We start from the raw sequence: 72089 nt of genomic DNA, 5'->3' as shown, positions 1-72089 counted from the left end.
TAGTTTAGCCTGACCTGGTATTGATGAAAACTATGTTTCAGAAAGTGGAGCTTCGCAGCATTCAGGATTTCAAGATCAGGAATTTATGAATATTTCCATGGTGGTGGTGGGGGGTTTCAATTAATAGGTCAGTTCCAACAATTTACAGTTTTTTATGTCTCTTCTTTCCTTTGTGAAATTTCCAAGAGAAAGAGTGAAATGGTCTATCTTGGATCAAATGTCCACTTTTAACCAAAATAGGTGTAGCCAGGATCATTGAGCAGAGACATAGAAACTATGGGGCCAGTCTTCGAGAAGTCATGGTAAGCTGATAGCTACCTCATGGTATCTGTTAAAATAAGCCCGAAACAGACACAGGTAATCTGTGTTTCTGTAAATGTGTGGTGTGTGTGGTGTGTGCACACATGTGTTGAATTTTTATCAGACAATATAGACAAGTATCTGTAGCTGACATAAGATCATAAATACAACTGCTGGTCAGACCAAAACCTTATAGTCTTTCCAAAGAGCAAGTTCTTCATTCCTGGTAATAATCTAATAATGCTAATTTTGACCCAATAATTTCACTTTTATAAATTTATCCATAAGAAAATAATAAAAGATTGTTGTAAAGATACAGAAGATATCCATCAGAACATATTTATAATGTAACCATGGAAAGAACAAGTATTCAACTACAAGGAAGTGGTGGACGAGATGTTGGTACATCTATGGAATGTTTTTCCTCAGTGGTCATTGAAAATGTTGTAGAAGAACATTTAATAATTTGTAAATTTTGTTCATAATATATTAAGTGAAAAGGGCAAGTTACAAAGTGGTATGTGAGATGATTCCATTTTCTTAAAAGGAATAAAGGACATTTGCCTAGAAGTAAACTTTAAGAAATGTAACAAAATGTTAACAGGGGCCATCTTAGATTTGTGACAGAGAGTACAAGTAGTTTTCGTATTCTTTTTGTAAATTAGAATTTTCAGTTTTTCTTCAAGAATTGTGTTTTCCTTTTGTAATGAGAAAAAGTGCATAGAGTAATTTAATGTGAATCTGTGACCTATCAATTTGGCTGTAAGCTTTCTAGCAGCCAACACAGGCAAGAACATTACCAGAACCCTGATTCAGTATGCCAATAAAAGGAAGACGAATTTAATTGCCTGAGGGAAACACAGGTCTTTCTGGCACTAGGACCTATGAGAAATATATCCTGTGGGTCCTCTTAATGAGGTCACTGGGTAATGTAAGAAACAATGCATTTGATGGCATCGTTATAGTAAATGTGGCCCTGAGTTTTTTTTTTCTTTAAAAAATTTTTCTTTTACATTTATTTATTTTTGAGAAACAGAGTGAGACAAAGCATGAGCGGGGGAAGGGCAGAGAGAGAAGGAGACACAGATTCCGAAGCAGGCTCCAGGCTCTGAGTAAGTAGTCAGAACAGAGCCTGATGTGGGGCTCAAACCCACGAACTGTGAGATCATGACCTGAGCCAAAGTTGGCGCTCAACCAACTGAGCCACCCAGGCTGAGTTTTATAGGGCTCTCTTTCATATTGTCCCTCTTGCTCCTCAGCATATGCTGATGAGAGATTGCTCAAGCACATTCAGAAAAAACAATCTAGCATGGAAACCAGTATGACACCATCCAATGACATAATTTGTTTTTTAGGCTTAACCCAGTAAAAATGTTTGAATAGCTAAAGGATTAGATGGATTGCATATCATTCAATCTTCTCCTGAAGAACAAAGAATTCAGGGTTATTTTCCCTGACAAGTAGCAGAGGTTTGCAATTTCATCTTGTCTCTAACTATGTATAGCTTTTTCCTCTGTCAACTGAGCAAAATCTGTGATAAGAAGGACAACTATTACCTCTTTAGGAAAGTTAGGAGCCTGACAAGTAGACATGTGTAACTGGAGGCACTGGTCAACAATGCAAAAGTTATCTGGTCAAGATAACTCATGTAGTCAATATAATCCACAGAATGTCAATTTTTTTTTTTGATACATGGAATTTATTTGAATGGAATATATTTGAATATATTTATTTATTTCCCTTTTTACTAAAATTTTTAATGTTTATTTACTTTTTTTTAATTTTCTTTTTTATTTTTTAAAATTTACATCCAAATTAGTTAGCATATAGTGCAACAATGATTTCAGGAGTAGATTCCTTAGTGCCCCTTACCCATTTTGCCTTCCCCATCCCACAACCCCTCCAGTAACCCTCAGTTTGTTCTCCATATTTGAGTCCCTTCTGTTTTGTCCCCCTCCTTGTTTTTATATTATTTTTGCTTCCCTTCCTGTATGTTCATCTGTTTTGTCTCTTAAAGTCCTCATATGAGTGAAGTCATATGATTTTTGTCTTTCTCTGACTGACTAATTTCACTAAGCATAATGCCCTGCAGTTCCATCCACGTAGTTGCAAATGGCAAGATTTCATTCTTTTCAATTGCCGAGAAATACACCATTGTATATGTGTGTGTGTGTGTGTGTGTGTGTGTGTGTGTGTGTGTGTGTATACCACATTTTCTTTATCCATTCACACATCAATGGACATTTGGGCTCTTTCCATACTTTGGCTATTGTTGATAGTGCTGCTATAAACATTGGGGTGCATGTGTCCCTTCTAAAGAGTACACCTGTATCCTGTGGATAAATCCCTAGTAGTGCAATTGCTGGGTCGTAGGGTAGTTCTATTTTTAGTTTTTTGAGGAACTTCCATACTGTTTTCCAGGGTGGCTGCACCAGTTTACATTCCCACCAACAATGCAAAAGAGATCCTCTTTCTCCACATCCTCACCAACATCTGTTGCTGCCTGAGTTGTTAATGTTAGCCATTCTGACAGGTGTGAGGTGGTATCTCATTGTGGTTTTGATTTGTATTTCCCTGATGATGAGTGATGATGAGCATTTTTTCATGTGTCGGTGGGCCATCTGGATGTCTTCTTTGGAGAAGTGTCTATTCATATCTTTTGCCCATTTCTTCACTGGATTATTTGTTTTCTGGGATTTTGAGTTTGGTAAGTTCTCTATAGATTTTGGACTCTAATCCTTTATCTGATATGTCTTTTGCAGATATCTTCTCCCATTCTTTCGGTTCCCTTTTAGTTTTGCTGATTGTTTCCTTTGCTGTGCAGAAGCTTTTTATTTTGATGAGGTCCCAGTAATTCATTTTTGCTTTTGTTTCCCTTGCCTCCAGAGACGCGTTGAGTAAGAAGTTGCTGTGGCCAAGATCAAAAAGGTTTTTCCTTCTTTCTCCTCGAGGATTTTGATGGCTTCCTGTCTTACATCTAGGTCTTTCATCCATTTTGAGCTTATTTTTGTGTATGGTGTAAGAAAGTTGTCCAGGTTCATTCTTCTTCATGTCACTGTGCAGTTTTTCCCAGCACCATTTGCTGAAGAGACTGTCTTTATTCCATTGGATATTCTTTGCTGCTTTGTCAAAGATTAGTTGGCCATATGTTTGTGTGTCCACTTCTGGGTTTTCTATTCTGTTCCATTGATCTGAGTGTCTGTTTTTGTGCCAGTACTCTACTGGCTTGGTGATTACAGCTTTGTAATACATCTTGAAGTCCGAGATTGTGATGCCTCCAGCTTTGGTTTTCTTTTTCAAGATTGCTTTGGCTATTTGGGGTCTTTACTGGTTCCATACAAATTTTAGGATTGTTTTTTCTAGCTCTGTGAAGAATGCTGGTGTTATTTTGATAGGGATTGCATTGAATATGTAGATTGCTTTGGGTAGTATTGACATTTTAACCATATTTGTTCTTCCTATCTAAGAGCATGGAATCTTTTTCCATTATTTTGTGTGTCTTCTTCAGTTTATTTCATAAGCTTTCTATAGTTTTGAGTGTATAGATTTTTCACCTCTTTGGTTAGATTTATTCCTAGGTATTATGGTTTTTGGTGCAACTGTAATAAAATCGATTCCTTAATTTCTCTTTCTTTAGCTTCATTGTTGGTGTATAGGAATACAACCAATTTCTGTGCATTGATTTTATATCCTGCAACTTTGCTGAATTCATGGATCAGTTCTAGCAGTTTTTTGGTGGAATCCTTTGGGTTTTCCATACAGAGTAGCATGTCATCTGCGAAGAGTGAAAGTTTGACCTCCTCCTGGCCAATTAGATGCCTTTTATCTCTTTGTGTTGTCTGACTGCAGAGGCTAAGACTTCCAATACTATGTTGAATAACAGTGGCAAGACTGGACATCCCTGTTTCGTTCCTGATCTTCGGGGGAAAGCTCTCAGTTTTTCCCCATTGAGGATGATATTAGCGTTGGGTCGTTCATATATGGCTTTTATGATCTCGAGGTATGCTCCTTCTATCCCTACTTTCTTGAGGGTTTTTATCAAGAAAGGATGCTGTATTTTGTCAAATGATTTCTCTGCATTTATTGAGAGGATCATATGGTTCTTGTCCTTTCTTTTATTGATTTGATGAATCACGTTGTTTTGCGGATATTGAACCAGCCCTGCATCCCAGGTATAAATCCCGCTTGGTCGTGGTGAACAATTTTTTAATGTATTGTTGGATCCGGTTGGCTAATATCTTATTGAGGATTTTTGCATCCATGTTCATCAGGGAAATTGGTCTATAGTTCTCCTCTTTAGTGGGGTCTCTGTCTGGTTTTGGAATCAAGGTAATGCTGGCTTCATAAAAAGAGTTTGGAAGTTTTCCTTCCATTTCTATTTTTTGGAACACCTTCAAGAGAGTAGGTGTTAACTCTTCCTTAAATGTTTGGTAGAATTCCCCTGGAAAGCCATCTGGCCCTGGACTCTTGTTTTTTGGCAGACTTTTGATTACTATAATTCGATTTCCTTACTGGTTATGGGTCTGTCAAATTTTCTATTTCTTCCTGTTTCAGTTTTGGTAGTGTATATGTTTCTAGGAATTGGTCCATTTCTTCCAGATTGCCCATTATATAGGCATATAATTGCTCATCATATTCTCTTATTATTGTTTGTATTTCTACTGTGTTGATTATGATCTCTCCTCTTTCATTCTTGATTTTATTTATTTGGGTCCTTTCCTTTTTTGTTTTGATTAGACTGGTTAGTGGTTTATCAATTTTGTTAATTCTTTCAAAGAACCAGTTTCTGGTTTCATTGATCTGTTCTGTTTTTTTTTTTTTTTTTTTGTTTGTTTCAATAGCATTAATTTCTGCTCTAATCTTTATTATTTCCTGTCTTCTGATGGTTTGGGGTTTTATTTGCTGTTCTTTTTCCAGCTCCTTAAGGTGTAAGGTTAGGTTGTGTATCTGAGATCTTTCTTCCTTCTTTAGGAAGGCTGGGTTGCTATGTACTTTCCTCTTATGACCGCCTTTGCTGCCTCCCAGAGGTTTTGGGTTGTGGTGTTATCATTTTCATTGACTTCCATATACTTGTTAATTTCCTCTTTAACTTCTTGGTTAGCCCATTCATTCTTTAGTAGGATGTTCTTCAGTCTACAAGTATTTGTTACCTTCCCAAATTTTTTCTTGTGGTTGATTTCGAGTTTCATAGCATTGTGGTCTGAAAGTATGTATGGTATGATCTCGATCTTTTTGTACTTAGGGCTGATTGTGTCCCAGTATATGGTCTATTGTGGAGAATGTTCCATGTACACTGGAGAAGAAAGTATATTCTGCTGCTTTAGGATGAAATGTTCTGAATATATCTTTTAAGTCCATCTGGTCCAGTGTGTCATTCAAAGCCATTGTTTCCTTGTTGATTATTTGATTAGATGATCTGTCCATTGCTGTGACTGGGGTATTGAAGTCTCCTACTATTATGGTATTACTATCGATGAGTTTCTTTATGTTTGTGATTAAGTGATTTATGTATTTGGGTGCGTACACATTTGGCGAATAAATGTTGACAATTGTTAGGTCTTCTTGGTGGATAGACCCCTTGATTATGATATAATGCCTTTCTGCATCTCTTGATACAGTCTTTATTTTAAAGTCTAGATTGTCTGATATAAGTATGGCTACTCTGGCTTTCTTTTGTTGACCGTTAACATGATAGACGGTTCTCCATCCCCTTATTTTCAATCTGAAGGTGTCTTTAGGTCTAGAGTGGGTATCTTGTAAACAGCATATAGATGGATCTTGTTTTCTTATCCATTCTGTTACCCTATGTCTTTTGATTGGAGCATTGAGTCCATTGACGTTTAGAGTGAGTACTGAAAGATATGAATTAATTGCCATTATGATGCTTATAGAGTTGGAGTTTCTGGTGGCATTCTCTGGTCCTTTCCAATCTTTTTTGCTTTTGGTATTTATATATATTTTTTTTCTTTCATTTTTTCTCCCCTCAGAGAGTCCCCCTTAAAATTTCTTGCAGGGCTGGTTTACTGGTCACAAACTCCTTTAATTTTTGTTTGTCTGGGAAACTTTTTATCTCTCTTTCTATTTTGACTGACAGCCTTGCTGGATAAAGCATTCTTGGCTGCATATTTTTCTGATTCAGCACACTGAATATATCCTGTCACTCCTTTCTGGCCTGCCAAGTTTCTGTGGATAGGTCTGCTGCAAACCTGGTCTGTCTTCCCTTGTAGGTTATGGACATTTTTTCCCTTGCTGCTTTCATGATTCTCTCCTTGCCTGAGTATTTTGTGAATTTGACTATGATATGCCTTGTTGATGATCGGTTTTTGTTGACTCTAATGAGGGTCCTCTATGCTTCCTGGATTTTGATGTGTGTGTCTTTCCCCAGGTTAGAAAAGTTTTCCACTATGATTTCCTCACATAACCCTCTACCCCTATTTCTCTTCCTCTTCTGGGACCCCTATGATATTGATGTTGTTCCTTTTTAAGGAGTCACTAATTTTTCTAATTCTTAAATAGTTATCTTTTGCCTTCATCCCCCTCTTTTTTTCTGCTTCATTTTTCTCTATAAGTTTGTCCTCTATATGGCTGATTCTCTGTTCTGCCTCATCCATCCTTGCCACCGCTGCATCCATCCATGATTGCAGCTCAGTTATAGCATTTTTAATTTCATTCTGGCTATATTTTACTTCTATTATCTCTGCAGAAAGGGATTCTAATCTATTTCGACTCCAGGTAGTAGTCTTTTTTTTTTTTTTTTTTTTAATTTTTTTTTCAACGTTTATTTATTTTGGGACAGAGAGAGACAGAGCATGAATGGGGGAGGGGCAGAGAGAGAGGGAGACACAGAATCGGAAACAGGCTCCAGGCTCTGAGCCATCAGCCCAGAGCCTGACGCGGGGCTCGAACTCATGGACTGCGAGATCGTGACCTGGCTGAAGTCGGACGCTTAACCGGCTGCGCCACCCAGGCGCCCCTCGACTCCAGGTAGTATTCTTATTATCGTGATTCTAAATTCTGGTTCAGACACCTTGCTTGTATCTGTGTTGGTTATATCCCTGACTGACTTTTCTTCGTGCTCTTTATTTTGGGTGAATTCCTTCATTTTGTCATTTTGTTTTTTATTTTTAAAAATTTTTTTTTTCAACGTTTATTTATTTTTGGGACAGAGAGAGACAGAGCATGAACAGGGGAGGGGCAGAGAGAGAGGGAGACACAGAATTGGAAACAGGCTCCAGGCTCCGAGCCATCAGCCCAGAGCCCGACGCGGGGCTCAAACTCACGGACCGCGAGATCGTGACCTGGCTGAAGTCGGACGCTTAACCGACTGCGCCACCCAGGCGCCCCTCATTTTGTCATTTTGAAGGGAGAAAAGGAATTAATGAGGTAGAAAAATTGAAATTAAAAAAATTAAAATAAAAAACTAATAAAGTTAAAAATTAAAAACACACCCACACACAAAAATTGAATAGATGATGGTAGATCTTAGGTGTGTTTTGGTCTGGGTGTTGAAATTGGTTTGACAGATTAGAGAAAAAAAAGGGGGGGGAAACAAGGAAATCATTTGAGAATTTGAAAAAATGAATACACTGAAGTAGACTAAAATGAGATGATCGGGGTAAAATATAATTTGAAAAAATATACACAAAAGTAAAGAATATAGTAGAAAAAAATTAAAGAAAAATATTTTTAATAAAATTTAAAAATATATATGAATTTTTTTCTTTTTCTGTATTGAAGAGAAAAGAAATGAAAAAGAAAAAAATATTTAAAAAAAGAAAAATAAAGAAATCGTTTGAAAATTTGAAAATGTGAATACACTGTAGTAGACTAAAATAAAATGATGGAAGTAAAATAGAATTTGAAAAAATTTACATACAAGCAAAAAATATAGTAATAAAAATTAAATAAAAAATGTTTTTAATAGAAATTGAAAGTAAAAATGAAGTTTTTCTCTTTCTGCATTCAAGAAAAAAAAAGAAATGAAAAAGAGAAAAAAAGGAAATTGTTTGAAAATTTGAAAAGGTGAATACACTGAAGTAGACTAAAATAAAATGATGGAAGTAAAATGAAATTTGAAAAATTTTACACAAAAGAAAAAATATACTAATAAAAATTAAGGAAAAAATTTTTTTAATAAAAATTGAAAATAAAAATGAATTTTTTCTTTCTGTATTCAAGAAAAAGAAAAGTGTAAAATAGAAAAAAAAGCCAAAAAAAAAATGAAAGAAAATTGAATAGATGAACCCTGTAACAGATTGAAGTAGGACTGAAATTGCTTCGTTTTCCCCTAGAAGTCAGTCTATGTAGCGCTTTATAGTCCATAAACTAAGCTGGCGGTGAGACTTGTGTTCTTGAAGAGCGAGGTTGGCCCTGTTGGGCAGGGCTCGGTGTAACAGCTACACTCTCCACTAGATGGCGCTGCTAGCCTACTGGGGTGGATTGTTGCAGTGCTCATAGGTGTGTGTGCGCATGCGTGGGAGCAGTGAAAATGGCGCCACCCAGTCTGTTCTCCCAGACCAGCAATGGCACACCTATCCTCCGTCTTCAGCTCTTGTCCACTCCCCGCTTTTTCACTCTCCGTGACCAGGCCCCAGGCAGTACCTCTCTCCCGTGTTTTGTCTCAGATGTGGCTGTTTTCCCCGGCCCCTTACTTCCGAAGGACTTCGGCTTTGACCCATTCTGCCCCTCTGTGGGAGGGTCTCACCGAGCAAAGGCCAAATGCCGGCTGCACCCAGGAATGCCTGCTCGACCCTGCTGCTTCTGGTGCCCTGAGACTGTGGCCAGGTGCCAGCACGCCCCAGAAAAAGTTCGGGAGACAGTGTAGCAACAGTGTTTCAGGGATTATGGAAAATCACCACACACATCTGGCACCAGACTTCACCCTTAATGACCTTGTTCCAGCACCAGTGAATGTGGCCGTTTTCTGGGGTCTGCTGGGACCAGGAGGTTTCAACAGTCTCTACCAAATGTCCTTCCAGCAGTGGAACCGCTTTTTCCTATGTGGCCTGAGAACCTCCTGGACCCCACTCTGTTCCTGGGGATTCGTCCTTCCCACCAGAGCACTGCCAGGTATTATCGAGCTATAGAGTTGCAACCTTTGCACTCCCCTTGTTTACAGTTTTAATGGAATTTAAATCCTTTCCTTTCTCCTTTCTCCCTTTTTAGTTTAGTCCCTGTGGCTGTTCCCAATTTTCCACTTTCTCTCCAGCTGCTTTTGGGGAGGGGTGCTTTTCCCGTGTTCTCCCTCCCTCCCCAGTCCCCATCCTCTCCACCTGCAAAAGTGGTTCCCTACCCTCTGTGGCTTCTCACTCCCCAAATTCACCTCTCTGCACCGCGTACCTGCTGAATTCTGTGGTTCAGGTTGTGCATATTGTTGTGTTAATCCTCCAACCAGTTTTCTAGGTGTGTAGGATGGTTTAGTGTTGGTCTGGCTGTATTTCGTGGACGCGAGACACACAAAAAACTTCCATGCTGTTCTGCCATCTTGGCTCCAAGAATGTCAATTTTGAACCACTTTAGCTTGTAGACAAATAGGAAGGCAAATCAGGCTTAAGTGTTTTTCTTGTAGAACAGTGCCCCAATCCATGTGGCCTAGATGTTTTTCTTTTTTTTTTTCTACTTCCTATAATTTATTTATTTTTTTATAATTTGCATCCATGTTAGTTAGCACATGGTACAACAATTATTTCAGGAGTAGATTCCTTAAGCCCCTTACCCATTTAGCCCATCCCCCATTCCTGTAACCCCTCCAGCAACCCTCTGTTTGTTCTCCATATTTAAGAGTCTCTTATGTTTTGTCCCCCTCCCTGTTTTTTATATTAATTTTCCTTCACTTCCCTTATGTTCATCTGTTTTGTATCTTAAAGTCCTCATATGAGTGAGTCATATGATATCTCTCTTTCTCTGAGTGACTAATTTCGCTTAGCATAATACCCTCCAGTTCCATCCACATAGTGGCAAATGGCAAGGTTTCATTCTTTTTGTTTGCCGAGTAATACTCCATTGTGTGTGTGTATATACACACACACATATATATATATATATATATATATATATATATATATATATACATAATACATACTGTATATATATACACATATATACTATATCTTCTTTATCCATTCATCCATTGATGGACATTTGGGCTCTTTCCATACTTTGGGCTCTTGTTGATAGCGCTGCTATAAACATTGGGGTGCATGTGTCCCATTGAAACAGCATACCTATATCCCTTGGATAAATACCTAGTAGTGCAATTGCTGGGTCGTAGGGTAGTTCTATTTTTAATTTTTGAGGAACTTCCATACTGTTTTCCAGAGTGACTGCACCCAGTTTACATTCCCACCAACAATGCAAAAGAGATCCTCTTTCTCCACTTCCTTGCCAACATCTGTTGTTGCCTAAATTGTTAATGTTAGCCATTCTGACAGGTGTGGTTTTGATTTGTATTTCCCTGATGATGAGTGATGTTGAGCATTTTTTCATGTGTTGGTTGGCCATCTGGATGTCTTCTTTGGGGAAGTGTCTATTCATGTCTTTTGCCCATTTCTTCACTGGGTTATTTGTTTTCTGGGATTTTGAGTTTGGTAAGTTCTCTATAGATTTTGGATACTAACCCTTTATCTGATATGTCATTTGCAAATATCTTCTCCCATTCTTTCGGTTGCCTTTTAGTTTTGCTGATTATTTCCTTCAATGTTTTTATAACAGCTGCAACCAATTACCACATCTGTTAAGACTAAACAGAATCAAATGGTAACAGCTACATTAGGAATCCATAGGACATTGTCATGTGTAATATAATTTCTTGGTGTATAGTTTAAGATGCACTGAATGAATTAAATTATTTAATTTTGAGTAAATCAGATAATGAGGACATTTGCCAAGAAAGATTACCTGTTTCCAAAAAAAAAATTTATGGTTCTTCTTTTTGGTATTAGTTAGTTGTTATGGCAGCTATTAAAAATAATTCCCAATTCCTCACTATAATGCTGAGTTATCTATATAGTAGAGAACACTTATCTGTCTGTGAGCTCATAGTGATGGTGGAGGGGTTATATTTTATAACCATGAGGGAAATATCGCATGGTGTATTTCCCATCTCTCTTTTCCTGTCATTCAAAAACAGCTTTATATTATACAGGGAATTTCATGCTATACCCTAACCAAAAACATACCGTCCCAATGTAGTGGGCTCTACACTGTTTCTTATCTCCAAATCAGCTTTAAACAAAGGCAGAAGCGGGGCGCCTGGAGGTGCTCAGTCGGTTAAGCAGGTGACTATTGATTTCAGCTCAGGTCATGATCTCATGGTTTGTGAAATAGAACCCTGCATTGGGCTCTGCACTGCTTCGGATTCTCTCTCCCTCTCTGTCTCTGCCCCTCTCTGGCTCTCTCTTCCTCTCTCTCTCTCTCAAAATAAATGAATAAACTTAAAAAAATTTCAGAAAAAAATGGCAGAAGCAAAAGTGCCTGCTGATTTTGCCCATGGTCATAAGGAAGAGAATATGGCATCATTCCTTGGTAGTGGTTTTCCTGCTTATATTCTCTGTCCTCACTGCTTATCAATTAAGTATAGTAATTATTTCTGTTGCAAAAATAAAGATGCTTGCAGTATTGATTGATTGAGTGTATGAGCTGTGAACTACAACAGTGCTTGGAAACTCAGTGAATTTCTCCATGATAAATATGGTTAAAATGCTTAAGTGTTACCAGGTGTACTAAAAATCCAGATGTTGGACAAGGCAGTCTGGCACAGGACAGTCGGAGGCCCCTTGATCATATGGGGGAGTGCATATTTTCTGTCGGTTTCACTTAAAATTTTTTCACGGAGAGAGTGAGAGCTGGTACATAATGCATTTTAGTTGGAATTTGGCATATGATGCTTATTTAAATATGTGAGTATAAACCTCCTATCATACCACTTATAGAGACTTGCCTGGATTACTGCAAACAGGCTACTAATTCGTCTCCCTGTTCCCTGTCCTGCTCTCTTGCAACCTAGTCTATGAACTAAAGCCAGAAGGATTGTTTGAAAATGCAAATTATGTTTATCTTTCAGTGGCTTGCCTTTGTCCTTATGCTAATATCTGAACTCCCTCACATGTAAGAGGCCTGTCACGACCTAGCTTAAATGTCAACCACACCTCTGAGTTTAGGGGCTACTCCACCTGTCCTCATGCTCCTCTCTTGATGCTTTGAAACTGTCCCCTGGTGTTTTCATGACTTATTTCTCTACCAGTAGCAATCACCACCACCCAGCCTATTCTTTTGGCTAAATGTTTGCATATTAGTGTTTATTGGAGTCCCTGATCCTGAAATCCAGATTAGGAGCCCTTCCAATGTCTCCTGCACCAGCCCAGGAACCCTCTGCCTGCTGTGAAACTATGGTCATTGCATTTTCTGTAGTCCCTTCTGCCCAGAAGTTCCTTGAGGATAGATACGAAGTCAATTTTGGTGGGTTATTTTCCCAATATCTACTTCAGTGCCTGGCATGTATCTGTGGACAATTCAGTGACTTACTGGATAGATAATTTGGCAGAAAGCTGTCAGAAATACAAAGAGAAACCTGATCCTTTTTCTGGCCACAGAAACATGATGTAAGACACATACATGTGTCAGACAGCATAGTGTAGAATGGGATCATTCCAATAGAGTGCTCTAGGAATTCGGAGAAGGGAGAAGGTACAACCTTCTTAGAAAGGGCTTCCAGGCAAAGGAGATTTTCAAATTGGGCTTTGGATGGCTTAACCTATTTTGAGTGAGGGGAGAATCCATTTGAGGACATACGAAATGAACGTAAGAGGGCTAGGGAAAGCAGCAGTGTTTAGAGAGAAATAGCATATGGTTCAGTCTAACCAGAATTTAGAGTGGGTAAAGGGATTGTTGAAGAATAGGCTGGAAGAGCAGGTCACACCATATTCTGCAGGCCAAGAAAGCCAGCTTACAAAAAACACAGACTGCAAGCAGAGTTGGTGGCTCTTATTTTAAAAGATTCAGAGAAAGGTAACACAATGTGGTCCTTCTTCATTGTGTTGTGCCCTTCACCATCACTTTTAGAGACGTGTGTAGGTGTAAGTGCCATTCATGTTATTTTAATAGGGAGATTTTAAAAATGCCTATTATGGAACTGATTGTAAATGTGAAGTTTTGTGTTTCTGCTGAGGCCATGCTTTGTGTATTGCTGACCCTTGGTGCATTTTAATTAGGCACATCCAAAATATTCTCTAGAATGAGGTGGGATAATGCTATCAACGAGATGCAAAATAAAATGGAGACAACTACGGCTCGGATTGAAGAGGCAGAGGAAAGAATAGGTGAACTAGAAGATAAAATTATGGAAAAAGAAGATGCTGAGAAAAAGAGAGATAAAAAAAATCCAGGAGTATGAGGGGAAAATTAAAGAACTAAGTGATGCACTAAAGAGAAATAATATACGGATAATTGGTATTCCAGAGGAAGAAGAGAGAGGGAAAGGTGGTGAAGGTGTACTTGAAGAAATAATAGCTGAGAACTTCCCGGATCTGGGGAAGGAAAAAGGCATTGAAATCCAAGAGGCATAGAGAACTCCCTTCAGACGTAATTTGAATCAGTCTTCTGCACGACATATCTTAGTGAAACTGGCAAAATACAAGGATAAAGAGAAAATTCTGAAAACAGCTAGAGATAAACGTGCTCTAACATATGAAGGGAGACCTATAAAACTCGTGACCAATCTCTCTACTGAAACTTGGCAGGCCAGAAAGGAATGGCAGGAGATCTTCCATGTGATGAACAGAAAAAATATGCAGCCAAGAATCCTTTATCCAGCAAGTCTGTCATTTAAAATAGAAGGAGAGATAAAGGTCTTCCCAAACAAACAAAAACTGAAGGAATTCGTCACCACTAAACCAGCCCCACAAGAGATCTTAAGGGGGATCCTGTGAGACAAAGTACCAGAGACATCGCTACAAGCATAAAACATACAGACATCACAATGACTCTAAACCTGTATCTTTCTATAATAACACTGAATGTAAATGGACTAAATGCGCCAACCAAAAGACATAGGATATCAGAATGGATAAAAAAACAAGACCCATCTATTTGCTGTCTACAAGAGACTCATTTTAGACCTGAGGACACCTTCAGATTGAGAGTGAGGGGATGGAGAACTATTTATCATGCCACTGGAAGTCAAAAGAAAGCTGGAGTAGCCATACTTATATCAGACAAACTAGACTTTCAATTAAAGGCTGTAACAAGAGATGAAGAAGGGCATTATATAATAATCACAGGGTCTATCCATCAGGAAGAGCTAATAATTATAAATGTCTACATGCCGAATACAGGAGCCCCCAAATATATAAAACAATTACTCACAAACATAAGCAACCTTATTGATAAGAATGTGGTAATTGCAGGGGACTTTAACACTCCACTTACAGAAATGGATAGATCATCTAGACACACAGTCAATAAAGAAACAAGGGCCCTGAATGAGACATTGGATCAGATGGACTTGACAGATATATTTAGAGCTCTGCATCCCAAAGCAATAGAATGAGGTGGGATATAAACAAATCCAATATTTTGAATTACACAATTACTGAATGATAAAGGTAAGCATAATTAGAAAGTTTTTGCAGCCAGTTTCCATAGTTAATCCTAGTCATTGGAGTTCTGGCCATTCAGCTTCTCCATCTTTCTATACTAAGCCAGCTTCTTCCTAGAGACCTGCTATGAGTTTGAAACTGTTCATCAGAAGACAGCTGCAGGGTGGAGAGTTTGGATAACATCCAGAGAAAAGCAATAAAAGTGATTAATAGCTTGGGAAGTAACACCTCCGAGGCATGTCTAAAGAGGTTGAGAGTCTTGATCAATAGCAAAAGCACAGCCTACATGTCTTGAAATCACATTGTAGGTGCTTTTTCTTCATCTTCACAGTGAATGCATGTAGAAGGCAGCCTAAGTTGCAGCAAGCAAATTCATATTGGAGCAAACAGGAAAAATATGCACAAATGCTAACGTTGGTTTAACACGTTGAGGGAAGACTGAAGGCATGAAGTGTTAATTTATAATAGAGTTGTGGTTGCCAGGGGCTCGGGGAGGGGGATATGGGGAGATGCTAGTCAAAGCATACAAACTTCCGGTTATAACATGACTAAGTTCTGAAGATGTAATGTACAGCGTTATGATTATGGTCAACAATACTGCGTCATATACTTCAACGTTGCCAGGAGAGTAGATCCTAAATGTTCTCACCACAAAAGAGAAATGGTAATCATGTGATGTGATGGAGATGTTAGCTAAGGTATGGTGCTAGCCATTTTGCCTTATGTAAGTGTGTGAAATCAACAGGTTGTACACCTTAACCTTATACACGTGGCATATCAATTATATCTCAGTATAGCTGGGGGACAAAAAAGAACAGAGTAGACACTTGCCTGGGATGTTTTAGACAAAGTTATAAAGAGCTTCTGCATTTCCATGGATTCTTCTAGCTGGATTGGTGGTGGTGGTGGTGGTGATCATTGTCTGGTAACACAGATCTCTTAAACGTTTTCTAGGTGTCCCAGTTTGGGTTCTCTGGAAGCAGATGCCAAGGCTGTTAGGGTGTAAAATATTTACCGGGAGTAAGCCTGTGAATGGGAATGAGAGGGAGTGGGACTGGGTGGGGGGCGCTGTCGCTTTGCCCTGCCCACCTGGCCAAGCCTCTGCCTGCCCAAGGGGAGCTCAGGAGCATGGCTTGCCTGTCGGAGGAATGCTGCGTTGGGTGTATTCCTGCTTTGTTCATTCATTGACTGGAGGCTGCTGTGAGAGGAACATGTTCTTGGCCACCACTGTCTGGCACAGTCATTGGCCCAGGGCCACTCCACAAATGGTGTGACCTTGGTTGGAAAGCTGAAGCAGACCCTGGAGGACTAACAGCTGGAGGCCTTGAGCAAACCACACTCCTCACAGCTGAGCAGCAAGCCCTCTTTGGAAGGGGGACCTGAGTGGCACATCTCTAATAAATACAAAGTAGCCAGCTTTCTATGTGAAAATGCGATCTACGAATTACTACTGAAATTTCTACTTTTTGGGAGGACACAGAGTTACAGGAAGTAGCCAAGCACACCTACGTCAGATTTACTTAATGAAAGACTACCCTCTAAGAATAGCAGTAGGCATTCAAAATCAGACATTTTACCCATATTATTTATAACCTCCTCAACAACCTTGCAAGATGGGGACTACGGTTCAGTTTTTCAGTTGGGAAAGCTGTAGGTCACATTGTTCAGGAGATTTTTTTGTTCTTGGCCATGCGACTAGGAAGTGCAGAGCTCAGATGTTTCTATCATTCTAAAGGTGCTTTGCATTATACTGATGCAAAAAATTGTATGACACAAAATTGGGTGACTGATGCAAAAAATTATGTAAAGGAATATGACTACTCAGCTTGCATTTTGTCAGAATAGTTTAGTTCTTACGTACTCTGGTCCAGATTCTGGGGATGTTTGATATAGTCTTTATTGTATTAAAATAAAATAGTATGGCTTTTGGCCACACTCAACAGGGTGGAATTAACTTTTGGCTTTGTAATGTTTGGTTAGTTGTTTCCTATATGTGTATAGATGTTAACTCACCACATTTGCTGAGAAAGTTCTGAGTCTATTCCATAGGACCTTCAGGTTTATAGATTCCCTTGTTATTTCTAGCTTTACATATTATTTTCCTAATCTGTTTTGAAAGTAAAATACCACAGTCAAAACATAAAGTTCAGTAGACTATGATATCAACTCTGAGGAATTTTTTATTTTAAAAAACTCCTACCTGTATCTTTTTCAGTGTTTGGTTCACAACAACATGTGGTAAGTATCTCAGTAATAGTTCCCTAATTTTTTAGCTGTTGAACTTGATTTCTCTCTTTTATTTAGAGGTCATTAGAATCAGCTGTGTGATCAGATATCAACTTCTAAGGCTAGAAAAGTGATACTACAACTTGTTTAGATATTTGTTGATGAGTAAATCCAGCCCAAGGGCACTTCATCAGCTTACACTTACTAGTTCATTCTAGGTTCAGTATGTTAGGTCAGAGAGACCATCAGATTGAGGGCCAATAATCACTTAACGAAGTCATCTTCCATATGATTCCTTTAGCCCCACATACTTCCCAAATTTTGCTACTAAAAATATAAGAAGTAGAAAATAAGGATGTCTTCTGCCTGGAAGGAAGTATTTTGAGAGCTCCCTTTTATAAAGTGAGTTCAACTGTTAATTTAACATTGCTTTCCGATATTCATCTGTCTGTCCATCCATTCATAGTGAACTAGGAAATCTCAGTAATGTTATCTGTGAAGTTCAGAGTGCAGTCACCATGACATAGAAATGAGCCAGCACAGGAGTTACTAAAAGTGAGAGTCCTCTTGTGTCTCATCTGCTGTGCTTTGGAGACTACCTTGAAATTGGGCAGCCCATGAATCTCCAGCTGCTGTCACAGAAATGGCAGTGAAACCAGAGATACCAAGCCCGAGATAATATCTTTTCTTTTTTTTAATGTTTATTTATTTATTGAGAGAGAGAGAGAGACAGAGAATCCTGAGCAGGCTCCACACTGTCAGCGGGGGCCTGATGTGGGGCTTGAACCCATGAACCATGAGATCATGACCTGAGCTAAAATCAAGAGTCAGACGCTTAACCCACTGAGCCACCCAGGCACCCCCAGGAGAATCTTTTCATAAAAAAGAATATTCTACATACTGTAGTGTGGCTGCTGTCATTTGTGCTGTGCTCTGACAAATAGTTTTGACTAATTTGAGAAGAAACAAGGGTTGATGTTGGATTTGTAGAAACCAAAAAACAAAAACAAGAATACCTGAAGGATAAAATATAAGTTTTACAGTGACTTCAGGTACTTTCAAGGAGATGCTTGAGGAACTACAGGGTAAAGGTCAGCAGACCCCAGGGCTTAGTGTAATCCTTTAATGTTTGGATGGGCGTGATTAGCATCTTTGCAATCTGGAACACTGACCCACAACCACATGAGCTATAGCCATGACAAAAAAAATATGCCAAGAAATTTGTCATGATCTGAGGGGACTTGAAGGGGTGATTCCTAATGTGAATGTATGATTCTGTGGCCTTAGGACCACGTAGCTGTGCCGAGGAGTGCTAATAGTGTCCATTTCCAAAATCATACAGTGCATTGGACAAGGGATGCTTGCAAACTGTAGTGAAGAGTTGGCACAAGGATAACTTCTCCAGGTTCTCTTCCTGTTCCACCTTCCACTGACAGAAGAAATGTTCCTCTTGATGCCCTGGTCCCCACTCCAGGAACTGAATCCTCTGCCCTCTGTTCAGAAGACTTACAAGTGTCAGCACTCCTGAAGAGCAGTTTGCCCATAGGTGACTAGTGAATTGGCCATGGGAATAATGGTTCGCCCATCTCTTGGCCCGTATGGCTCAGGGAGAGACCCTTTCACTTTGTAATCAGAGAGGGATGGTTAACCTTCTTCTTTCCCTGTCCATGACTAGAAACTATCCTCCTTTCAACAAACTCACTATTTGGCTTTCTTTTGCCGTTTCCTCCAGTCACAGTCTTTTCTAGACTCTTCCTGGAAAAAAAGCCAACTCTATCTTTGCCTCCTACAGGTATTGCAATAACTTCCTAATTTCCTCTCCTGCCTGTCCTATACTCTATTTTGTGTGCATATGGATTTTTGACCTTGGCGAGGCAAGGCTCTGGTGAAGTCCTTTTTGTGGAGAGTAAGCCTTTGGCATGGAGAATACTCTGGGTGTATTTCAAAATAGTTACCTTTCTACTCCTCTTGCCAGAGCTATGAGGGCATCTCTTTCCTGTGAGAATCTGGGGGACCCTGGAGGGAAAAGCCAAGAAAATCTGAGCGTCAGCCTAGGCCACCAGGAGCTATTCACTGTCACTCTAGTCTATATTCTGCTTCTGTCAGTTTGTCAAAATTACCGTTCAAGTGTTCCTGCCAGGTTATGGCTCTAGCAGCTTTTGCTCCTGGTAGGTAGATCTTGGCTGTGATCTCATATTCTCCTGTGTCTCCAAATTTCAGGGTAGCCCTTTGCTCTGCAACCTCAGTTCTCTAACAGGTCCAAGAAGATTACCGATTTTCAGTTTGCTTCAGTTTCTTCTTGTCGTAAGAATAGGGGTGATAACTTCTCTTTACATGTCCATGCTGAAACCAGCCTGTGAAATTCCTATAATATGTGAGACAGGCCAAGTTGCTCCTCTGCTTCTAGCCTGTCTTGGAGTAAAAGTCAAAGCCCTTACATTGGCCCTCAAGACCTCCGTGATCTGCACACTCTCTTGTCTACTCATTGACCACTTTTCATTCTCTTTTCCTATCTCGGCTCCAGCCACCTTGGTCTCTTAGCTGGCCCTTGAACATATGAGCAGTCTCCCACCCCAGGGCCTTTGCACTTATCTGGAATGATTCTTTCCCCCAGATGTCCACTGTCCCTGCACAAAAGTCACAGATACCTTGTGATGCCTTCCCTGACCACCTTATTCAGTACAACAATCCCATAGTCCTCTCTTCCATCCCATTTCCTCATCCCTTCCCAGCCTTATTTCTGTAGCACTTTGTACCACATGATATACTTCATAGAGTATTTTTCTAACTTTTTATGTTTATTGTTTCTCTATCCTACTATCCTACTAGATAGTAAGTTCCATGAGAGCAGGGATTTTTGCTCGTGTTATTCCTTGCTTTATAGGCCAGTGATATAATGAAATTGTTAATTCAGGATTATCAGTTGATGTTAAAACCATTAAGGGAATGGATGATGGTGAACGAAACACTTGTATAATGCCAAAGCAACACCATTCAAATTGTTTCAGGTTGCAAAGGGAAAAATGTTAACTATTAAATAGAGAAATCAAACTGTCACCACTCTAATTCAGTGGTTAAGCTTAGTATCATTAATGGGGCTCGGCCAGATGTTACATGTTTTCTCAGGTGTTGCAAAATGAGGTTGGTAACATCATTTATGAATTATCTAGCCAAATATGCTCAACTTGAATCCCTAGAGCCTTTAGACGTAGCTCTCAGTTTATGAAGTAAGGAACAAGCTAAAATTCATCATGAAGTAACTGGACAGATTTAGAAAGTGGTATATCCTGTAAGATAATAGTTCAGCATTATTAAAATAAAGGATCTGTTCTAAATGAAAAGAGACATAAGAAATAAAATAGGTGAAATGTATGGGCTGTGATTTGTGCAAATCAGTCTTAAAAGGGGTATTTAGGGCCATGAGGAGAATCTAAATTCTAATATTAGGTGAGATGAACATTTTCTGAAATGATGAATGTGAACTGGAAAAATTAGCTTTCAAGGGGATATGTAGATTATGATTTCATTTTGGTAAACAAAAATATAATGTTTTACTGCTCAGTAAAATAGTGAAAAACAGTATGGACATTATATGAAAGAGAAGTATACACATGAAGATTAAGAAAATCAGGCACTTTGCTTATAGATTTGTTTGAATTTTTGTTTCTGGATGAGAGGAAGGAAAATTGCCCTAGGGCACAAGTAAGAGAGGAGAGGGGACACACAGAGACCAAGCTGCTTCATATTTCAAGATACAAATGTGCCACATACGTAAAGGTAAACTGTTTGCTGTGGTCAGTTTGAATAGCTGTAGGCACAGAATGTTTTACAACTGCATGCCTTTAAATACTCAGAATTTCTGAATTTGTTTAATTCAAATGGACCTTCTGCTAATTAATATAAATTAATGAATTAAAATTTTTTTAATGTTTATTTATTTCTGAGACAGAGACAGAGCATGAGTGGGGGAGGGGCAGAGAGAGAGAGGGAGACACAGAATCCGAAGCAGGCTCCAGGCTGCGAGCTGTCAGCACAGAGCCCCACGCGGGGCTCAAACTCACAAACCATGAGATCATGACCTGAGCCGAAGTCAGTCGCTCAACTGACTGAGCCACCCAGGTGCCCCAAAATTAATGAATTTTATGAAGTCCTATCAAACCTAGCCCCATTTGTTCATTGTGTGTTTCAGAAAATCTGGAAATTCCTCCTTTAATCTGGTTTTTAATTTAAATGACTGTACCTTGAAAGACAGAATCTGCCTTCCTCTCTCCCTTTCCTTTGTACCTTCTCTCCCTTCTGCCTGCCTCATCTTTTCTCTTTTTCTTTCAATCACCCAACACCATATTCATTTCAGATTTTTTTTTTTTAATTTAAGGGCCTTTCCTAATAAAACTCTCTGATTTAATTCTTATCTGCCCCTTTCCAGAGAAAGCCACTATTTTATTTTGTTATTTTTCTTATGTGCATGCTTTTATACTTTTTTTTTTTTTAATTTTTTTTTCAACGTTTATTTATTTTTGGGACAGAGAGAGACAGAGCAGGAACGGGGGAGGGGCAGAGAGAGAGGGAGACACAGAATCGGAAACAGGCTCCAGGCTCTGAGCCATCAGCCCAGAGCCTGACGCGGGGCTCGAACTCACGGACCGCGAGATCGTGACCTGGCTGAAGTCGGACGCTTAACCGACTGCGCCACCCAGGCGCCCCATATACTTTTATATAAATACAAACTGCATGTTTCACTATTCAGTAAAGCATAAATTACCATAAATTGTCTCTATAAACAATGTCATATATTTGGACTTTATATATATCATGCTGTTCTAAGGCTTTGCAACTTTTTTTGACCACGTTGTGTTTTTGAGATTTATTCATGTTGCTACAAGAAGGTAGAATTTAGTCTGTTCCTTTTAGCTGCTGCATGGTTTCACATTTTATGAATATATCAAAATATATCCATTTAAAATTTAAATATAGTTGAGTTCCTGTTGTTTTGTTTTTAGAAATAATGCTGAAATTAACATTTTGTATGTCTCACTTGGATGTATGCGTGTTAGACAGCTTCTCTAAGATACTTACACAGAGGTGGAAATGCTTGGTGTTAGGTAATGTGCATCTTCAGCTTTACTAGACAGTACCAAATTGTGCTCCAAAGTAGTTGTTTCAATTTCATCAACAATAAATGGGATTCCTGTTGTATCACATCTAATCAACAATAGGTATTTTCAGACTTCAAAAATTAGTCAATTTGATAAATGTGAAATGAGATCTCATTGCTTTAATCTTGTTTTCCTTATTACTAGTAAGATTAAAAAATCTTTTTATATATTAAGTAAACATTGAGTTTCCTGTTTTGCGAATTACCCGTTTTTTCTTTTGGGCTATTGATTTTTATTTCTTCTTTAAATGTTCTGGATACTAATTCTTTTGTTAGTTATATGTGTTGCAAATATTTTCTCCAGTCTGTGGCTTGTGTTTTCACTATTTGCATTGTGTTTATTGTAAAAAAAAAAAAAAGCCTTAGTTTTAATATAGTGAATTTGTTAATCTTTCATTGTGGCATTTGTGCTTTTCTGTGTTGTATTTAAGAACTCCTTCCATACTTCAACATCATTTAGTTTCTTCTAAAATGTTTAAGGTTTGGGGTGCCTGTGTGGCTCAGTTGGTTGAGTGTCTGACTCTTGATTTTGGCTCAGGTCATGATCCCAGAGTTGTGGGATTAAGCCCCGCATTGGGGCTCTGTCAGTGCTGAGCATGGAACCTGCTTAAGATTCTATCTCGGGGCACCTAGGTGGCTCAGTCGGTTGAGCATTTCTCTTAGGTTGTGATCTCACAGTTCATGGGATCGAGCCCTGCGTCAGGCTCTAGCTTGCATGGGATTCTCTCTCCCTCTCTCCCTGCCCCTCCCCCACTTGTCCTCTCTCTCTCTCTCTCTCTCTCTCTCTCTCTGTCTCTCTCGCTCTCGCTCTCGTTCTCGCTTTGTCTCTCCCCCTCAAAATAAATAGACATTAAAAAAAAGGATTCTCTCTCTCTCTCCCTCTACCCCCTTCCCTGATCACGTGCACTTTCTTTCTCTAAAAAAATAAAATAAAATGTTTAAGGCTTTACTTTTTCACATTAGGTTTTTAATCTTCCTGGAATATTGAATGTTTATATAGTGTAAAGTAAGGAATCAGATGGCTATCTTATTTTCCAGTCACCACTACTTCATTAGCAGATCCTTACCCCATTGTAATTGCACCTCTGTCAAATATTAAGTGTCCACACATGTGGTTGTGCTCCACTTTTACTGAGCTATTTGTCTATTGCACTCTCATTTCTCTGATTTAGAAATGGGATCATTTTTCTGTATTAGATTGTCTAATTAGTTATTCCTGGTCCATAGACAATTATCAGTTGTTGTATAATGAGCTTGTATTTACCAATCTTGCTGAGTCTTTCATTAATGGTTCATTACTGACTTGAATCAAAGAGGCCTAGTTCCTACTCTCAACTTTATTAATTAACAAATTCCGTGACCCTAAAAAAGTTATTAGTGTCACTAAATTTCAATGTTCTCTTTGGAAATAAGCAGGTCATAATATCTAACTCATGAGGTTGGTTTGATGTGAAGGTTAAGAAAAGAAAATGGATGTCAGTAGCCTAACACAAAGTAGAGACCCCAAAATTCCAGGTCCTTGTAAAAATCTTAGTGTGTGACAAATAGTCCGGTAATTAGTCGATGTGTAATAAGGCTAATTAAATCAGATCTCTCACACACACATGCATGTGCGCACACACACAGAAGACCCTGCTGGCCATCCAAAGCTCTAGGTTACATAGGTTACTAATGCATTTCTATAGTCACAATGTCACAGGCTTCATTTGTGTTTTCTTCTTGAATAAGAACATACTACCCAAAGAAATCCAAAACATTAGGCTGGGGGAAACTATTTTGGGGGAGGTAACCACTGGGAGGACACAAAGTTATCTCTTGGTTTCAGGTAAGATCCATGTGCTTTACATGATTCATTATAGATCTTAAAGCTGTCAGAGGAAAAATGGCCGTTACAATTATGTGACTTTAAAGTATTTTCCAAAAGAGCCATATCTGTCATCAGTTATGAAAGCTGACCAAATGCACATGATGACAGACAGACAGCTGGTTCTCATTCATATTAAGTTCCTCTCAAGCAAAAGGAATGTTAAGGAAATCTGGCCTCATATTATGTTGATTCCAAAGTAATTACATTTGTTATTTCCTGGCGATGCAGTAAATCAAGCTGTGGCAAGTAGGTGGATATTTCACAGAAGTAATTTCGGAGACCATTAAATATGGTCACATGGTGTGTTGAACCCTCTTCTGCCTCAAGACAAATAACGTCCAGTCCAGGTGTGGGAAAAGGGAGAGAGTGGGAAAGCAACTACTTCCTTTAAAAGATGGGAAATGCATGGTTTTCCACATGCAGATGCAAAATTTGTAAGAAACAGAGGAGTTCACTTAAGGCATGTGGGGGTCAAAGGGATGGACAAACTGCCCCTGTGCGAGAGATTTCCTACCTCTCTGTTCTCAATCCAAAAACTGCCAAGTCCAGCTGCTTCCCAGGCAGTCATGTACCTCCCCCAAACACACCTGCTATCCCAGCACTTTACTCTGGGGTAAGCTGGCCGTTAATTAATGTCTACAGCACAAGGGTTTATGACCCTTCTGATTTCATTATAGTTAGAAGCTCTGTAGAGCTTACTCCCATTCACATAAAGGCCAAATGCTTTTAGAATCCTTTAATAAACCAATTGCCTAAAGGCTAAATTCAGGAAGGAATCTAATATAGGCACTAAATGATCATTTTGTTGTCTAAAAGTCTCTGTTCAAAATGGACATAATTCTTCTTTTAGCCTGTGATTTGACCTCTCTTTAATGCCAGCTTCCTAAAGTATTATCACAATGTAAGAATAAAAGAAAGCAAAACTAAATTTGACTTTAAAGGGCATCCTCGCCTTACACACAGATTTGCCTAGGAGTAAAATTAAGACCCACTGACTCTAACATTTCTTCCTGTAGACATCAGAGGTTTAGCTATCAATTGCTCAATGCACTTTAAAGAATCAAGGAATGAAAAATCTGGAATGCTTTAGAGGAAAACTGCCTGGAGGCCTTAGGAAAAGATGACCTCTGGAAGACCTACCCAGCTCCAAACCATTCCTTGGTAGAGCACACAAAATGGATCCGTGTGTACAGCAGCAAAGGAAGGCGTGGCTCTTGACCCATTACGAGTAGGTTAGTTTCAGCTGCCATGAAAAATTCAACCCAGAGGTGAAGATTTTTCACTTCAAAACTCTTCAGAGCAATTGGGCCCTTCTCATTGTTCCCACCTTTGTTTAACTCGGCCAGTGTTTGTCAGTCAGTTAGCTTATAGCCCACTGAATTTCATTCAGGGAATTTGAAATCAGAAGTGACATAAACATATGGGGGACATGGAGAGGAGGGTCAAAAGGAGAGAGGGAATGAGAATTACCAGTCAAATGGGAAAAAAAATATTTTTTTTTGCTTAATTTTGTTTCTTCCACCCCAGATTCATTTACTTCATCTACATGTTATATTTCAAAAATGGGACACAGACAGCTTATTAAGGGAAGTGGGTTTTGGTTCCTTATTTTGGGGAACATTTGCAATTCCAGAATATTCATTAAGTTAAATTAGGGTTTTATTAAAAGTATGGTTTATTATGTAAATGGTAGAAAAATAAATATATAAATATCTATGTACAATACCTATAATGTATTGCATATACAATAATATACATGTATTGCATGTAAGACAATGTTTGTATTGCCTTTAGCAGATCCAGAATACAGATACTATGGAAAGTTCTGAGAAGAGCAGAACAGAGGGGCCCACACAAAATGGTGTGGAATGGTGGGTGATAGTCACTAAATGTTTCCTTGTTTATTCTTTTCTTTCTTCTACTTCATATGGAGATGTCACAAACATCTCAATCTACAGTGAAGGTGCTAACATCCTGCTCTGTGGAGTCCATAATACCAGCCATGCCTAGGCTGGATTCTATGTGCTCATCTCCCCAATCTGGGGAGCACCACACTGACTGTGACACGAGCCTCAGCTGCTTGGGGATCCAGACTCTTATGCCAGTTTTCACACTAACCACCTCACTTGGAGACCTCACTTCATCTCTTAGCCCCCAGTTTCTGTACTTCCTTGGTACAAAGTGGATTTGCCATACAGTTTCATTAATTAATTAATGTGGGTTTTTATTTTAATTTTTTTAATATATGAAATTTATTGTCAAATTGGTTTCCATACAACACCCAGTGCTCATCCCAACAGGTGCCCTCCTCAATACCCATCACCCACCCTCCCCTCCCTCCCACCCCCCATCAACCCTCAGTTTGTTCTCAGTTTTTAACAGTCTCTTATGCTTTGGCTCTCTCCCACTCTAACCTCTTTTTTTTTTCCTTCCCCTCCCCCATGGGTTTCTGTTAAGTTTCTCAGGATCCACATAAGAGTGAAACCATATGGTATCTGTCTTTCTCTGTATGGCTTATTTCACTTAGCATCACACTCTCCAGTTCCATCCACATTGCTACAAAGGGCCATATTTCATTCTTTCTCATTGCCACGTAGTACTCCACTGTGTATATAAACCACAACTTCTTTATCCATCCATCAGTTGATGGACATTTAGGCTTTTTCCACAATTTGGGTATTGTTGAGAGTGCTACTCTAAACATTGGGATACAAGTGCCCCTATGCATCAGTACTCCTGTATCCCTTGGGTAAATTCCTAGCAGTGCTACTGCTGGGTCATAGGGTAGGTCTATTTTTAATTTTTTGAGGAACCTCCACACTGTTTTCCAGAGTGGCTGCACCAGTTTGCATTCCCACCAACAGTGCAAGAGGGTTCCCATTTCTCCACAACCTCTCCAGCATCTGTAGTCTCCTGATTTGTTCATTTTGGCCAGTCTGACTGGCGTGAGGTGATATCTGAGGGTAGTTTTGATTTGTATTTCCCTGATGAGGAGTGATGTTGAGCATCTCTTGAATGTGGGTTTGATTAGGAACTTGGATACTTAACAGCTTACCCTGCTCCATTTGACGATTGTGGTCACCATTTTTCATTCAGAAAAATCAAAGGATTTTTACTGCCTTGGCTAACAAGATGGCATATCAACTGGCCAACAGTTTTTTCTAGACATGTCAAGAAAGATGCATTTGAATATTGGTATGAAATCCGTGAAATTATTTGTTTCAACATTAGGTTTTCAAACTTACATAGTAATAGCAAGAACTATTGGTTATTACACATATGATGATTTTGCACACTTTTCAAAATGATTTAAATAATTGCACCCCTTCATCTAGGATGACGTAGATGAAGCTCATGGCTTGGAGAGTGCAGCACAAGTTAGATTTCAGACCCATTCACCCTCTGCAGCAGCCAGGAAACACCATTGTGTAGCACACTTGTAAAACAACATGTGGGGGCCCAGGAGGTATCATGTACGTGACAATTCCAAGGCATACATAAACCTTACATTATTTGTAAGTCCCCTTCCAATCACTAATAAGTGCAGTTTGATTTAAAATCAGAGGTCTCCAGAGTAAGGAACTATAAAGGGAGTATAAGGCGACCTATAATTATGCCAAAAGAATATAATAAAAATTTAATTTAAATTAACCTTAAAAAATTAAGCTTCACTAATTTTCTGGTGATTTTTTTGTGTGGTAAAATACATAAAACATAACATTTACCATTTTAACCATTTTTAAATACAATTCAGTGGCAATAAATATGTTTGCAATGTAATGTAACCATCAGCACTATCTACTTTAAAAACTTCTTTAACATCCCACACAGAAACTCTGGACCCATTAAATAATAATTCCCTATTCCCTTCTCTCCTCAGCTGATGGTAACCTCTGTTCTACTTTCTGTCTCTATGAATTTGCCTATTTTAGGTACCTCATACGAATGGAATCATATGATATTTATTCTTTGTGTCTAGCTTATTTCACTTAGCTTAGTGTTTTTTTTTTTTTTTAAATTTTTTTTTCAACATTTATTTATTTTTGGGACAGAGAGAGACAGAGCATGAACGGTGGAGGGGCAGAGAGAGAGGGAGACACAGAATCGGAAACAGGCTCCAGGCTCCGAGCCATCAGCCCAGAGCCTGACGCGGGGCTCGAACTCACGGACCGCGAGATCGTGACCTGGCTGAAGTCGGACGCTTATCCGACTGCGCCACCCAGGCGCCCCGCTTAGTGTTTTTATAGTTCATCCATGTATCAGAATTTCATTCCGTTGTATGGGTATACCACGATGATTTATTTATTCATCCACTGAAAGACATTTGAGTTGTTTCCACCTTTTGGCTGTCGTGAATAATGCTGCTGTGAACATTGGCATTCAAGTATTGTTTTTGTCTGTTTTCAATTCATTGGGGTATACACCTAGTAGTAGAATTGCCAGATCATATGGTAATTTTATGTGTAACTTTTCAAGGAACCTCCCAACTGTCTCTACAGTGACTGCAGCATTTTACATAACCACCAACAGAGCACGAATTTCCAATCTCTCCCCAGGTTCTCCACATTGCCAACACTTGTTATTTGTTTATTTTTTTTATGATGGCCAGCCTAATGGGTGTGAAGTATTATCTCAGTGAACTTTTGATTTGCATTTTCCTAATGGTTAGTGATGTTGAGAATGCTTTTATGTGCTCATTGGCCATTTGTAATATCTTCTTTGGAGAAAGGACTTAAGACCTTTGCCCATTTTTTAATTGGGCTGCTCGTTTTTGTTGTTGTTGTTGTAGAATGATGGGGATTTTATGTATTCTCGACATTAATTCCTTATCACATGTGTGATTTTAATTTTTTTTTTAATTTTTTTAACGTTTATTTATTTTTGAGACAGAGAGAGACAGAGCATGAACGGGGGAGGGGCAGAGAGAGAGGGAGACACAGAATCCGAAGCAGGCTCCAGGCTCTGAGCCATCAGCCCAGAGCCCGACGCGGGGCTCGAACTCACGGACCGCGAGATCGTGACCTGGCTAAAGTCGGACGCTTAACCGACTGAGCCACCCAGGCGCCCCATCACATGTGTGATTTTAAAATATTTACTCACATTCTGTGAATTGTCCTTTTACTCTGTGGATACTGCCCTTTGATGTACAGAGGTTTTAAAACTTCGATAAAGTCTAACTTACCGTTTTTTGTTATTGTATACAACTAATTTTACTGTATGCAGTACCAGTGATGCCACCACCTGCCCATTTGTCAGCTAGTGTGGAAGCTGTCTTGTAGGTAGGATAGGAGTTCCACATCATGAAGAGCTGTCCCTGGTAGCTTCGTGTGATTGATGACTACCAGTGCTTCGTAATACCTTGTAATTCAAGGGTTTCCATAAGTGCATTTGGGGGTCATATTTTTATGTCATTTATATATTTTTATTTTTATATTTTCATGTATATATTTATAAGGTTAACATTCACAATTATGGAGCTAAATGACATGAAATATCTTGCACAGAAAATTCAAATGCAACGTAAAAATAATGCAAGCTGAAGGCAATAACAAGACCATAGCAGAGTTGACACTTCTGCTCTTGGTAGGAGCTCTTTATCAGCCACATTAAGAGGATCTGACAAGAAGTCAGTAAAAATTCACAAATATCAGTACATCTATTTTAAAATGTGGATTTAAGTCAACCCCAGTTAACAATGCATCAAACTCGGTCTATACCATGTGTTAGGATATTAGTCAGTGGTAGTATGGAGGTATGATAATTTGCAAGACATTTTTAATGTTTATTTTATGCTTATTACATCATTTTAAATGCTTTTAAATATTATTGCATTTAGAGTATTTTTTAGAGTAGCTTAATATCACATACATATGTAAATTAATAATTTTATAACGAATACTTACCAGGCATGCATTCTCCAATATTTTTTATTGATGGGGGTATTTTAAAAAGTTTAGAGACCATTGGAGTCCATAAAAAGAAGTAAACTTACAGATATATTTATCTATCAACTTTGTCAGATGGATAACTGGCACACTTTTATGCTTAGAATTTCTTCTCCTTTTAAAAATGTAACATTGACTCGATTCCAGTCTATTTGGCAAAAGTTCCCTAGTGGATCACTGCAAAGGCAGCAAAGCATTAGCACGTTTGGCTTCATTATTTATGTGACAACAGTGTGCTTTTTTTGTTTGGGTCTATACAGAGTCTGTGTGTGTATAGTTGAGAAATCCTTGGGACCAAACAGTTATAACTCCAGGAGGCCGATTTGATGCCTGAGGAAAATACCATAGCTGAGTTGTGTGAAAACCATTCTGGACCTCAGTTGTGTTAATAGAGAAAATAATTTTCTCAACAGCAAACTGTGGATAATCAATCACCTTGAATCTGGACTTCTCACTGTACCATTCTATTATCCAAGCTTATAGATTTGCTAGGATCCTTACTTACCCAGACATTCTCCCACTGGTGACCCTTCTGCCCACTTCACTCCTTATTAACACATCCATTGAAGACTGAACCAGGCAGGGATGGGAATTTTATTTGGTGGCTTTATTCCCTTGTTGTTTACATTGGCATGACATTTTGGGGTTATACGTGAATTTTCTTTATCCATGTGGATCTTGACTTCACAGCCACGGATAATCAACCGCCAATCAAACCTACTTTCAAAACAACCATCTTGAAACTAAGACATGGTGGTTTTCTGGTCGTGCTCTAGATGGTCATAGCTGTAAAGCCACTCATAAGTGAAAACTTGGAATTTTGATATGATTTTACAATAAACTTATGCACTTCTTTGAAACCAGAAGAGCAGCAAAGCCAGGCTACACATTGAAATTTTTTCTACATGAAACAGCCTGAAGTTAATTGAGAAAATAGCATTCAGCTTGTAGTTACCCACCTCACCTAAAATCTGCAGATTAAGCTGGGTTTACAGAATCACGGAGTTAGAAGGGAACTTAAGGAATACCGTATCTCTCCTCCTCTCTGTACTTGTGGTTATGTGAGATCTATAGTAAAAGCTTCCTTTTCTAAAGGAAGTGTGAAACTCTCTCAACACAGGATTGCCCTATACAGCATCCTTGAGAGATTTCCTTTTTGTCCATTCTAGATGACCGTGTCTTTTGGAGTGTTTCAGGTGATGGGGAGCTTTCTACATCCTAGAGGGGATCACCAGCACCTTGAATTATTTAAGTCCAGATGTGATGTTCACCTGGCTGACCCCTTCCCTTATCATACCCATCTCTGGCTCTCTCATTCCTTAGTCCCAAGGAATCTGTTCTTTGGCTTTGCTAACCCTCTAGATTTATCATCTTTTCATTTTTCTCTCAGTCAGTGAGTCACCTTTGGCTTTTTATACTTCTCTGCTTAGTCAGGATCCCATAGTCCATCACCCCAGCTTCTCTCTTAACAACCGGTTCAACTTCCCTGGTTTCTTTTCTGAGCATATCCTGAGGTTTCCCATGTTCAGTCTCACTGAATAATCAACCCTTGCTATCAGAGAAACCTGTTCATGCATAGGCCCAAATAAGACAGAGCTCTTCTGTCCAATGTGCAGTGCAGCTCTTTGCCTCCATTCCCCTAGATACCCCCAGCACATCTCTGAGACTTTTGCCAATTTGTGACACTGTTCTAAGGTGCATCCTTTCTCTAATCTCTCCAAGAACCCTCAACAGATCCTACTCACTGAAGTCGGTGATGGTTCTTGGGAGAGGATTCAGTGCCTACCCAAACTGGGCAGTAGGAAAGGAGCAATGGAGGTGTGAATGGACCAATAAAGACAGTAGCACATTTAAAGAGAATATATAACTGAATCATCCTGAGGCTTTTTACCGAATAGCTTACTAAAAGTAGGTCACCCAACAGAGAAACTATATTTCTTATCTATCTAAATTCCAAAAAAGATGACCCAACTCTGATCAAGAGTGAAAATGTGTGAGCAATGGTGATAGAAAGTGCAAGGAGATCCAAGATAAATAGCTACCCATGACATGGGTCCCACATCTTGCACCAAATCATTTTTGTTTACTCTAAAAGAGAAAAAGAGACAAAAGAATGCTTGAGCAGGATGCTGGAGCTAGGAAGTAAATCTTCCACAGTCATAACCAAACAGGGTTTCTCAGTTTCCTCCTTAGAAAGTAGGTGCTGAGTCAGGAATCTGGGCTTCCCAAGGCAGAAGCATCCTTAATGAATGTTTAGTGTATCTTTGACTTAGACCAGACTCCAGAGCTGGTTTTGCTTTCCCAGTGGAGGGCTAAGCCTATGAAGTCGTTGACAAGAATCTTTCAAATAGCTAACAAACAGAGGTTACTCAGACTCTGGACCAAGCAAACAGTCTGCTCCCTCTGACCCTATACCAGGGTATCTGCACCCTGCATGATAGTGCCTGAACAAGATACAGTCTCTACCTCAGCCAGAACCATAGTATTGTTGGATGCTGTTTTACTGACTATTCTTCTAATCTGTTCAGGCTTCCCACAGCAGCTGTTCTAATCCTTCAATATTATGCAATTTTATTACTGTGCTACATTCACTTTACTCTTAAAAGGTAATCGTGCTTCCCACTTCACGGGAAACAGAGGGCTTCACTGCTTAGATAATAACAAGTTGTATGTATTGCATCTTATGTACAGTAGTCCCTCCCCTTTATCTACAGGAGATAGGTTCCAAAACTCCCAGAAGACATCTGAAGCTGTGGATAGTACTGAACCTTATATATACTATGTTTTTTACTATATGTACATACCTGTGATAAAGATTATAAATTTGGCACAGTAAAAAACTAACAACCTTATAATAGATAATAAAATAGAAAAATTACAACAATATATCCTAATAAAAGTGATGCTAATGTGGTCTCTCTCTCAAAATATCTTTTTGAACTGTACTCATCCTTCTGGAGATGATGTGAGAAGATAAAATGCCTGCATAGGGAGAAGAAGTGAGGTGAATGGTGTAGGTACCGTGATGCAGTGTTAGCCTCCTATTGACCTAATAATGATATGTCATAAGGAGGATTATTCATTTTCACATACAGTTAACCACTGTAACTGAAACGTTGGACAGTGAAACCACAGATGGGAGGAATGCCGTACAAGGAAGTGCTTTTATTGTTTTTTACAAATGGTCTCAGTAATATTAACATCACCTTTATGTAGACTTACTATTCCCTCCTGTCAAGACAGTATGAAGTCTTAGAAAGAGTTCAGACATAGGTCTGAGGAGTCACTAAGCCTCTGCTCATTTTATGACTCCACGCTTCTTCTAGAAAATTGAACATATCAAAACAAAAACTAATCCAAACCCAACTTTTTTTTCTGATCTACTCTACATATCTTAATAAGGAGAAAGAATTTTGAAGTTTAGAAATCTTTTGATAAGATAGGAGCTGAATAGAAATTGCATTCAAATGTGAACAGCTGATAGGACTGTATCTCTGTGCACAGATTGTAATGAGGGTAGGAATGTGAGGGTGAGGGACAGGTTGAGGAGACACAGGGCTGAGGATGAGCTTGCTGGAAGGACTCAACCCGTGAAAAGAGGAAACTTGCGAACACCAAATGCGAGCACTACGTGGTTCTCAATTATACCTAGTGTTGGCCATGTCTGTCTGTAATTGAATGTGCAAGACTACTTAGAGAAGAAGAAAGAAAGAACCAAGGCATTGTCTCTAAAAAAGGAGCGATGAGTGAAAAGTTAAGAGAATGACTTACGTTAAAAGTAATATATTAGAGATTGTCTTAGCTTCTCCAAATGTCATCTCAATCAGTATTTGCCCAGGTATTAGCCAAGAATTTATTATGGTAAAAAAGGACAACCAAAATATTCATTCGTGGAGTATGGTGATAACCAAGGCAGTGATGGGGGTGGGGGTGTCCTCATTTCATGGATGGCAGCTTGGCCAAATTCAAGGACAACATTGATTTCCAAAGGAAACATTCCACTCACTACCCCTCACCTTTTTTTTTTTTCACTTGATGAATTGTGGAATCATTCATTCTCTGGAGGTTCCAGTAAGAAAAGCAAATTATATTTAAATGAACACTTGGCATTTGGTTCAGCAAGCTAATGTGACCTGGATTCATTTTAAAGACATTCCATTTTTTTTAGTAGAGGGAGTCATCTTTCTGTGGGCCAGATTCAGGTCCAATTTCTTATTCAGCTCTTGACTTAAATTGAATAAGTCCTTATTGCAAGTAGACTGCTTGGCTGTGTGTCTCCTGGAATTGATCTCCTCCAGGACTTAAATGTTCTCAGTTAATGAGATGCATTCTTGTTATTGCTTATAAAGTCACTAATAATTTTCTGAGAATCTATATATAAAATTTATTATAAGTGTGTATTCACCCATACAATAACTTGAGTAGCTATTTTCCCATTAAGACAAACTCTTGGCTAATGTATTTCAGTAGAAGTTTTATTCAAAAAGGTTACTGCTGGTCACTGGAAGTATTTTTTCATATTTAATTTTATATAAGGCAATTGGTTATTTATAGACTTGTTTATAGATGACTTATTCCACTGTTTATAGCTATAATTAGGAAATGTATAAAATCAATTGTTAAGGAAGTGTGAGTCAGTAGCACAGCTCTTTGAAGAGTATGAATATGAAATCTCAAGATTTTATAGAGAGATGACTCTCCTGCAGTTCCTTCACTAAACATCTGTTCTACTTTGTGTGACTGTTTATCCTGGCCTTTCTGAAGCATAGAACCAAAGTCAAGGGGAATAGAAGGGCTCAGAGTTAACCCTATGTCAGGGAACAAGCTGAAGCTAATTGTTCCACCAGGGGTTTGGATCCATGACCTTGACCTCGTTATATCAAACTCTAACCAACTGAGCTAACTAATAAGGAAGAAACCTATGAGAGAAACCTGATGTCAACTCTAAAGCATTACATGTTATCATGTCACCCCAGCATCACTGCTTCAGTTGTCACCATTAACTAAATTTGGAAACCATCTTTTTAGGAGAAATTTTTGATATGTCTTACAAAGTTAGAAAATTCTTCAGGCTTCAACAGTGTAGATTTGGTGCCATCACAAACTCATAGGGAACGATAATAGTCTCTGGACTTGATAAATAGCGACTGATATTTTATTTTTTTCTTTAAACAAATTTTTTTAGTGTTTATTTATTTTTGAGAGAGAGAGAGAGAGACAGAGCATGAGCAGGGGAGGGTCAGAGAGAGAGGGAGACACAGAATCCAAAGCAGGCTCCAGGCTCTGAGCTGTCAGCATAGAGCCTGACTCAGGGCTTCACCCCACAGACTGTGAGATCATGACCTGGGCCGAAGTCGGACACTTAACTGACTGAGCCACCCAGGCACCCCACGACTGGTATTTTCAAAAAAGAAGGAAAGACTTCTTTTCTATTATATGTGTTGCAATGAGAAAATGCCACAAGGTACTAGAAGTATTGCCATCATCATTCATTTCCAGAGGGAAAGTCAGAATTGATTTGAATTCCTGTTGACTCATAATCCTGGGCATGTTAGAAATGTGTCATTCATTCATCCTTTTAATCAAAAATATTTACTGAGCTTTTTCTTGGTGGCAAGAATTGTCTTAGGTGGTGGAAATGCAGAGATGACCAAGATGGATAAAGCTGGGTTCCCATGGAGCCTACAGTATGGCAGGAACATAGTCAATAAACAAGTAAGCAAATACATGAAGAAGAATTGATCATTAACTGCTGATGGTACCTGATCAACTTTTCATATTGAGGTTTTCTCAAACTTCAAAAATATGTTTTCCTAGAGGCATAAATTGTTGCAAATTATAGATAAGCTGCTGTGTATGTGGACTGTTGAATGCAATGAGATGAAAGTGCTCTACAATACCGCAGTCGAAATATGAAGCCTTTTTACAGTTTTCGTTAAAGACTTTGGCTCTCAAATCACACACACTTACGTTCAAATCCTACGTCCTTCACTTGTTAGTGTTATGAACTCAGGAAAGTTTTTTTAATCTTTTTGAATGTCCGCTTGCTGGTCTGTAAAGGTGGTGCACATCTTCTGTATTAACTAGTATGATATAAGTGAAACACATGTCACTTAGCAGGTACTCAAGAAATAATTCTCCTTTCCAGTGAAAAAGAAAGATACAGTGTTCTTACAATAACCAGGTGAAACTTATTTTGACCATGAGGTCTAAAAAATTTAGAACTACAGTAAAGAATTTGAGCTATGTTACTGTGCAGAGTGATTTTATTAAAATACATACAATTCCCTCAAGAGCATTGTTGGCCTTAACTGTAAAGGCAGTTCCATTAAAACCCTGCTTTCCAAGATAAAATGAACATTTGATAAATCATATTTAACTTTTCAATAGTGATTTATAATAGTCTTTATCTGAAGATATTTTTCTTCCAACTTTCCAGAGTTGAGGAACAGAGCAGACAATAGGTTAAGGGGAGAACTCCATGTTTAACTTAAAACTTTTCATCTCTGTGCTCTAATCTAAGCATTCCTTCTTCAGGTAGAGGTTTGGTATTTGAAAAGCGAAAGAATCAAGTTTCTTAGCGCTCTGTGGCCTGAAACATTTATCAAAATAAACCTCAGGAGCTGGGCCCTACACTGGCCTTTGGAGGTTAGAAGAATGTTGTGCATGTGGCCAGGGGTGTGAGAGAGGGGAGATGATTGCCCCTGAGGGACTTGCTTTCTGGAGGCTTCTGTGCTCCAGTCAGGCTGTCTCTCTATTAGTAACAAAAGACTTGCCTTCCTCAGCCCTAGGCATCTGGCTTCATTCCCAGATGCTGCTGTGAGGCCAGAGTAAAAGACACAGAAAATATCTGGGTGTTTTAGAGTTGATAATACTTGGTGTAGTAATGATGATAGTAATAAAAATTAGATTAGTTATTATATTTATAAATATGAAATATTTAATATTGATATATTTATACCTATAAATAGTATTATAAGTGATAATTGTATGAAATAAAATAACTATTTATACAATAAAAACATTGTTGTGAAATAATAATATTTTGGCATACTTACTAAGAACTTCACACACATCAACTCTTTGAAATTCCAACCCAAATATTTTGATTCAGGTGCTGTTATTTCCCTATTTTACAGAAGGGGAAACCAAGATGTAGTTTAGTGAAGTAATTTCTCCTAAGTCACCTAGCAGGGAAATGAAGATAGGAACCAAGACTGTAAACCTCTGAAGTTTAAGTTCTGTCTCACACACACTAACAAATCTACATTCAGCTTCATTTTCTATTACTGATCCGGTGACTTGAAGTATCAGCAACATATGAGATGTAAAACATCAGCAACATAATCAATTGTGATCAATGATGCTAAAAGAGCAGTGTGTTCCTTCCCCAGAAGAAATACTGAGAATGCCCATCCCTTCTCCATCCTAGCTAATGTTGTGTGCTTGGGATGGTGCTCTAATTTAATTAGCAAATACAGTAAATCAATTGAGTAAAGAGGAGGAAGCGTTTGTGATTTGGACAGAAAATTCAGATCTGCTCAGCTCAGGGCTGAGCAGGTAGAGGGCAATGGAGTGGTCCACGATGTAATCCTGGTCCTTGTCCTTGGGGCCTGCACTGTAGTACACGCAGTAGCTGTGCCTCACTTGGGCTACCTGCTCAGCAGAACCAGTCAGGCCCAGCAACCGTGGGTGGAAGTCCTGTAGGTAGCAGGCCATGGCTGAGACAGTGTCCCACTCGGGGTCCACAGTAACGAAGATAGGCTGCACCAGGGGCAGGCGGGCTCAGCCTCCAGCTGCCGTACGACCTGCACCAACTTCTCCAGCTCATCTGGGCAGATGTTGGGGCAGTGAGTGAACCCAAAGTACATCAACACCCACTGACCCAGAAGTCGGCTTTGCAGCGAGCCTGTTCCCCCCCCCCCCCCCCCCCGCCTTCAGCAGGCTGAAGTCACCCTGGCCCATGGCTGCCTGGCTCAGGGCCTCCGTTCACTGTTGCAGCTGCCGCTGCTCCTTCTCAGCCCTGGTGGCCAGCCAGACCCCACCCAGCCCAGCCCCAAACAAGGTGGTGATCAACAGCCTAGTTTGAAGCCCAGGGCCCTGGGGCCAGCTCTGCCTGCCTGTGTCTCCAGGGCTCTGCCTTGACAGGAGCCGGCATATCTTGGGCCTTGCCTCCTGGGGTCCAAAGGAGGGCTGGGGGCTTCAGATGACAGAGCCTGTGCCAAGCCTTGGGTAGCCAAACCAGATCTATGGGATGCAGCAAAGGCGGTCATCAGAGGAAAGTATATAGCAATCCAGGCCTTCCTAAAGAAGGAAGAAAGATCTCAGATACACAACCTAACCTTACACCTAAAAGAATTGGAAAAAGAACAGCAAATAAAACCCAAAACCACTATAAGACAGGAAATAATAAAGATTAGAACAGAAATTAATGCTATTGAAACAAAAAAGAAAACCAAAAAAAAAAAAAAAAAACAAAAACAAAAAACCAGTAAAACAGATCAATGAAACCAGAAACTGGTTCTTTGAAAGAATTAACAAAATTGATAAACCACTAGCCAATCTAATCAAAACAAAAAAGGAAAGGACCCAAATAAAATCAAGAATGAAAGAGGAGAGATCACAACCAACACAGCAGAAATACAAACAATAATAAGAGAATATGGTGAGCAATTATATGCCAATATAATGGGCAATCTGGAAGAAATGGACCAATTCCTAGAAACATATACACTACCAAAACTGAAATAGGAAGAAATAGAAAATTTGAACAGACCCATAACCAGTAACGAAATTGAATTAGTAATAAAAAATCTGCCAAAAAACAAGAGTCCAGGGCTAGATGGCTTTCCAGAGGAATTCTACCAAACATTTAAGGAAGAGTTAACACCTGTTCTCTTGAAGCTGTTCCAAAAAATAGAAATAGAAGGAAAACTTCCAAACTCTTTTTATGAGGCCAGCATTACCTTGATTCCAAAACCAAACAGAGACCCCACTAAAAAGGAGAACTGTAGACCAATTTCCCTGATGAACATGGATGCAAAAATCCTCAATAAGATATTAGCCAACTGGATCCAACAATACATTAAAAAATTATTCACCACAACCAAGCGGGATTTATACCTGGGATGCAGGGCTGGTTCAATATCCGCAAAACAATTAACATGATTCATCAAATCAATAAAAGAAAGGATAGGAACCATATGATCCTCTCAATAAATGCAGAGAAAGCATTTGACAAAATACAGCATCCTTTCTTGATAAAAACCCTCAAGAAAGTAGGGATAGAAGGAGCATACCTCAAGATCATAAAAGCCATATATGAACGACCCAACGTTAATATCATCCTCAATGGGGAAAAACTGAGGGCTTTCCCCCTAAGGTCAGGAACGAGACAGGGATGTCCACTCTTGCTACTGTTATTCAACATAGTATTGGAAGTCTTAGCCTCTGCAGTCAGACAACACAAAGAGATAAAAGGCATCTAAATCGGCCAGGAGGAGGTCAAACTTTCACTCTTCGCAGATGACATGCTACTCTACATGGAAAACCCAAAGGATTCCACCAAAAAACTGCTAGAACTGATCCATGAATTCAGCAAAGTTGCAGGATATAAAATCAATGCACAGAAATTGGTTGCATTCCTATTCACCAACAATGAAGCAACAGAAAGAGAAATCAAGAAATCGATCCCATTTACCATTGCACCAAAAACCATAATACCTAGGAATAAATCTAACCAAAGAGGTGAAAAATCTATACACTCAAAACTATAGAAAGCTTATGAAATAAACTGAAGAAGACACACAAAAAATGGAAAAAGATTCCATGCTCCTGGATAGGAAGAACAAATATTGTTAAAATGTCAATACTACCCAAAGCAATCTACATATTCAATGCAATCCCTATCAAAATAACACCAGCATTCTTCACAGAGCTAAAACAAACAGTCCCAAAATTTGTATAGAACCAGAAAAGACCCCAAATAACCAAAACAATCTTGAAAAAGAAAACCAAAGCTGGAGGCATCACAATCCTGGACTTTAAGATGTATTACAAAGCTGCAATCATCAAGACAGTAGAGTACTGGCACAAAAACATACACTCAGATCAATGGAACAGAATAGAAAACCCAGAAGTGGACACACAAACGTATGGCCAACTAATCTTTGACAAAGCAGCAAAGAATATCCAATGGAATAAAGACAGTCTCTTCAGCAAATGGTGCTGGGAAAACCAGACAGTGACATTCAGGAGAATGTACCTGGATCACTTACACCATACACAAAAATAAGCTCAAAATGGATGAAAGACCTAGATGTAAGACAGGAAGCCATAAAAATCCTCGAGGAGAAAGAAGGAAAAACCTTTTAGATCTTGGCCGCAGCAACTTCTTAATGCGTCTCCGGAGGCAAGGGAAGCAAAAACAAAAATGAACTACTGGGACCTCATCAAAATAAAAAGCTTCTGCATAACGAAGGAAACAATCAGCAAAACTAAAAGGGAACCGACAGAATGGGAGAAGATATTTTCAAACGACATATCAGATAAAGGGTTAGTATCCAAAATCTATAAAGAACTGATCAAAGTCAACACCCAAAAAACAAATAATCCAGTGAAGAAATGGGCAAAAGATATGAATAGACACTTCTCCAAAGAAGACATGCAGATAGCCAACCGACACATGAAAAAATGCTCAATATCACTCATCATCAGGGAAATACAAATCAGAACCACAATGAGATACCACCTCACACCTGTCAGAATGGCTAATGTTAACAACTCAGGCAACAACAGATGTTGGTGAGGAAGCAGAGAATGAGGATCTCTTTTTGCATTGTTGGTGGGAATGTAAGCTGGTGCAGCCACTCTGGAAAACAGTATGGAGGTTCCTCGAAAAATTAAAAATAGAACTACCCTACAACCCAAGAATTGCACTACTAGGCATTTATCCAATGGATACACATGTGCTGTTTTGAAGGGACACATGCACCCCAATGTTTATAGCAGCACTATCAACAGTAGCGAAAGTATGGAAAGAGCCCAAATGTCCATCGATGGATGAATGGATAAAGAAGAAGTGGTATATATATACACTGGAGTGATAGCTGGCAATAGAAAAGAATGGAATCTTGCCATTTGCAACTATGCGGATAGAACTAGAGGGTATTATGCTAAGCGAAAGTAGTCAGTCAGAGAAAGGCAAAAATCATAAGACTTCACTCATATGAGGACTCTAAGAGACAAAACAGATGAATATAAGTGAAGGGAAGGAAAATTAATATAAAAACAGGGAGGGGCACAAAACATAAGAGACTCATAAATATGGAGAACAAACTGAGGGATTGTGGGATGGTGGATTGGCTAAATGGGTAAGGGGCACTAAGGAATCTATTCCTGAAATCATTGTTGCACTATATGCTAACTAATTTGGATGTAAATTTTAAAAAATAAAATTAAAAAAAAATTAATGAGAAAAAATTATTAAAGCTATTTAGGAAAATTATTAGGCACATTCTATTAAGCTGAGCATATGTGCATCTCACAACCCAACAAATGCACTTTAGGTGCATATATATGAGGAATTCTGGCACTTGAGTTCTGGGACACGTGTACCAAAATGGTCATATAGCAGCAATAATAAAGCCTCAGACTAAAACCAACCAAAATGTCCCTCAACAGAATGGATAAATAAATTTTGACATAGTCATACAGTGGAATATTATAAAATAGTGAAAATGACCTACAGCTACATCTATTAACATAAATGAATCTCAAAACAAAAATATAGGAGCAAAGCAAGAACAAAAAATGAAGTCACAAAAGAAATAGAAGAGTATGATTCCATTATTTAATTTCAAAATCTGGTTGAACTAAAGAATATAATCTTTAGCAATGCATACAAAGATAGTAAAATTGTGAAGAAAAGCAAAGTAATGGTAAACCAAAATCAGGATAGGTGGGGGTTGGAGCAGAGAGGAGGAGATTATCAGAGAGAGGCATACATAGATGATTTGAGTGGGTTTCTAAGGCACTGATAGTGTTCTTTCTCTGAAACTGAGTGGTGAGAACATGTGTAAGCCTTTCATTATTATTCTTTAGGCTATACATATATGTGAAATAAAGTCTTACAAATGTGTATATTGAACAACAGCAAGAGTTATTAAAGACGTATCTTTGAAGGCATGGGGCTCAGATAGTTTTGTAAGTGAGTTCAAACAAACATTACAGGTCAGATATATCTCATCCTAATCCAACTGTTACAAAGCAAAGAAACAAATACGGAAAATGTCTACATTTACTTATAATCATAATCTTGATATTAAAATCTGAAAAAGAAAGAATGCCCTGTAAAACCAACTACAGATCAAAGATAAATGTAAAAATCAAAATTACTTATATCCAGCAGCATGTTGAAAACCATTGTGATAATGGCTCAATGGTCTCCAAATGCCCATATAAAATGGAAGTTATATAGATACTAGATATGCTAAGAGAGGGCCACTAAGAAGATAAGTGATACTTATCTTCTTGGCATGCCTATTTTTTAACATTCTGCATTTTAAATTGTGAATTGTATAGGTCTTTATCTAAACCTAAGCAAGTTCGTATTGACTGATCCTTAATAAAAAAAATGCCCACTGAACTTTGGAAAAAAAAATAATGGTTAGAGATATGAAATGCTGTCTTCAGCTGGGTTAAAACAGTTTCATTGCAAATATGCACTCTGCAAAGTAGTGAACTTCTTGTCACCAGTGGTAATCAAATAGAGGACTGTCATTCAAGAGATTTCTCCTTGGAAAAGCTACTGGAACTGATACTTGTGAAGCTTCCAGCCTGGAAGTGGTGCACTTCTGTGAGTTAAGTGTTTCCTTTGAGTAGTTCCTGGTCTCTTGAGAAGACCGTGACGTGAAGCCCACGCATATTTACCGGCAGCATTTAAGCAAGAAATAAGGGTGATAAAACAGGTGTGAAGTCCTCTGACTTTTACACTTAGAATGCCCTACTTTACTTCAGTTGTGGAGTCCAGTGGTTGCTTACTGTAATTGAAATTCCCCTAGAGAAAACAAACAAGAACTTTCCCAGTACAATACAGAGAAGGTAGTAGGTTTTATTTTGAAATATTAGTATTTTAAAATGTGCTATTTTAAAATATTAGTATTAAAAATATTAGTATTTTAGAATGTGCTATTTCAAAGCTTTCTCTAGCATTGTTTCTTTTCTCTAGCATCCTTTCTTATTTTACAAGTAGAGCCTGAAATGTCATTGTCTTTCCCAGTCACAAAATCTCACCTCCTCTGAAACTGAATAAAGTTAAAAAACAAAAAATGAAACCTCACATGTGTTTGTTAACATAGATTTATTAATATGTGCATGTATGAAATCCATGTACATATCTAAATATGCTTACAACAAATAGGGAAGTAGTCTTTGATGTTACTTCAAGTAATCACTGTGAGTTCTTTATATGAAAATGTTTTCCCTACTGACAAAGAACCTTGGCTTTTAATCAGAGTTTCAGTCCCACAAAGCAACTAAGGTATATCTGATATATATTCTTGAAAACCAAAGTTCTGGGAATCATAGATCTTTCCTGCATTTGTTATTTTTGTTATTATTTTTTTTAGTAGTAGAGGGATTTCTGGTTATTTTTTCTAATAACTCTTCTCTGTCTTCCTGACTTCTGTTCAAATTTTTTTTCAACGTTTATTTATTTTTGAGACACAGAGCGTGAGCGGGAATTGGGGCAGAGAGAGAGAGAGGGAGACACAGAATCTGAAGCAGGTTCCAGGCTCTGAGCTGTCAGCACAGAGCCTGATGTGGGGCTTGAAACTCACAAGCCATGAGATAGTGACCTGAGCCGAAGTTGGATGCTTAAATGACTCAGCCACCCAGGCACCCCTGAGCTGGTCTTGTATGCCAAGTATTATCTTAGTCACAGTAATGTACAGTTGGGAGAAACCTAGATATTCTTCAGTAGCAGAGAGGATTGTGAAAGCCAACAACCTCAAACAATCCATAAGGAAGGAAGCTGTTTACCTAGGCCCTAACAGTTCTAAATTAGTCATGGTAACAGAAGAAAGAATTTTCCCAAGAGAGAATTGCATCAAAAAGTGTAAAAGGGACTCTTCCTTAGGCACTATTAAGAACTTCCTGTTTGGTTGCCTGGTGGCTGAGTCGACTACTGCTCAGGTCATGATCTCATGGTTTGTGAGTTCAAGCCCCACATCAGGCTCTGTTGCTGACAGCTCAGAGCCTGGAGTCTGCTTTGGATTCTGTGTCTACTTCTCTTTCTGTCCCTCCACCACTCATGCTCTCTCTCTGTCAAAAATAAACAGTAAAAAAAAAAAAAAGAACTTGTTTAATGAACAACTATTACCTCCTTTTACATATTTGAACTTTATTTACTTTCTACATATGGTTCTGCTTAGGGGAGTTAGCCTTTGCTGCAGTTGCAGGAACACTGGTCCTCAAGACAAGTCAGACTGGGAACATTGAGGGGGGTTGATTTTCAACCCCAAAGGAAAAATGCAAATGTTCAAACAGAATGTTTGGCAGCATTAACTAAACCCACGTTAACCTTAAGAACATTTAGTGAATCATTCACAATTAATTTCTGAATCATTTTGGAAGAAATAGATAGCATGAATAGCAGTTTCATCCTTCCTGATGTTAATAGTACTCCCACAGAAATAACATTACATCCCACTGCACCCTGGGGATCAGAACAGCGTCCCCTTTGTCATATTTGTGCACGCACTTAGAAATAGTAAGTTTGTGGGGCGCCTGGGTGGCTTAGATGGTTGAGTGTCCATCTTCGGCTCAGGTCATGATCTCTCGGTTCATGAGTTCGAGCCCCTCGTTGGGCTCTGTGCTGACAGCTCGGAGCCTGGAGCCTGCTTTGGATTCTGCATCTCCTTCTCTCTCTACCCATTCCCCGGTTGTGACTCTGTCTCTCTCTGTCTCTCAAAAATAAATGAATAAATGTAAAAAAAAAAAATAGTAAGTTTGCTTCAAAAGGAAATTTGCACAGAGTTCCCTGGCTTCATCAAAAACCTTTTCAGTCAACAAATATTGATGGACTATTGTTCTAGGCTTTATAAGGAAGGCAGAGTTTCTGTCCTCAAGAAACTTACCTTGTATTTGAGCAGAGAAATTCAAATTAAAAATAGTGTTATATCACCAATGAGGGCAGTCAGACTTGGGAGGAATTCTCCAGCTCTTGTGGATGCATGTAAACGTGTTATCAGTGTTGTTTCACAGATGCCATTTTAATTATTTCTTAATTAGTCCATGAATTCCTTAAGGAACAGGAACAATGTTCTGTAAGTCTTTGTGTCCTCTGCAGCTTTTAGTACACATTTGTTAAGATCTTGGAGAAATTACTTTCTCGTCTTTGTGAATTGTTTTCTCCTGTTGTCCAATGTCTCAGAAATTTTCTAGGAAAACATCTGGGTTTTCCCATGCTGTGATGTTGTCCTTCAATAGGTGAGATAGCATTTTATTTTATTTATTTATTTTTTTTACCGTAAGTGGATAATATGGCATTTTCTAATCAGAGACTCTTAGGAAGGAAATTAGCATTTTATAGCTATTAATTCATCCCTTGTCCCTAAGCAGAAATGTGACATGTTCCCACCTGTCACCTACTCTAAAGGCTGGTGATATTTTAGTCACGTCTTCAATAAAGAGCTGCATATGAGGGTGGTCCCAGACTGTATTGTTCACTGTTGGTAGAACTGAAGCAAGAACTCTATTTGTCAGAGCTATGCCAAAAATAACCAAACCATTTAAGACTGTATCGTCATGAATGAAACACCCTGGCAAAGCAGTTTAAGTCCATAGGCTTCAGTGTTTCAGATGTTAACAAACAGTAAGTCCTTGCAGCCTAACAACAAGTTGGAGAGAGGTGCTGAAGAGATAAGTAGGCTTTGAAATAAGATGGAAATGTCTTAGAACCAGGGCCAAATGTCTTACTTGCAAAATGATTACATTACCCAGAAGTCCACCCACCCCTCATTTTTATCCTTTTCATGGCTTTTCAGAAATGAATGCCAGTAAGCTTTTCAGTGCCATTAACACCAAGTTAATGTTTTTCTATTGTGGAATTCAGGAAATCGGAGGCTCAGAATTAATTTTTGAAATTAAGAAAGACTTTTATTATAGATTAGGCAAACTTGTCTTTGTGTAGCTCTTGGTTACAGTGACAGAAGAGTATTTCAGTCAATAGGTATTTGTTCCTTTTAAAATTTAACAAATGCAAGGTGCCTGGGTGGCTCAGTCAGTTGAGTGTCTGACTTTGGCTCAGGTCATGATCTCTCAGTTCATGAGTTCAAGTCCTACGTTGGGCTCTGTGCTGACAGCTCAGAGCCTAGAGCCTGTTCCGGATTCTATGTCTCCCTCTCTCTCTCTCTGCCCCTCCCCCACTCACGCTCTCTCTCTCAAAAATAAACATTAAAAAAAAATTAAAACTTAACATATGCTATGGCTTAATAAGATTCTTCCAAGAGAAATCAGAAAATAAATTGTCCAGAGGAGTCCTCTTGGCTCTATTATGAATTTCTGACTATAGTCAATATTAATGGACATGGGTTGGGGCCCATGTGGAAGAAATCTGTGCTATCAACATATCTTGAAATACTGTGACTGTTAAAGTTACAGGTAATGAATCAATCATAAGTATATAAGCTGTTACTCAGGTGGTAGATTCATATTTTGGATTTATGGGTTAATATTATCCCCCTTCTATATAGGAGGAAATAGTAGCTGTTTAAACAGAAAAACAAAAACAAACTTTATAGTCATATGATATCTCCTGTTTTAGTATCAGTTGGGCACAATTTAGAAATATAATTTGGGTAAAATTATGCCTCAGAATAACTCTGTAAATATTACTATAAAATTCTGCTGTCTGGAGGCAATACCAATGGACCATGAAGGTGACTCCCAGTTAGTGAACAATGACAGGGCTCAGGAGAATGAGACAGTCTTTCATCCTGCCCCTGACTGGGGCCCAAATTCTTGGACTCAGTAAAGGAGCAGTTTGTTCCCAGATGTGCAATGATGGAGTGAGAGGTGATGCTGAAGGTCACCTATTTGAGAACTCTGTTTAGGGGCTTCTGATTCTAGCTGTGATGGAGTACCTCTTACCAACCTACTCTTTCTGATATCAACTATAAAAGATGGGTAAAATTCTAGGTAAACAAACAAAACCAAAAATCTTCATGGACTCATTGAAGAATAACTAGACAGCCAGGACTTGAGGGGCTAAGACCTCATTGAGAAAAAAAAAATATGTGGAAGTGAGTTTTATATTCATTGCTGCTTTTACCCTCTCAGGACATGGCACACAGGCTGAAAAGAAACCAATGTCTTTTGAGTTCTGGCAGCCTCACTGGGTGTACAATAAAAATTTGGAATTTAAAGCTACTAAGACAACTAGGACCTGAAAGATCTTTGTACTGAAAAGAGAAATCTGCAGAGAATTGCATGCAGCACTCTTTGTGCAGTTTTCCTTTGAGTAATTTGGTTACTTCTAAGCTGTATGTGCACAGGATGAGACACATAGAAACTCAGCAGAATACAGTTGTAAAGAGGCGACAAAGCTAAGCTGTACATATTTTGACAAATTGATGGTACTGAGAAAAAACTGGAATTCAAGTTTGCCAAGAAGGGTCCCTCATAAATACATCTGGCTTTCATGTGAGACCCTAAAGGGCCATCCCCTAGGAAAAAAGACAAAGAATGGAAGGTCAGCAAATTTATGAGGTCAGCATAACCTGGAAATTAAGACCTAGTAAGGAAATTACAAAAAGGAAAATTTGAAAACCAATTTCTTATATAAGTATAGATTAAAAATCTTAAATAGAATATTAGCAAATCAAACCCTTCATGACCAAGATGAGTTTATTCTAGAAATACATGGTTGATTTAATATTAAAAATTCAATCATCATTAATATGCCACAGGAAGAATTTGAGAAAACCACATGGTCATCTCAGTAGATTCAGAAAAAGCATTTGATAAAATTCAATACCGTTCATGCTAAAATCTCCTAGGATCTAGAAATAGAAAGAACTGTTCTTAACTATTAATGGATATCTCTAAAAAAACATACATAGTAGGGAGATAGTAAATGCCTTCTTTCTCTAAGTCAGGAATAACACAAGGATGTTTAATATCACCATTTTAATTCAATATTGTACAGGAAAGTGTAGCCAGTGCAACAGACAAAAAAAAAAAATGAGTCTTAAGAATTTGAAAAATTTTAAATTTCATTATTTGGAGATGATGTGATTATGTTTATAGAAAATCCAAAATAATCTATAAACAAAATACATTAGCCTTGATAAATGAATTAGCAAGGTAACTAAATACAAGGTAACTGTAAAAAAATATTTTTTATATAGCAGCAATAAATATACAGATAATTCATTTAAAAAATGATACTCTTTACAATGACATAAAAACATTAAACACCTAGAAATAAATAAATCAAACAGAAAACTACAAGATATTATTGAGGTAAATGAAAGAAGAACTAAGTAAAAGAAGGGATATGCTATTTCTAAAGATTAGAAAATGCAATGCAAAGATATCTGTTCTCCCTAAACTGATTTATAGATTTAATGCAATCTCAATCAATATTCCACTAGCACTTCTGGGTGTCTAGGTAGCTTAGTTGGTTAAGTGTCCAACTCTTGATTTCAGCCCAGTTCATGATCTCATGGTTTATGAATTTGAGCCCTGCATTGGGCTCTGCGCTGATAGTGCAGGGCCTTCTTGGGATTCTCTCTCTCTCTCTCTCTCTCTCTCTCTCTCTCTCCCCCCCCCCCCTCTCTCTCTCCCCTCCCTCCCTTAAAAATAAATAAATAAGCTTAAAGAAATTCCACTAGCACTTCTATAAATGAAAATTGATAAGGTAATTCTAAAATTTTTATGGAAAAGCAAAAGATCTAGAATAGTCAAGACAATGTGAAGATCAAAATTTGAGGATGTAAGCCACCAAATGTCAATACTGTCATAGAAGTCTAAAATTAAAGCATTATTTTATTGGCACAAAGATAGATAAATAGACCATTGAGCAGAATAGTGGGTCCAGAAATAGACCTACGCATATACAGTCACTTGACTTTCAACAAAGATGTAATTTTAATGCAGTGTAATTTTAAATTATAAAGATGTAATTTTAATGTAATTTAATTTTGAGGAAAAGATTTTAAAAAGTAAATTGAAATAGATTAATTGAACTGGATTATGCACATGGAAAAAAAATATCTTGACTCCTACCTTATACCATACACAAAAATTAATTCTGGATTGATTTAATGTATGTAGTTAGTTAAATATAGAATGCTTAAATGTAATATGCTTAAATGTGAAAAGTAAAACAGTAAGTTTTTTAAAGATGATCATACAACAAGATTTCCATGACCATGGGTTGAGGAAAGCTCTCAAAAAAGGACACAGAAACACTATATAAAGGATAAACTTGACATATTGTGTGTGATTAAAAATTACAAAATTCTGTTAATCAAAAGATACTATGAAGAGAGTTGAAACTTAAGCCATAGAGGGGGAAAAGCAGTTTAAATTGCATATATCTAGCAAAGATTACTATGAATAAATAGTAATAAAGAAATAGGAAGACAATCCAAATAAAATAGGCAAAAGACTTGAATTGGCAGTTAGGAATATATACAAATTGTTCATGTGAAAGGACATTCAACATCATTAATAGAGTTATGCACGTTATATCCACAATGACATAGCACCACCCATTCAACAGTGACTACAATGAGAAAAAAAAAAAAAAAAAGAACAGATAACACCAATTGGTAGTAAGAATGTAGAATAATGAATTCTTCCACACTGCTGGGGGAATGTAAATTGGTACCCCTGCTGTGGAAAACAACTTGCAGTATCTACTGAAATTAAATACACGTAAACCTCATGTCACAGAAATTCCAATCTTAGGTATACACCTAACAGAAATGCATACATATGTTCACCAAAAACATATACAAAACGTTTATATTACCATTATTTGCAAGAGTTCCAGAATGTAAATAACCCAAATGTTCTTCAGTAAGTTGTGGTATACTTTACAATAAACACTGAAGAAAGATCCAACTACAGCTACAAGTAAAAATTTGGATCAATCTCACAGATAAAATGTTGAGCAAAAATGCCAGACTCAAAAGAGTACATACTATAAGATAATGTGTGATTCCATTTATATAAAGTTCAACAAAAACACTAATCTATGGTGATGAAGTCAGAATTGGTTACCTTTCGAGGAATAATGATTGAGACTGATTGAGAAAGGACAGGGGGAGGTTTCTGGGGTGCCGATAATAGCTTTGGTCTTAATTTACATGGTAACCTGAGTGTGTTGAATTCATAAAAATTTGTTGAGCTGTGCTCTTTATTATATAAACAGTGATCTTTAACGTATATATATTCTATCTCAATACAGAAGTTTACCATGAAGAATCCCCCCCTCCCATGTATTTTCAGTGATAAATTCATACCATTTCAAAATATCAGGGTTTGATCCTACTTTGAAAGAACATTGCCTAGTGATAGGTTTTTATAGTTAGGCAGTTGTAAGATTATACCTACTGTATACCAGTTGTAAGATTATAAAGTTGTACTATTATAGCTATTACTTGGAAAGCAGACCACAGTTCTTTGTGTCATCTTTATTACAACCCATCTATTTAAAAAGATCCAACTAGTTATTTTATTTCTATTTATAATGGTGAATCATTCTACAGTGATATATTCTACAGTCAACTCTAAACAACACAAGATTTATCAATAGTTTGGGTCTCAGCAAACTTGTGGTGATTCTCAACTGGTCTTGGTAGCTTAAGGAAAGCTCCATTTTAGTAAGGAAGTGGTTCTGGCTTAGCTTCAAGTAGCTGAGTGAATTTATCTTGGCCTTGAAACATCAAAGGCAGTTGGGTTGAATTTGGCTGTGTGCATGTATGTTTTGTCTGCTACTATTCATTTTGGGTAACTGGGAAACAAAATTCTACTTAATTTTAGGGTCTTTAAACATATGGCTATTTTAATGAGTATAACACTGGATTATATCCTTAAAATAGCATGATTAAGGGTTTATAGAAAAATATTAAAATCTTCCAACCATGACCTTCATTACTAGCTAGTGTGTCAATGTACAATTCACAGAACTAACCACACCAGGTCCTTAAAAGTTCAATGTAGTTTGATTGAATAAATAGTAAATGAAGGACTTATGATGCCTTATTCTTTTTTTTATTTTTTTTTGACGTTTATTTATTTTTGAGACAGAGAGAGATAGAACATGAACGGGGGAGGGTCAGAGAGAGGGAGACACAGAATCCGAAACAGGGTCCAGGCTCCGAGCTGTCAGCACAGAGCCGGACACGGGCTCGAACTCACGCACGGTGAAATCATGACCTGAGCCGAAGTCTGCCACTTAAACGACTGAGCCACCCAGGTGCCCCTGTGATGCCTTCTGATATTAATTATTGATATATCTTCTTTAGCTGACCCTTCTATTCATAGGTAATAAAATAGGCATTATGATTCCTTGATATTCAGGTATTAAGTTGGTCATCTTAATAATAAAGTCAAGATGCGGTAATAGCACAGATGTCTTAAGGAATTGTCATTGTTATAGCTGAAAAAGTGCATTAATTACCAAATTATAAGCCCATGATGTCAAGGATCTGAAGAATAGACAAAAAACATTTCCAGAACAGTGCTGTGCTGCTTGTCATTTGCTCACCGCCTCTTAGGCTAGTCTTATTAACAAAAAAAAATTGGAGATTTAAAAAAAGAATTTTCAGAAATTTCAGAGAAAATGAAAACTCTAATTTCTATTTTGGTGTGATAACTAATAGAGGGTTTGTACATACTCTATGAACATGGGTCTTTTAAAAATGATGAAATTAAGAAAGTAGATAAAAAAAGTAATAGTGGCTAGCTAGCCTGGATTTCTCTCAAAGCGGAGCTTGAATGAAGGCTTGGATGAAAGTTTATTTGGAATGTAATTTCAGGGTCCTGGGGTGAAGAGTAAGAGAAATTAATCAGGGAATTGGTTAGTGTTATCATGGTGTATCTTTTCTCATCTTTATACATTTAACCTATTCTTGTTTTTAATATTTAAAGTGAATTTCTTGGGGCACCTGGGTGGCGCAGTCGGTTAAGCCTCCGACTTCAGCCAGGTCACGATCTCGCGGTCCGTGAGTTCGAGCCCCGCGTCAGGCTCTGGGCTGATGGCTCAGAGCCTGGAGCCTGTTTCCGATTCTGTGTCTCCCTCTCTCTCTGCCCCTCCGCCGTTCATGCTCTGTCTCTCTCTGTCCCAAAAATAAATAAACGTTGAAAAAAAAAATTAAAAAAAAAGTGAATTTCTTATAGGCAGCTTACAGTTAGGTCTTACATTCTTATCCAATATGACAAACTCTACTTTTAAATGGGGGTGTTTGGGTACTTTAGGTTTTAGATCTTAGGTAATTAGATTTTATGTGATGATTCTTTTGTTGGATTTAACTCAACTATATTGTTGTTTGCTTTTTTAAATTCTATCTGTTCTTTTGTTTGTTTTTCTCTTTTCCTGCCGTTTTTTGGAATTAAAGAAATGATTTAATTTTATCTCTTCTGCTGGCTTAATAGAGACACTTTTTTGGTGTTATTTTAGAAGTACTTTAAGCCTTGTAGCATACCTCTTTAACTTACGACAGCCTACTTTTAAGTGATATTGTATTGCTTCATGAATAATATGATAAACTAACAAAGTTGTACTTCTATTTCTTCCCTCCAGGCCTTTATGCACTGTTGTCATATGTTTTTATTTCTATATATGTTAAAAATCTCATACTTCTTGATTATTATTTTTGCTTTAAACAGTTGATTATATTTTAGAGATTTATATAAATAAAATAAAAGAAATATTTATAAACATAGTCTATATTTACCTGTGTAGTTACATTTGTGGTGCTCTTCATTTCTTTGTGTAGATCTATGTGTTTTCCTGGTATTATTTTTCATCTGCTTAAAGGTCTTCTTTTCATATATTCTATAATGTAAGTTCAATGTTACTGAATATTTTTAGTTTTTGGAAGCCTGAAAAATCTTTACTTTGTCTTCTTTGCTGAAAATTATTTTTTTCTGAATAAAGAATTCTACATTGCCAATTATTTCTTTAGTGGTCCATCACTGTCTTCCACCTTGCATCATTTCCAAAAGGAAATCTGTTGTCATCTTGATCTTTGTTCTATTGTAGGTAATGCATTGTTTTCCTTTGGCTGCTTTTAAAGTTTCCTCTTTGTCCTTGATTTTCAAGGATTTGATTATGATGAGTCTTATAATAGTTTTCTTCATCTTTCTGATGCATGGAGTTTGTTGAGCTTCTTGGATCTGTGAATTTATAGTTTTCATCAAATTTAGAAATTTTGCTGCAAATATTTCTTCAATATTTGTTTCCTTCACAATACTTTAGAGATTAAAGTATATATATTAAGCTATGTTAGTGGTTTTATTCTTCGTGTTTCATTTTGGAGAGTTTATATTGCTGTGTACTTACGATCATCTTCGTATCTAGAATGTCAGTCTTTAAAAATATCCTTTTCTTCAAACAGAAATACAGACTCAGACAAACCCAATCAAAATCTGAATTTTTATCTTATTTTATTTTTTGGATAGAATAGAAATGCAAAGGGTCAAGAATAACTAAGACAACTTAAAGAATACAAATAATAGGAAACATTCTGTTAAATATCAAAACTTACAAATCTATTAAGTGAGTATAGTATTGGTAGAAGTATCCCAAATAGGATAGTAAAACAAATTACTGGACCTAAAAATAGGCCCAAGGATATATGAGCTTTTATCTTTAAAAAGAAAAAAGAAAGGATGGCACTGAAAAGCTGAGTAGAAGGGATAGCTTTTTCAACAAAAGGTGCTGGGGCAGTTGGATATCCATTTTGGAAAATGAAACTAGACACTTACAAATCACCATACATAAAAATCAATTATAAAATTTTATTTTAATATGTGACAGGCAAAACAGTTAATATTCTGGAAAATAAAATAGGAGAATATCTTCAGAATTTCAAAGTAGGAAACAGTTTCTTAAGGGCACAAAAGAAAGAAAAGGGGAAAAAAGGCATAAGAAGGAGAGAAGCCAATCATAGAGTATTGGAATGATACTGAATAAATAATTTAGTTTACTAAGGACACCACAAATAAAGTGAAATTCAATCCATGTAGTGAGATAATCTGTAAAAAATACAACTAAGAATACAAAAAGGACTTCTACAAAAGAAGTAACAAGAATAAAATAGAACCTCCCCCTCCCCCCCAAAAAGGCAAAAGATTTAAACTGTCAATCCACAAAGAGAAAGTTCAAAAGGCCAGTAAACATATACAAAGTGCTTAACCTTATTGGATCAAAAAAATGCAAATTACACGACAGTGAGACACCACAACATAATCATTGGAACACCAAAAATTGTGTATATGATACATAATTATATAATAAATATATATATAATTTTCGCTATTCCAGTGATAACATATAGATATAATATATGTCTCTATATAAATTTAGAGATTAATATAAATATAAACATGTATAATATTAAATATAAATATATAAAAAACATATGTATATGGCAATTTCAAATATTGGGAAGGATATGAAGGAACAAAGACATATTGCTGATGGCAAAGTAAGTTGCTACAAATATTTTGGAAAATTGTTTAAAATTTTTTTTTTTCAACGTTTATTTATTTTTGGGACAGAGAGAGACAGAGCATGAATGGGGGAGGGCCAGAGAGAGAGGGAGACACAGAATCGGAAACAGGCTCCAGGCTCTGAGCCATCAGCCCAGAGCCCGACGCGGGGCTCGAACTCACGGACCGCGAGATCGTGACCTGGCTGAAGTCGGACGCTTAACCGACTGCGCCACCCAGGCGCCCCTGGAAAATTGTTTAGTATTATCAAGTAAATTATACATAAACAACCAAACAATACTAAACTTTAGTTTGTAAGATGCATAATCACTTGGGAAAGTAAAACATGAAAATAATATACAATAAAATTAATGTGTAAGTTTTCTCTGAGAGAGGGAGGGAATGTGCTTGGAAAAGAGATCTACAGGTAATATTTTTCTTGGCCAGGGTAGTGGTGTATATAAATGTGCTTTATATATTGATATCTCATGTCATTCGCTCTAGATATGAATATTTTACAGTAAAAATTTAAATAAAATAAATGTAGCCAATATGAAACAGAGGCAGTTATGAGCTCTGTTAAAACAAATGTTTGTGCAAGAAAGAATGTGTAATCAAAATATACTATGTGGTTCAGCTCAAAACACTTTTTGTCTTAGTATTATAATATTACTTTATAGAAACTCAGAATTTTTTTTATGTTGGTTTGCATTCTGAAACTTTACTGAATGTGTTTATTAGTTCTAAAAGATTTTTGTGGAATCTTTTCGAATTTTTGTGTATAAGATCATGTCATTTGCAAATAGAGGCCACTGTACTTCTTCCTTTTCAATTTGGGTACCTTTTATTCCTTTTTCTTGACCTAATTGCTTTGGCTAAGACTTCTACTACTATGATGAATGGAAATAGTGAGAGTGGACATCCTTGTCATGTTCCTGATCTTGGAGGAAAAGCTTTCAACCTTTCACCATTGAGTAAGATGTTAGTTGTGAGCTTGTATATATGGCTTTTACTATGTTGAGGTAAATTCCTTCTACATTCCCTCCTTCCCTCTGAGGAAATGTGTACATTAATTTTATTGTATATTACTTTCATGTTTGATTTTCTTGAGTAATTATGCATCTTATAAACTAAAATTTAGTCTTGTTTTGTTGTGTTTATATATAGTTTACTTGATAATACTAAAATGTTTTTTATTTTCTATACCTACTTTTTGAAAATTTTTATCATAAGATATTGAATTTTGTCATATGCTTTTTCTGCATCTATTGAGGTTATAATATGATTTTTATCTTTGATTCTGTTTGTGTGGTTTATTACGTTTATCAGTTTGCATATGTTGAACCATTCTTGCATCCCAAGAATGTATCCCACTTGATCATGACATGTATTCTTTTAATGTACTGTTATGTTTCGTTTGCTAGTATTTAGTTGAAGAGTTTTACATCTATATTCACCAGGAATATTGGTCTAAAGGTGGAGAAAGGATAATTTCTTCATAAATGGTGCTGGAAAACCTGGATATCCACATGCAAAAGAATGATTGGATCGCTATCAAAAATTAACTTGAAGTGGATTAAAGACTTAACATAAGACATGAAACCATAGAACTCTTAGAAGAAAAGATAGGGAAAAAGCTCCCTAACGTTGGTCTTGCCAATGACTTTTTGGATATGTTACCAAAAGCACAAGTAACAAAAGCAAAAATTCACAAGTGGGACAATTTCAAACTATAAAGCTTCTGCACAGCAAAAGAAATAACAAAGTAAAAAAGAAACCTATGGAATGGGAGCAAATATTTTCAGATCACCTATCTGATAAGAGATTAATATCCAAAGGAATACATATGACCCAATAGCAAACAAACAAACAAACAAACAAACAAACAATTAAAAAATGGGCAATTGACCTGATTAGACATTTTTCCAAATAAGATATTCAAGTCATTAGTAGGCACACAAAAAGGTGCTCAACATCACTAATTGTCAGAGAAATGCAAATCATAACGACAATGAGATATCACGTCATACCTTTCGGAGTTACTATTCAAAAAGACAAGAAATAACAAGTGTTGGCAAGGAAATAGAGGAAAGAGAATGATTGTATTAGTATTGGTGGAATGTAAGCTGGTGGAGCCACTATAGAAAACAGTATGGAGGTCCCTCAAAATAGCCAAGACATGCAAAAAGAAAATCTGGTGTCTATATATAAACAGTAGAATATTAGCCATAAAAAAGAAGGAAATCCTGACATTTGCAACGATGTGGATGAAGCTTGAGGGCATTATGCAAAGTGAAATAAGTCAGATAGAGAAAGACAAATACTGCTTGACCTCACTTACATGTGGAATCTGAAAAAGCTGAACTCAGAAACAGAGAGCAGATTGCTGGTTGCCAAGGGTTTGGGGGTGGGGAAAATGAGTAGATCTTGGCCAAAGGATATAAACTTCCAGTTATAAGATGAATAGGTTCTCGAGAAACTAACATACAGCATGGTGACCATAGTTAACAATACTGAATTATATACTGGACGGTTGCTAAGACAGTAGATCTTCAATGTTCTCGCAATCATCACCACAACAAAAAAGATGGTAGTTACGTGAGGTGATGGATATGTTCACTAATATTATTGTGGTAATCATTTTATAATACATACATTTAACAAATCATCACATAGTATGCCTTAAACTTACACAATGTTATATGTCAGTTATATCTCAATTAAATTGGAAAATATAATCACAGTATTTTCATTTAATAAAAAATTGTGGTTATCTGTTTTGAGAAGGACATGGGGGAACTATGAGTTGGGGTAGTTATCTAAGAGAATTAAATCCTCTTTTTCTATGAAAGAAATCAATAGGTGATGTTTAATGTTGAAAAAATATATAGAAATAGAAGCCAAATGTGTGAATGTGAAGGTAAATTGAAGAGAAAACAGTTAAGGGAATTAAAATTTGTTGCTCCCGGGAAAGATTTGGAAAAGGAGTGGGCTTAGGGAAAATACTGCTTTCTGTTTCTTGGGGAGAAGTATGGGGAAAGTGGCTAGCCTTATAGTTTAAATAAGCCTATTAAACTATGTATGTTTTATTTGATGCAAATAAGAATAAAAATAATAAGGAAAGCCATTGGTAGCACAAACAGATTGTGAGCAAATACTTTTCCGAGGACAGCACGATATAACCCCTTTGCTCCTTGAGAGTATTTAGTCAGTAAAAATAGATGGCCAGTCATGAGTAAAAACAAATAATGATTTCTTTTCAGTAGTGCAAATATATTTATGCACAAAACACAAAAACTAATAATTCATGCTAAATTAAGTAGGCATGTATACACACACATATGCAAGACACATGCATAGTATATTTCTTATTTTATCTTAATTCTTATTTTTTAATTTGAATACTAGAAGTTGCCTTCCTGTAAGGGACTAGTTCAACTTGGACCAAACTCCAATGCCAGAGTTTGTGGCAGTTCAAAGCTGCCCCATGAATCAGCCCTTTACTTCTTTTACAATGCTTTATTTGTATGTAAAGTTTATTCCCTTTCAGTGTTTTCCTCCAAAAAGCCAATCATACTCCAAATTCCTGAGCTTTGAAACCTCATTGAGGAAAAGAGAAGTCATAATAAATGATATCATCTCCCCCCCACTCCTTACTTGGTCTTCTGCCCTCTAGCTGGCTCTCCTTCTGCTTCAGTGCTTGCCAAAGGCCAGCTGCCTTCTGCCTGACCTTCCTCCTGGTCTGGAAGTCCCTGTAAAAGTGTCGTGCAATCGCTCTAGACAACTCCTACTCTTGGGGTGGGGGGGGGGCGCTGTGAGTGGGGTGTGTGGTTCTTGCCAGTTTGGCCTGCCTTCTTAACCTCCTGGGAATTCTGGTACATAAATTTGCTCCATCTTAACAGATATGTAAATATATTATTTATTTATTTATACCTCCAAGGTATAAGACTCAAAATTTCCTTGTTCTTACTGACACTCCATATATCTCATTAATTTTTTTTACCAATCTGAAGGGTAAAATATTTGTGTCTTTTTGGCTTAATGTACATTTTTTGATACTTAGTAAGGCTGAGTATCTTTTTAAATATATTTACTGTATTTCTTTTTCTGTGAATGACTTGCTTATAACCTGTGCTCATATTTCCATTGTGTTGTTTTCTTTTTCTTACATAAATATAGAAATAGGAACTCCTTATAGATTTTGATTAAAACTTTGCCTATTGTATGCATTGCAAATATATATATATTTTTCTTTTCTGTCATTTAACTTTTGTTGTAGAGTGTTTTCTTGAATAAAAGTTTTAAATTTTTAAGTAGTATTGGTGGTCTTTCCTTCTATGTTTCTTGGCTTGCTTTTGATATTCTTGCTAACCTCGGGGTGATGGTAAAAGTTATACTATATTTAGTGCTACTAATGTTATAGTTTTAGGGTTTCCATCTTTAATTCACCTGGAATATATTTATTTGTTCACATTTCTATGCTGTAAAATAAGAACAACTTTTTCCCAGATGTTTGGCCAGCTGACTCAGCGATTGTTTACTGAATAGTCAATCCTTGCCCCTGATGTGAAAAGTTCTCTATGTCATGTATTAAATTTATATATGTGTGTATGGGTGAGTTTACACATGTACATCTGTTTCTGTCCTTTCTATTTTACCTGTTAACCTCACAGGATTTTATTTTATTTTTTATTTTTTTATTTTTTTATTATTTTTTTTTAAAATTTTTTTTTTTTTTCAACGTTTATTTTTGGGACAGAGAGAGACAGAGCATGAACAGGGGAGGAGCAGAGAGAGAGGGAGACACAGAATCGGAAACAGGCTCCAGGCTCTGAGCCATCAGCCCAGAGCCCGACGCGGGGCTCGAACTCACGGACCGCGAGATCGTGACCTGGCTGAAGTCGGACGCTTAACCGACTACGCCACCCAGGCGCCCCAAACCTCACAGGATTTTAGTGGAACTAGAAGAGAAATGGAAATTACCCAGAGATCCTGAGAAGATGGAAAAAGGCAGGAGAGAGGAGAGGCGAGATGTTTCAGGGTAGACACTTAATTAAAAAATATATATATATACATACATATATATATACATACATATATACATATATATGTATGTATATATATGTTGAACTATGTGAATGTGTTACAAATTCAAAAGTTAAACTAAAAATATAAACTGCACAGTCAGTTAAAGTTCTGGTATTGCTTTGGTTTTTTTGTTTCCCCATTGTTTACTTTTATTTTAAATTTCTTCTTGATTACTTTAGAATTATTCTTTTATTTATTTTCTTGTAATAAAATTGCCTTTAATCACTTGAAAAATTATTTAGCATATTTTTAAACTGACAATTCATCAGTTTTTTAGTGGATAATGATTTGCATTCATAAATGAACTAGTTTCTGTGAGCGCAGAAAATGGTATGTATAATGTGCTTCCGGCTCAGAGGAAACTTGTGATCAGATTAGGCATGTAACTTATATTCATACAACTAGAATTATTCCTTTAAATGGTGTGTGTGTGTGTGTGTGTGTGTGTGGTGGGGGTGTGGATGTGGTGTGGGTATGTCTGTGTCTGTGTTACTATATTGCATTTGAGAGTAGGAAGTTAAATATATATTTTCAAAAATAATTGTTTATATTTCTGATGTTCTACCCATTAATAACTCACTAATTTTAATGGAATGGAAGATTTTTATGGTAGTTTACTTGGCATAGTTGAGAAAAAAAAATGTGGCTGGAATTATTCACTATGGCTTTGGCTTGCATATATACTTGGTTCATTTGCATATTGCCTCAAGGGAATTAATATTTGACTACATGAAGTTTGACCCAGCCCACATGGGCCATCTGGGAGAGGAGTTTCACTAGTCAGTTACTCAGTGACTGAAATGTGAGAAAAGATTGAAAGCCAAGGATAGCTTTCTTTTGAGTCTCTTACATGGATATGATCCAGACTGAAGAATCTTTACACATATGCAGTGAATTCTGCTATTACAAATAATAATGGCTTTCATGGTTTTAGAATTGCCTTTGGGTTCTGCATGTAGTTCATGATATTCCATTTTATACTATTTTGTATTTAATGAAAATTTTATTTGGGCGAGCCTGGGTGCCTCAGTCGGTTAAGCATCCAACTCCTGGATCATGAGGTCATGATCTTATGGTTCCTGAGTTAGAGCCCCCCATCAGCCTCTGCGCTGACAGCACAGAGCCTGCTTGGGATTCTCTTTCTCCCCCTCTGTTTGTCCCTCCCCTGCTTGTTTTAAATCTTCCTGACTTCAGTGATGCGTATCCTCTCTATACCTACTAGCATGTGGGCATGACTTCTGACATTCTTTTTGTCTTATTTGTCCAACTAAGAGTGCAAGTTTTAGGCTGTGATCTCCTTATGGCTGGTATATATTTACATAAATCATTTCCCTTTCTGCTTGATTTAGCTGATATCTAGTTTTTCTGTTGATAATGGGCATTGCAGACAATTAAAATTCTGTGATATAGGGCAAGAGCAGATCTCAGATTACTCTAATTTTTTTTTTTTAGTTACCTCAACATTTATGTAGTATTGATTTAGTGGCAAAACTACTAAATGTTTGACATATTTTTTTAATATTGTTACTAACCCTTTTCTACATTACTTTTTGTTTGTTTGCTTGTTTCCCTATACTAAACACTGTTTACTAGAGCAATGGGTGACATCTTGCTCTTCTCCTTATGCTAGGTGGGCCTGTCCTCCTGGGGAAAGAGGAAGAGCAGCCCACCTCTTAGAGGGTACTCAGAGTATACTTCTGCCTTTTCCCAGCCCCAGGCAGTGATGTTGAGGTGTGGACTAGGTGGAGAGAATGTGCAGCTATGTCATTTATTCCTCAACTGACTGTCAATTGTGATGGGAGAACTTCTGTACCAGTAGGACCCAGACAACTTCTCAGGTGTGCAGGCTCATGGCAAACCTTTGATATATCACTAGAATTATTTCTGTCAGTACGTCTTGATGTGCCTAAGAGAACCCTCCCAAACTCTTCCTGTCTTTTCTCCAAGGTGTGGATAACTAGACCACTTGATATTCTACCTCTGATTACCATTTGCTTTATTTGTATGTGGATTATTTACTTTTATTAGCATCAGTGGGAATCCTGCTGCCAGGAACTCTGGGAGTAGAGCATAAGCAATTCTGTCTCTGTTTTGACTTCCTTCTATTTGGGCAAACTCCAACCACAGTTGGTTCACCTCACTTTTGGAAATGTATCTTGGTGCAAATTCCTCAGTCTTAATTTATCTGTCTCTCCATAATTCCGGGTGAACTCTCTGTCCACATTCCTCTGAAGCCAGTGGCTTCTCCCACTCCATTAATGCTGGACCCTGACAACATCACTTCCTCTGGGTGTGTATCCAGTCCCTGAGCAACACTGCCTGCCAGCACCACTGCGGTAGCCCAGATCTCAGCTCCTCCTTCCAGAATTGTTGTCACTGCCTTTAGAATGTTCTCCTCTTCCCCCTTTGCTTTCTTCTTTGTCGCATCTTCCTAACACATTATTTTTCCTAAAATATTTCTTCCATTATGTTACTTTCCAATGACCATAATTGTTCTTGGTTACTCATCAAATATAAAACAAGTTCTTGGGGCACCAGGTGGCTCAGTTGGTTCAACTTCTGACTCTGGATTTTCAGCTCATGGTTGGTGGGATTAAGCCCTCTGCTGAGCATGGAGCCTGCTTGGGATTCTCTCTCTCTCTCTTTCTCTGTCTCTCTGTCTCTCTCTCTCTCTCTCTCTCTCCCCCTCTCTCAAAATAAATACATAAACATTAAAACAAACAAATAAGCTCTTGTGCATCAAGGCTTGCCATGATGTCTGTGCTCCAGTCAGTCTAAACTCTGTAGTGCTCCCCAACCTCTCTGCAGCCACCTGTTATCTTTAAGCCGTCTTACATTTTATTAAGATAAATCCCATTCTGCTCAAGTTTTAGCCTACTCACATCTCCTCTGTGAAATCTTCTTTAATAATTAAATCTTCATCCCACAACCTTTTCTATCTCAATTCTAAGAGCAAATTGAGAGTCTGTAACACATAATTTAACCCTTTTAGCTTCCTATGGTTATTTCATTCTGTATAGGTTAGGAGGTACACTTGGCTACTTATAAGAGACCTGATTATGGTGGCCTGAATATGACAGATACTCGTTCTCATGTAATGAGGTGTCAGGAGGTAGGGAGTTCACAGTTGCTACAGTGGCCCCTTGTGGCTTTCCGTTCTTCAGTTCCTCAGGTCTGGTCCACAACTTGAAAACATACAAAATGCTGCAGTAGCTCAGTCAAGAGGAAAGAAGTGGAGTAGGTGGTCAGCCTATTTTGAAAAGCTTTTCTGGAAGTGGTACCCATTGAAAGGTCACCATCTTCTGCAAGGGAAATGTAATCTTTGAGACATTCACATCACTGCTCCCCCAAATCTAGGGATACTGTTAATAGGGAATGAAGGAAGATGGCTACTGTGGGCCCCTCTCAGTCCATGTGATGCATGCATAAATGTGAGGCTCCTCATTCACTGCAGCTGCAGGGACACAGCAAGTGTCTGCTTTGCTTTCCTGATCAGTGGTGACATAAGTAAACTGTAAATGTTTGACAAATCGGGATGTTCCCTGCAGTCAGGAAGACGATTTCTTCTTTACTTTGTCTCATACTCATCACTCTCATATAAGAAATATGTACAAAGAGATAAAAAATTTTAAACAACTACAGAAGATAAAAATAAATGTGAAACTTGTTCATTTGTGAACACTGTTTTGTTCTGTTGAAGAAAACAATTATATAGGTGTAGCTGGATTATGATGCTTACACTACTGGGTTAGAATATTCAACAAATGTCTAGTAATTACTCTTCACCATGGCACACACTTCTGGGTCTACGTGACATGCAGATTTTTTTGACATTCACCTTAAATTTTCGGACTTTGGGGGCAATTAATCCAGTGGTTTGTCTAACCCGAGTAAACTGGCTTTGCATTCTTCCCAGAATTTAAACAAAGAATATGCATGATAAATATTTGCTATTTGTGATGCTGTTGTGGGTGGTCATTAGGAGCTTCAACTGAAGGGTGTTTTCCTACCTTTGTCAGACACAAAGCAAGCCTCCTTTTGTCTCCTGATCACAGCTCTAATTTTCCCAGCTGGGTGAATGCACCAAGTTGAGAATCTGAGAGGCCTTAACATTAGCAAAATCTACAAAGCGCCAGAGGGGCACAAAACCTGCGTAGGACACAGTTCGCTCTCCAGGCTTGGCGGTGCGGTTGCCACAGCTACCAAAGCTGCTGATTTCTCTGCTTTGTGTTCACGTGGGAAGAGAAGCTTTCAAGGTGACAGTGGCTTCATTATATAACCGACACTGCAATTCATTTGCTTTAATATTCGCATTTTAATCTACGGTGCCTCGTCCTAAATAGGACTTTTCCTTGGGAATACTGTTCAGTGGGGGATGGGTGGACAAAGTTTTATACAATCAGGATGGACAGATCATAAGGTGAATGAATCTGTAATTATAATTTTTCCCTGGACTTTGCGACCATTCATCCCGTGGCTTGAACCGATATTAGGGAGTTATTAGCTGCATTGCTGCATCCTCCACAAAGAGAATACAAAAACCACTGATTCACATACATAACACATTATATGCGCCAGTTTTCAAATAGCAATTAAGATGAAATCACATCAGCCTGTCCTTGGTGAAGTTTAAGTAGATATCCATGTATAATTAACTTAAGAGTCATTCTGAAGCCTTGAAGTTCTTTCACACTTTATTTAATGATCTTTAAGCACTATGTGTAAAATAATAATTGCAGATGAGTAGGCTTCGCTTAAAACCAAGTCATATACATAATATAATTGACATATGACCTTCTCTAGGGGAAATTGCATACTGACAGATATATAAGAATGTGCTTAACAGTGGGTTTACCATTTATATATTTCCATTTCTTTTCATAAATATATATTATCAATGATAAAGAGGTCTCTAAATTCCTTCCACTGTCTTGTCTCCAATCTCAGTTTGAAAAAGAATGTGAGTTTTGCCCTTTTTTTTAATGGAATGGCATTATCAACAGCAAAACACTGAGTGGTTTTTTTGTTTGTTTTGTTTAGGTTAAGAAAGGGCAGCTGAAGCACTGTTTATGAAATTTAGTTAATTTTTCCTTGCTAAAAGAAGGCTCCCTTGGGGTGCTTGGGTGGCTCAGCCGGTTGAGTGTCTGACTCTTGACTTCAGCCCAGGTCATGATCCCAGGGTTGTGGGGTTGAGCCCTCTGTCAGGCTCCATGATGAATGTGAAGCCTGGTTGAGATTCTCTCTCTCCCTCTCTCTCTCCCTCTATCTCTCTCTATATATCTCTCTCTATCTCTATCTCTATCTCTCTCTCTCCCTCTGTCCCTCTCCCTGCTCATGCACTCTCTTAAATAAATTTTAAAAATAATAATAAAAAAGAAGACTCCCTTGACCACCATTTGCAGTTCATTAGCACCTTCTATCAGGCCTTGGGTGGGAAGACAACAATTTTTTGGGGCACTCATTGTGTTTTTCTCTCACTTTGTATATATTGTCTCTTTTAATATAGCACTATTAAGTATTATTATTATGTTGTTTATTGTGCTCACTTTTAAGTATTACTAATTTGTTTTATAGATGAGGCTAAGGAGAGGATTTTTTCATATCCACCATCGCAAAGCCAATAAGTAACAGAGATATAGTGGTCTTTCTCATAGAGACACAGGTCTGTCTAATCCCCAAACCCATATTCTTTTTATCAATTTGGGGAGACAAACCCTGACAGGATGACTTCAGATTTGGAGAGATGGTATGATATAATTCTCCTTTGTTTTAGTTTCTATTAATCATTGAATTACCTTTAAGAAATTTGATATAAACGTTGTTAAATATGATCTATATACTGGGTGCCAGGTTTCATCCTCTGCAACCATGTCCCCTGTCATGCCACAGGGACCTCCAGGTTTTTGGAGAGGTTTTGTGTCCAGGGAAGCAAAATTTAACCCCAGTTTCAATGGTGTGTCATGTGACGCAGGTGGAGCCAATCATCTTTCTGTTCCTCTGGTACAATGATTAGTTCAACAATTGAGCATGCAACCTTAGTTTGTCTAATCAGTATGAGTCCCAAGACTTAGTTTGGAATGCCGGGGGAAAGGCACTTCTGTTCATTTAGATAAAATAGGATTCTATTTCCCAGCCCCCACTGACTTCAGATTAGGGCATACAACTTAACTGCGGTCAATGATATATAAGAAGAAGTAGTGTGTGGCATGTCTAAGTTGGAGCTTTAAGTGCCCGCATAGTGTTTGCACCATGCCTGCCCCCTCATATAGTACTGGCAGCGTCCCACATCAGGGTTGCTCTATCAGCCTGGGTCCTGGAATATGGACTGTGTGAAACAGAGCCACAGTTGACCTATAATGGAAATGAATAGTAAATGAAAAATACTTTTTTTTGTTGATGTGAGACATTGAAATGTGGGAGTTGTTTTTTTCTGCAGCATAACTTAGCATAAATGGTAGGGTATGGAGGTGAGGCTTGGAAGAGCTGCAGCCATTTTTGCCTCATGAGGCAGCCTAATGGCAAAGCTGACATAAGAAGGAAGCAGAGTCCAGGAAATCATAGAGAAAGGCAGATGGAATTCTGATGATGTCACATACCCTTGGCTCATGGCTGTAGTCATGCATCCCTACAGCTGACTTTTTTATTTAAGTGAATCAATATATTTGCTTAAGCTAATTTTAGTTCAGTTTTCTGCTACTTGCAGCCAAAGCAAACAAATTGCTTTATGTATCATACCATAAATTCCACTTCGTTTTCCTACAACAGACATCTGAAGTAACCTTGAAGCCAGCCCAAGTAATTTAGGTTATAAGGTCCTAAAAGTCACTAGCCAGATCACTGATGACAAAGGAAGAAAACCACTCAAGAGGCAAGACATAAAAATAGGTGGATGCCAAATAAGAACTATGTAAGACTACTATACAACTAATAAGATTCAAATGATTTCTTCAAGGATAAGTGAAGAATTTACACTTTTCAAAACAATACTTGTTTGAAAATATATAAACAAAGATTTCTGAAGAGAAGGGTTGGGGGAAAGCACAAGGAGTCATGATGTGATAAAGGGTCTAAAATACTGGATTTTTTTCCCTGATTAATCATTGCAGTTTTTTTCACTAGAAAATAATTGGAATTAAGAAAACTATGACAAACAGGTTGTAGATAACAACAAATAGAACCTATAACGCTTGCAAAATTGTGAGGTTTCCTTTAAGAGTAAGTACCTTGTTCTCAATTGTTGCTACTTCTCGCTGAATTCCCTGAATTGGCAGAATGGACTCAGAACGGGGTCTCACCATGGCCAATATTTCTATTCCAGCAGAGGTAGTTACTTACTAAGATCAGAACACTTTCTTTCTTTGAAACATCATCAGCTTATGGAATAAACTTTCTGTGTCTACCCCCAAAATGTGAGTAGACATTTGAAAGCAGTAGAGTTGGGTAGTAGTTCTCTACCCATCTAGAGAACCAAAACCAAGAAGTAAACGGTGATATTCTTAGTGAAGGATAATGTGCCAGGAAAACAATAACCATGAAATTTTAAAATATAATACCTTTGAATAGTCTCTGTGTACTGAAGTTTGTATTTAATTTTTCATTTTGTTTTCTTTAACAAAATTGAATAGGGAGTATTTTTACATGATTAAATATATAATGCAAAGTGCAGTAAAAAGGTTATCTATCACTTTAACCCTCATCAGCCCCACTTTTTTCTGTCACCAGCAGGTCACCATATTATTAATTACTGAGTATTCTTCCAGAATGTCTTTATGCAAGACCAAGGAAATGCAGATATATATTATTTCCACTCTTTCTTCCATAAAATGTAGCACACTATAGACTGCTCTGTATTTTTCTATTTTCACCTAACTATACCTCTTGAAGATCTTTTCTTACCCATACTTCAAGTGCTTTGCCTTTTTTTTCTTACAGTTTTATAGTATTTCTCATGGCATGCATGTACAGTAATCTATTTAAGCAGTTCCTTAATGATGGGAAGCTGGATTACTTCCAATTTTTACTGGTATACACAGTGCTTTTGATAAATAACCTTTACATATGTTGCTTCATACATGTTCATTGCTTATTTTCAGAGAATTAAAATAAAGCCAAACCCTAAAAATAGAGTCATCCTCAATTTTGGCAAGCTTCTAAATCTGAGGGCTCACTTGGGTTATTTTTTACTACCTAAAGTTACTAATTTAGTTTTCACTCTCAAGCTCATTTAGCCAAGAAAAGTGGCTTTCATTTGTAAATAAATACAAGCTACCTATACACTTGGAAAGAAGGGGAAATGTGTCATATATATCCATAGGGCTATCCTAGGACCTCTGCAGAAATACTGCTTCCCAGAAATATGATAGGAGAAAGGGTCATTTCCATAAGAGTTACTAAATAACACGTTTACTAGGAAAATCTTGGCTTTCTTTTCTTAGCCTCCATATTTAACTCTGAGGATTTATCCTCTAAATTGACTCACGTGTATCTCTTCCCTTATATTTCTTTTCTCATCAGCTACATTCTCCAAAATGGTTGCTCTGTACCAATGCTCTTTTTATTCCAACCTGTGTACATTGTTGCTGATGTATCACTTGAAAATAGCCCACTTATTATATAATACCTATATCAATTCTTCTTTTTTGTTGTTTCTGTTGTTTTCTCAAGGAATTCTTTGGGTAATTATTTTAACAGAATTTGGTTTTTGATGATCGATTCTCCTCCCAACCCCCACTCCCAAGCACCCAATAGTAAATTTAAAATATGGGTAAGATTTTGTGGGGTTCTTGTTTGTTTGTTTCCTTTGATTTCTTCCTTCTTAATCACAAACTGCTGGAATATTAATGTTGGAATATTCATTAAATCAACATTTAAAACTAATATATTTTTACAAGTTAATATCTATACAGGAAGCCAATATTTCCAACTCTACCCACCGTCTGATCTCTGCACATCTCTCTTACAGAACAATGGCTTACTTGAGTCACGTTTCCTGGTTTCAGTTGTTGGGATCATCACCAGCTTTTCTCAGTGACTCCACTATTCAGACCATGCCCTCTACTGGATTTTGTTTGTTTATTTGTTTGTTTTTGGAATCTGTGGTTCATGCCTTCAGGAATGCTTTGAAAAGTATGAGTGGAGAATGGGAGGTACATACTTACTTTCTTTTCACAGCCATGCTATTATTTATTTCATTGCTTGATTCATTATCATCTTTTTTTTCTTTCTTACTGCTTATATTTTTTCTCCTTAATGTATAAATTCCTGTCCTTCATGGGTCTCTGTGCAAGTAGTTTTCCGTCCACTGCCTTTATCTGCCTTCCCATATTCTGAAAGCAAATTTCTTCAAAATGTAAAAGACCTACTAGTACACTGGGAATAGTTTATTGGTTTAGTTTGTTTAATTATAGTCAGAGGTAAGTCAGTATCACTACAATTTAATTCATAAAAAAATTGATATTTAGGTTGGTTTGGGATGGTTCTAAATAATTCTTAGTCATTTGTGGGGTGCATGGGTGGTTCAGTTGGTTAAACGTCCAACTGTTGATTTTGGCTCAGGTCATGATCTCAAGGTTCATGGGTTCCAGCCCCACATTGGGCTCTGTGTTGATGGTGCAGAGTCTGCTTGGGATCCTCTCTCTCCCTCTCCCTCTGTGCTTCCCCTGCTTGTGCTGTCTCTCTCTAAAAATAAATAAACTAAAAAAAAAATAATTCTTAGTCATTTGCTAGCTGTTCCTCTTTAATAAGTTAAGAGAACTGATTTTGTATTTGTGTAGTTTGTGTACATGTTTATTTAACAGTCACAAAGGTACAGTCTCACCCAGATATATAGATTTCATGTTTTTACAGGGCTCCGAAAGGTAACACTATTGGCTTATGAATTCAAACTTATTTTCTGATATAAGTGAGAAAAAAACAAGGACATGATTTTTCCAGTGGTTATGGTTACTTCATGATGATTAATCCTCCAAAATATTATTATTTGGACAACGGGATTTTGAAGAGAACAAAAGGCAGAAAAATAAAAAAGAAAATATTCAGCAACAAAGAGAGAGGAAATTATGTTTCACCAGATTGCAGGACTCAAATTGTGGTTAAACTGATGGCCTGCCTGATATTCTAAGGCTGATTACTCCCTCCCCAGGGGGATATTACAAACAAGGATTTACTATCAAAATATTTTTTATTTGTCTGAGAACTAATTTGCCAAGCCTGGAGATCAGAGGAAGAGGCAGATGGGAAAAGCAACCTGCTCCTCTGCCTTTAAGAAATCAGCCGTGGGGAGAACTCTTCCAGGGGGATGGAAATGTCACTCGAGCCCTGAAGCTCCATTAATACCAGGGAAGAAGACAATACCAGTCTCCGAGCCCATAGCTCACAAAGCCCCTCTCTCTTCCAGCAGGTATGAAACATTAATGACCATTCCTATAATGAGGGGCAAGAACGGCTCTTGGCAGTAGAGCTGCCCAGTCATGTGGGTAGTGTTGGATTTTCAACAGCACGTTCGCTACTTTTTTTCCCTGTTCCTTTTATCCCTCTGAGAATCTTCAGCCTGAAGGTAATGAAGTGCTTCCTTTATCACTCTGTATCATTGAAATATTTATCTGATTATTTGAATAAAAGATTACTGCAACAATAGTAACTCTCTCCCTGGGTGTACTCAGACTTCAAAAGGGAAAAGGAAGCTTGATGAATAAAATAATATCAAGACCTTTGGCAGTAAGCTTTACAAACAGCAAAAAATGCTATGATTAAGTTGCGGCTTGTTTACAGCTTGTAAACTCACGCATGATGGTAAGCATGGGTATGAAACTTAAGCAACACTTGGCCTTTGGAGTAATAATTTAGACAGCAGTTAAGTTTGAAGGTTTTTTTTTTTTTCTCCCCACACCTTTGAGCATTTCTAAATACATTCCTGCCATCTTGCCGAGTCCCTGAAGATAATGTGGATTCGTTAAGGCAGTTTTCTCAGGATCCATTTTCCTCCATCCTTGTCATGGGTTTTATTAACTGGTAAGCACAAAGTACATAAAAGCCTAAACGTAAGTGGCTTCTGATTTCCACTTGCCTGGCTGTGTGTTTAGGCTTTTGCAGAGAAACCCTCCCCGAGCACTTCTTGGAGTAAACACAAGAGACAACCTGAGTCCACAAATGAGCCCTTGCCTTCCTTAACTGTCATGGAAGGTCACCCTGAGACTTTGCCATCCTTGCCCGAGGCTCAAAGAGCCATTGGCATATTTCGGCAGCCATGACCGTTGTCTCAGTACCATTGGAACTGATCATCAGTGCCCAGCCGCAGAGATCCTGTGAGGTGAGAAGGGCAATCCTGTGTCCCCGCTCACTGGGGAGTAAGGACAGGGAAATGCCATTGCAAGGTTGATTTTGCTCTTAATCATTTGCAGGCTTAGTGAGACTGTTCTCTCAGTGGACACACCGTCGCTGCCTTCCACAGTGCATACCCCTGGATGGAAATGGAACATGCTCCCATCCAACCAGAAGCATCTGTTATCATCCACTGTTTAAGTTATTGCAGTTTTAGTTCACTCTGCAATTTCATCTTTCTTTCTGGTGAGCTCTCTTTCAGCCTCCCCATTGCTCCCTCTCCAATTCCTCTTTTACAATAATCTCCCTAGGCTATTATTCAGGTCTCAACACCACCTATGCACAGTTTGTTTATCCCAGAAGCCTTCCTAGCACTCGTGATACTGATGCTGTCAGTAGACACATGGAGAGGGGAGAGTTGTCTTAGTCTCCTGGCCAGAGTTCCCTAAGACCAATTCTATAATAATTGCTTCTCATATTACTCCAGGGCACAGAAAAAAGATACTTTTTGCTTTCCAGAGCTTCTGTGTATCAAAAAACAAAAAACAAAAACCCAAAAAGCCAACAAACCAACAAAAAACCAAAAACTTTTTTTTAATGTTTGTTTTTGAGAGAGAGAGACAGAGACAGAGCCAGACAGAGCACGAACAGGGGAGGGGCAGAGAAAGAGGGAGATACAGAATCCAAAGCAGTCTCCAGGCTCTGAGCTGTCAGCACCACTATGCTGACAGCTCAGAGCCCAATGTGAGGCTCTGACTCACTAGCTGTGAGATCACAACCTGAGCTGATGTTAGATGCTCAACTGACTGAGCCACCCAGACACCCCAAGGATGTACATTTTTGGAGTTTTATTTTTTATTATTTTT

At 37.8% G+C, this 72089-nt stretch overlaps 1 pseudogene; it reads right to left on the bottom strand.

Moving 5' to 3' along the window:
* Window positions 1-37572: 37572 nt before the first annotated feature.
* On the bottom strand, window positions 37573-67202 carry LOC115519851 (annotated as a pseudogene).
* Window positions 67203-72089: the final 4887 nt, after the last annotated feature.

The sequence above is a fragment of the Lynx canadensis genome, chromosome C1, assembly GCF_007474595.2.
Source record: "Lynx canadensis isolate LIC74 chromosome C1, mLynCan4.pri.v2, whole genome shotgun sequence".
In the NCBI taxonomy this organism is placed as follows: domain Eukaryota; kingdom Metazoa; phylum Chordata; class Mammalia; order Carnivora; family Felidae; genus Lynx; species Lynx canadensis.
This window is presented reverse-complemented; position numbering and strand designations above follow the sequence as displayed.